Genomic DNA, 72,089 nt, shown 5'->3' with positions numbered 1-72,089 from the left:
TCAGTTGAATTACTCGCTGGTCGTTCATATGACAGATTTTTGTTTTGCATGCAACCAATTTAACTTCTATATTAACTTTCTTGAGACTGTTTTTTTTTTCCTTTCTCAGACTGGTATCTTCAATAATAACCGGATACCTGAATCTGAGGGTCCATTTGCACCGAGGCCAACTATCGATAACAGTATTCTGGTTAAACACAATGAGGTCGGCCGACGTGGAGAATCAAAGCAAGACGAGGACCAGCCCAGCAATGTGCTCATGACGCATGCTGGAGAAGACAACTTGCTCAACAATAAAGAAGTGCTTGCAGGTGAGGAGACGGTTTGATTTGTTTGCAGTAGTGATAGTTTGATATGCAGAGTAAATACAATTAATAAATATTGTCGGGCAAAATTTTTATATTTAAATATAGTAACTTTTAGTACACCAGCATTTACTGTTTTGCTCTAAAATAAATTCCACTGGTTTGTTTTATCTAGTGCAGTATTTTCCAGTGTTATTTCAGTATTTTTTAATTTTTTTCTAAGAATGTTTGCATCTCACAATTCTGACTTTTGGTTTCCACCACAGAATAAAAAAAAAAAAAAAAAAGATTTGTAGTTTCTCAGAATTGCGAGATGTAAACTCAGAATTGTGCTTGGGGAAAAAAGTCTGAATTGTGAGAGAAAGAGATGCAATTACCCTTTTTTTTTAAAATTATTATTATTATCCCATGGTGAAAACGGGTTTTCATAGTTAAGTGCATGTCATTTTTTTTTATTAGTTTTTGTTATATTTCTACATAGCTTTAATTTATCTTTATTTGTTTGTTTAATTTATTTATATATCACATTTAAGATGTCTTTACTGATTATTTGAATGCCTGAAGAGAAGTGGCTGATCGCAAGTAAAGAGCCAAGTTATTCCACAACTGAGGTACTGCCACAGAGAATGCCCAGTCCCCCTTAAGTTTTAAACGTGTCTTGGGAACAGACAACAGCAAAGGCCTGTTGGTGTGATAGTGGGAAAGAAGATCAGATAAATAGTTTGGTGCCAAGCCTGTGAGGGACTTGTAAACAAATAGTAATATCTTGAATTGGATTCTATATTCAATGGTTAGCCAATGCAAACCAACCAAAACAGGAGTGATACTTTCCCTGTTCCTAGTTTTTGTTAAACATCTGGCAGCAGAATTCTGGACCAACTGAAGGCGAGGCAACAAGAGCAACCCCCAAATACAATGAATTACACTAGTCGAGTCTGGATGAAATCAATGCGTGGATAACCGTTAGGGTTAGGGTAAGATTTGATTTAGGCAATCATCCTAAGCTGAAAGAATGCTGATTTGACAACTGAATTTGTTTGTTTGTCAATCTTAAATGCCGGGTCAAAAATAACTCCCAGATTTCATGCATGAGAACCTACAGTGTTAGTTATAGGAGCCAAAGTGTTTGAGAGGGTATTTGCAAAATCTGGACATCCAAAAAATAACACTTCAGTCTTAGAATCATTTAACTGAAGGAAGTTATCTGCCATCCAACTTTTAACTTCACCCAAACAATCAAATTATGGCTGGAGGGATGTATTCTCATCAGACTTAACCGGTAGATAAAGCTGTATGTCATCTGCGTAACTGATACATATTAGGCAAAGGAAGGTGATAGAGAGAAAACAGAAGAGGGCCTAAAACAGATTCCTGTGGGACACCACATGTACATGCAGCAGAGGAGGAAGTGATGTTATCAATTTCTACAGAAAACGTTCTCCCCTCAAGATAGGACGCAAACCAGTTTAAAGCTGTTCCCCTGATGCCGACAAACTGCTCGAGACGTTTCAGCAAAATAGTGTGATCAATAGTGTCCAAGAGAAGTAAAACAACACATTTTCCTGAGTCAACAGCCAGTAAAAAGCAGTAAAAGGGAGCAATCGATTCCAAAATATCCAAAACACGGGTAGAGTTAAAATAAGAAATTAACTCTTCAAGGTCCATATCAAAAGATGATGATTTAAAAGAAATGGCAAATTGAGTAGAAAATGCTTCCGAGAATCGTACAGGTACATCTGAGTTAAAAGGGCAGACGTAATAACCAGGAGGGGATTGTTTCACAGGGTGAGATAAAAAAAAGTGTTAAACAGTATTGGCTTGTGGTCAGAAAAAAAACAATCCTCAATCTGAACAATTTGCAACGGAAATCCATAAGACAATATCAGGTCAAGTGTGTGGCCTTTTTCATGTGTAGCACCTAAGACAGTTTTTTTTTTTTTTTTTACATTTTTTTTTTTTGAGTACTCTTACTAGCATTTCTAATTTTAAATTTTATCACCAATTATTTGTAATTCATTTCAATTACTGGTAACACAATAGCAAATAACACAATAACACAGCTGATATTTTCATACATCCGTAAGTATATTTTGAAAATCCGTGCAGTCTGCTGGTGTCCATTAAGGCTGTGTCTGAAGGTTATTCCTCCCTCACAATTTCTATTTATTTGTTTTATAGCCATTATTGCGGGTGGAGCAGTTGGTCTGGTCTTCGCCATCCTCCTCATCGTCCTGCTGGTTCACTTCGTTCTCCGCATCAAGAAGAAAGATGAAGGAAGTTACGACCTGGGCAAGACGCCCATCTACAAGAAAGCTCCAACCACAGAAATCTATGCATGAGCATCCCCACCCTCACATACCTTCTCTCTCTTTTTTTGAACCATAAGCTCACACAGTGCCTCGGCCCGACGGGCTGCCGCCAACCTCTCACGTACCGCGAAAACCGCAGAAGGACCTCACACGAATAATTCACTCTGACTGGACATTTGCATTGACATCTTAAAGTGACTCGGAGGGGATAGTGTCTGTTGCCAAACCGTTCGATTCAAAAGATGCTCTTGTCTTTTCGTTCTCTCACACTTATTGCCTTTTCACCTTGTGGCCCATTGTGTCCTTTTTTTTTTTTTTTTTTATAAAGCAATACAAGGTGCAGTGGAGCCATTCACAGGTTAAAGGCTTTGGATTGACCATTGAACCAGCCATTAAGAAAGTCAACGTCACGATTGGTGCTACAGAAGGGATGGTTACTGTAGCCTTTTACGTTATCAGATGTCTTTTTGTTTTTAAATCTGTGTGCTGTAAAACGTTTTTTATTTCCTTAGTAAAACATTCGACGTGGAACCAAATTGAGTGCATGCAGTATACGTTTGAAACTAAATTCTGTGAGAGCAAAACCTGAAATCGGTGTGCTATACTAATGTATACTCATTTCAACCATGGTGTTATGGTACATTCCTAATATCTGAATGTCATTGTTGTGGTGGTTTTGTGCGACGAGAGACTTGGTTTTGATCACTACAATGCTGCTTGACTGTCAACTAAGCTACTTTTAACTGGTACAGATGTTGTTGATTGAGAATCAGTTCACTGCAAACATACTTTGTACATCCAGGGATCTGTAAATAGCCATTTGAATAAAATGTAAAACTTTGGTACTTAGCCATTTCTTGACAGCCTTTTATTTACCAAATATTTATGCCAAAATAATTTTTTATTGTTCTTATATCTCATCCCGGTATTCACTTTTGGCGTAAAAACTTGTTCGTGAATCGCAGATGCTTTGCATCTGTATCTTTCGGAAACAGTTGTTTGAGAACAATGACCAATGCTAGTACTATTTTTTTTTTTTTTTTTTTTTTTTTTTTTTTTTTTTTTTTTTTCTTCAGTGTTTTTGTAGATGTTCTTAATTCCTTTTTTATATTTTGGTATTAATTTAACTGTCATATTTTATTGCCTGCCTTCAGGTCGGGGGTGTTTGTCCCCCTTCTCAGCTGTTGTACAAGTGATTAATTTTATTTTTTTGGTTTTTAGATTTGTTTTATATACAGTAGTGCGAAAATTCAAGGCTGATAGTCTTTCAACAGATTTTTTTAAAGAGTTTCTATTTCTTTTAGACTTTTTTTTTTTAAGCTGAATCTATTTATATTTTGTAGAACGATGTTCTGGATTAGTTAAGGGGAACGTGAATGAGCTGTGCATTTCTAGCATGGTGTAAAATGATAAAAAAAGAAAAATCTGCTGCTTTGTTTGGTCACATCCAGATGAAATCACTGATCTAATGTTGAAGTCAATGAATCATTGATTTCTGCATGCAGGTTCTGATTTGTTGAAAATAAAGCTATTTTATGCACATAACCAAAGGTGTCTTGAGCATTTTCTTCCATAGAAATCCTCAAATGTTGCATCATTATATTTCTTAAGACATGGTTAAAGATCATTGGAAATTTGAGCTGTAATGTCAAGTAGTCCTTCCTCTTTAATGCACACCTGAATCAAGTTAAGAATTAGTCGCATGGCATAGAAAGGCCATGAAAGTAGACACTAGACCTGCGTTCCATTCAGAAGGGTTCATCCCTATGCCCTAATCCCTTCAAAGGGTTTACCCTCCGGAGTGAGCGCTTTGAAGGGTGAAGAGGACCAAACAACTGTTTCTTGAAGTGCCCTTCTGCGTCATCTTCCCTTGCCCACACTTAGGCGCTGTCATCATGGAAAGAATCAGCGCAAAGGATCATGGGGGCCCGAAGTGACCATCAGTTGTACCCTTTGAAATCCTTCATTCCCATGGACCCTTTGAAGTAACCAGTTTTGAGCACTTCGGTTTGGAATGACCCTTCAATATGACGGCCATGATTATTTTCACTCCGAAGTGCCCTTCGAGGGCGATATATCCCGTTTGGAACACACCGTAAAGCTGGGGGTGTCAAACTCAGTTCCTGGAGGGCCATAGCCCTGCAGAGTTTAGATGCAACCCTAATTAAACACACCTGATCCAGCTAATTGAGTCATTAATTCATTAAACCTGGGGCACGTTCAGGCTCACACCGGTGCCCAACGTTTTGTTCCGGTTTCCGGGTTGAACGACATGTTTCCTGGAAACGGTGTGCAACTGGGTATGAGATACTTTTTCTCTTGTTTGATGGGTGTGTCAAAAATGTCAGCCCAATCAGCAGCAACCCATGCGGTATTAAAGAGACAGATCGCACTATAGGTCCAAGTGAAGTCATTTAATATGTGTCCGCTGCAGCTCGGTATGCGCAACAATTGAAGATATTAGAAGACAAGTTTGTCATAAGAGTTTTATAGTAACATAGCATATCAACATGATGATGATGAATTTGTAAGTAAATGTAATTAACATCTAAATAAATTCACAAGAGCAAGTATATTGTTTGCACATGTTTATTTACATTAAAGGCAAACTGAAATAATAAGCGCACAAGTATAGATCTGGAACTTCTTTAAGTCTGTCTAAATATGTAGTAATTGCAATGTCTTCTGGTCAATATCCTTTCCTCAGGAAGGTGTGCTAGACACTGATTAATGTAACATAAAAATACAAGACATATTTATATATTTTGCTGTTGTATTGTGGAGTGACACTTTCATAGACCTTTCTATGCTTCTCTGATTGTATAATGGTAAATATTACAATAGCATAGCACAACAACAGTGATCAGCAATAATGATAAGCCTAATACTCACAATAAAAATAATAAGGTCATAGATCATAACACAGTCTCGGAGGTAAGAAGTGGATTATCCTTCACCTGAAATTTCTTTTCATCCTGAAATGTGAGGCACATGTTGGATCACAATAATTAGGAACCACAGTTTCCACAAACCCCTTCACTCCATTGGGATGTTCTCTTTTATTCTGGACGGCAAGGGCAGTGACTGTAACATCGAGCGTATTTTGCAGTATTAAAAATGTATTTATACCGATTTTATCAGCCTCTGAAAATTCTTCAAAAAGAACACACAGAGTGGCCTTCTCAGCTGCCATAGTTGCAACACAGGGTGTTCAACGCATCATCGTTTCCGTTTAATAAAGGTTTTGCACCGTTTTTTCAGGGCTGAACGCAGCCCTGGTCACTTCATGCATTTTTTTCTGATCCTGAAAAGACCAGGACTTCCTAAAGATTCTAAGAATCCTTTTAGAGAGCTCCTAATTTAGCTTCAAATTTTCTAACTCTTAGTTTAAAAGTGATTCAGGACCAATCTGAGAGCAACTCTGAGCGAGGAAAAGACAAAAACTTTTATCTTAGTGAGAAGGCAGGGCCCCGATATTAAGCAGTATTACTGTTGATAATAAATAGAACTGACATAAGAAATGTCTCTTTAGTGACAAAGCAGCATATAAGAATGTGGTGCTGTCAAATGATTAATCGCATCTAAAATAAAAGTTTTTGTTTACATACTACATGTATGTGTTTAATTATGTATATATAAATATATTTAATAATTCTTAAATATATACATGTTTGTATTTATATATATATACGTAATAAATATACACAGTACACACTCATACATTATGTAAACAAAAACTTTTATTTTGGAGGTCATTAATCGTTTGACAGCACTATAATGATTTCTGAAAGGTCATGTGACCCTGAAGACTGGAGTACATTCAGCTTTGCATCACAGGAATAAATACAATTTTATTTATAATATATTCAAATAGAAAATATTTAATTTAAACTGTAATAATATTTCACAATATTGCTATATTTTACTGTTTTTTTTTTTTTTTACTGTAGGCTTGAATTTTTCTGTTAACAGAAACTAATGTAACCTGAAGAAACTATAATGCAAAATCAAGATCTTTTTAACCCCAAACGAACCATATAGCAACTCGAGGTCAGGGAAAACAATTCTTTATTTGAAGGCTCTTGGTGAAGCTCAGTTGCAGAAGAACCTGTTTGTTTGAGTGTGTACTATAATGGGACAGTCTTTAATATGTAATCGAATTGCTTCAGTGTTAACCTGGGAATTTCCACCTCTAGAGAAATTACTGTAAGCAGCTCTGTGTGTGTGTGTGTGTGTGTGTGTGTGTTTATCCAGCATGCTGATGCCTGTCTGCTTTGCTACCAAAACAAATGAGCATACCAAGAGAATAAAGACTGTTTTCTTTCTGGATTGAAGGATAAAAATAGAAAATGTTTTGATTAAAAAGTGTAAAGGGTCATGCATGGTCCTTGATCATATCTCTTTTTTCCCACACTTCTTTTCATAAGTTTTTTTTAAAGAGATGAAATGAGATTCATACAATTTTGGAACAAGTTGGTGGTGAGTAAAAGATTACAGAATTTTCCTTTCGTTTTAAAATAAATTCCATTTGGTTTGATATTTTGTTACGCAATGATATTTTTAAGCTTAGCGTAGAGGCTAAACATTTAGCCGTTTAAGTGATCATCTGTATGATAATGCGACATTGAAATGGTTAATGACAGGGTGTGTTGAACGCATGCCCTCTCTGACCTCACACTATCAGTTTATAAACCTGAACGAGTCTAAGAGCCATGAGAAACGAGGTAAATTCAGCACAAACAGCTGGTTAAGACATTCAGGAAAACCAACTAAAACCTGCTTGGTAACACACATATGAGTAAATGACCTGCATGGGGAAATTCCCTTATGATTGATAATATCTGGCAACATTGTGCTGTAAAAATATCTTAATGCAGATTGAAAAAGTTTCCATGATGAGTTTATCTTTTGTCTGCTGGGGGAAAAACATCATGCCTCTGGCTACAGGTTGAATGGACTACACAAGGAAGTATATTGTGCATTTTTTTTTTTCATTGCACACAGAACAGATTCATCATTAACACACACACATTTCCTGCTGCTCATTTGAATGTGTATCAGAAAAACAAGTCCATGGAACGTTCTGGAAAATGTTCAAACTGTCACGTATTACGCCATCCTATTGGAAGATGAATGGTGCCTGGAGCAAAAGACTGGAGAAAACGACTGTTTGTCATATAATAGCTCTTAAAATACTTTGCTATATAGAGTTTTCTCATTGCTGCTAGTTCAACTCATTTTAAGGTAACTTCATTTTAGATTGAACATAAGGAAGACCAAGACTAGTTGTCACTAAAATCTGAATAACTATAAGATTATGAGTCACAATTCCACAAATAAGAGTCTGTAACTACGTAATGACAGTAGCTTTTAACAGACACGTTCTTAGGACAAGTGCATTCTTAAATAATGTCAGGCTGGGGCAAGTTGTCACATGGGGAACAAAGTGAACAAAAATATAACTTGAATTTTTATATTTTGTTGAGACAGAGACTGGCTTTCGTCCTTTGTGATGCTTTGCCAGGCCTTTACTGCAGCTGACTTCAGTTGTTGTTTGTTTGTGGGTCTTTCTGCCTTTAGTTTTGTCTTCAGTGAGTGAAATGCATGCTCAATCGGGTTGAGATCAGGAGATTGACTCGGCCATTGCAGAAAATTCCACTTTTTTTACATTCAAGAACTCCTGGGTTGCTTTTGATGAATGTTTTGGGTCATTGTCCATTTGTACTATGAATCGCCGTCTGATCCACTTTGCACCATTTGTCTGAATCTGGGCAGACAGTATATCCCTATACACTTCAGGATTCTTCCGGCTGCTTTTGTCCTCTGTCTTGTCATCACTTAACAGCAGTAACCCAGTGCCACTGGAAGCCATGCACGCTCCTGCCATCACACAGCTCCACAGTGTTTCACAGATGATGTCGTATGCTTTGGATCATGGCACAAATGTTCAGTTGCATCCAAGGTTTGCATCTTTAAAAAAAAAAAAACCCTAAAATTAGACATTCACTAGAGAGAGGGAAAAAAGACATGCAACATGACAGCTAGTGCCAGACTCCCTACTAAGAATCTCTAATAAGAGAAAATAGCCCTGTTTTTTTGGACTTGACAAACCAATAACTAATAATATCAGCAGTCTTTTACTACATGGCACCGCCTCTTTAATCTCCATTAAAATCTTGATGAAGTATTTGGTAGCATAGCATCTTGTTAGGATGTCACACCAAATCTGCATGAATTATTGTCAGCCTGTGTGTATCAGATTATTAAAGTGCTAAAGATATTTTGCAACTCGCTGAGTTAAAAGACAGTACACTAGTGTTCATATCAAAGACTATAGAAACCTAGTTCATATTCGAACACAGCCGATGAGATTTTGAAAAGTTGCCTCTTACAGCCCCCTGCTGGTTTGTTGAAGACATTAAAGTATAAAGTCCTTTCTAGATCTTTTATAAATTTACTAGTGTCGTGTTTTTCTGATTATATCAATCACAAAAAGCCATTTTTAGAAATAGGTATATTGTTGCATTATTGAATTAAAAAAACATAAAATATAGTAGGCCTAAAAGGTATTTTCTGTAAAGTAGTTTTTGAGGATTTTTAAGGAATAATGACAAACGTCAGTCTGTTTCACATGCTTTCATATCGCTTCAGAAGATTTTAAATAGATTTCACATGGACCACTTTCATTATACTGCAATAACCATATTATCTCTAATAAAACTATCTAAGTATCCCAAACTACCATTTTTGATCATTTTATTAAAATGTTACGTATTCTAATTATATAAAATGTCTTTTCGTTTAGATTTTTATTTAGTTTTAAAAAAGACATGTGAATTGAAAACGTAGCACTTCCTTCTTTCTCCTATTGTTTTTTGAACGCAATAGCCTAGTTTGTCCAAGTGGAGGCAATGTTGCATTGTTTCAGTGTGTCATTGTGAAAAGTCTTTCAGCAGCTCAATCAATCGTCTGTATTAATAGTGTGGCCCAAATGTTTGAAAGAACAACACTGTTTCAACAACACACTCATCATACTGTCAACGAGGAGAACAAGTTGCAGTTAAAACATGGATATACAGACACCTAAAGTCGCGATTGCCATATCTGGAAAAGTAATTGAAAAAGACTTTTAGATTTTTTTTCTTTTTCTTTAAACTTCACTTGAGTTGATGAAGCACTAAGTGGCACAGGTATATTTGAGAGCATATTAGCAGAATGTCAAAACTGTGGCTTCTCCAGAACAAGAGGCCTTTATATTTCATTTGTCCACGACTGCACCTGAGAAATGTCTGTGGTTTTGCAACGTCTAACACCTCGACACCACATTTCTCTGCACAAAGACAGCAGCGTAGCACGGCAGTCTGGGGGAATGTGAAGGAGGCCAAAGACGTACGGTGGGGCCCAAATATCAGCCAATAAAAAATCAAATCAAATTTAAAAATTTAAAAATAAAATTTCAGCATTAAAGCAAACATTAAATGACATTATAACATTAAATAAATATTAATAATAAAATGTGTATTATTAATAATAAAATATAAATAATAAAATAATATGCTTATAATAAATAATACAATGTATTAATAAAGAAATATATATTATTATTTCTAGTTTTATTATTATTACTAGTGATGATGATGATTAATATATATATAATATTATATAACATATAAAATAATACAGTAAATGTATAATACATAAAATACATAATTAATAATAATGAAATGTAATAAAAAAAAACGAAATTAATAATATATTAATAATAGAATTATATTAAAATTATAATAAACATAATAAATATGAACATGTATCAATAAAATATAATAAATAATACAAATAATTTATTCAAGTTTATTTATTATTATTTGTAGTTTATTATTAATAATAAGATAATGGTATAATGATATAATATGATCAATTAAAACATTTATAGCAAATTAGAAACATATAAAAAGGAATAATGTTCACTAGTGGTCTCAGACTGTATATCCACACAGAAGAGATCTTGCTGGTGATCCATGCGTCTGGGTGTGGGTTAAACCACAGGCCGTGTTTCCTCCGTCCTTCTGAAAACATCCTGAGAGACGAACATCTCGGACAGTTGAAATGTGCTGCGTTCACTCAGTTTGCTGGCCAGCGCTGAGGTTTTCACCCCTGGATGAGCATGTTTATGTGTGTGTGTGTCCTGAGCTTCACCTGTTTGTCTATGGAGGTGGATATTTTTTAATGTTGGGGAAGGATTGGAATGGTGTGTGTGGGTGTCTAGCATAGCGTTACCAATAGTCCATACATTTGACTTGAGGAAATAAACTGTTTCTCCACAGGCCTTAAATATAAATGTATGGTCAAGGTTGAGAAGAAATAGAGTGCAGTGCCAGATTCTACATCCCTGAAACCTAAAATCTGTCATGTGACCTCTGACCTTCCACCAGTGTGATGATATTTAGATGATGTGGCAAATGAATTTGAAATCCATTCACCTCATTTGATTTCTTTTTCTTTTAGTGTTCAATAAAAATGCTTTCTGAAAACTGCCTGTATATTACTACACAGCTCTCTGGGATACTTGATTCTGATTCAAAATATTTGATTTATTTACTTACTACTTACTACATCCAGGTGGATGCTGCACACTGGTGGCGGATGAGCACATCCCCCTCACATTGTAAAGCGCTTTGAGTGTCTAGAAAAGCACTATATAAATGCAACTAATTATTCTTATTATTACGTACTACATTTATCTAATTCTTTATTGTATTATTTATCTTCATTTATTTTTATTTATCTATATTTATTTTATTTCTTGATTTTATTTTTTATTTATTTGAAATAAATATGCAAAATTACAGACACAATATAATATTAAATAATATCATATTTAATATTATAATTAAATATGAAATATGACGTAAGTTAGTACATTTATAATCTTTATTATTATTTTTAGATTTTTTGGTTATACAGTACATTGTAAAAAGTGAAAAGATGCTATTATCTGACCCTTAAAAACGATTTTCAGTGACGTAAGTTAAAGGGACAGTTCACCCAAAAATGAAAATTCTGTCATCATTTACTCACCCTCAAGTAGTTCCAAACCTGTATGAATGTCTTTGTTTTGCCGAACACAAAGGAAGATATTTTGAAAAATAGAAAAGTTTGTAACCAGGCTGTTTTGGGGCACCATTGACTTCCATAGTAGGAAAAAAAAAATACTATGGAAGTCAATGGTGCCCCAGAACTGCTCTGTTTCCCACATTCTTCAGAATATCTTCCTTTGTGTTCAGCAGAACAAAGACATTCATATTGGTTTGGAACTATTGAGGGTGAGTAAATGATGACAGAGTTTTCATTTTTGGGTGAACTGTCCCTTTAACATAGTGAAACACAGCAAATTCCTTCATATTTATGTCAGGGAACTGTCGTGTGTGTCATGTGTTCCTGCCTCTTGTGCCCATATTTGGTTTGTTTCCTGTCCTTGTCATGTCATTAGTAGTTTATTCTGGTCCAGCCGTGTTTGTTAATTTGCCTGTGTATTTATAGTCCTGTCTGTGTAGTGCCATTTCGTCTGGTCTACGCGTTACTCCCCGGTGGTCCTGTGCGTAAGCCTGGTCCTGATGTCCAGTAAAGTACGTTATTTGCGTTACATCCTCGTTTCCTGTGTCCTCCCTGCTGTGTTTGTAAAAATATTTTAGATTTTTTGACCAATTTTTAACTTTTTCTTTTTCGGTTCATTCGGTTAAACAACTTTTTGAGAAATGAACTGAACTTTTATTTCTTAAGGCCGCATTAATAAAAATCATATTTAATAGCATTTGCACATCAGCTCTTATACTGTAGAAACATATTTTTAACTAAAACAAGAAAGTGCTATTTCAGAATTTCTATTTCAAAATGTCATATTAATTTCAATGTGTTATTTGCTGTTTCTTTGTCATTAATATTAACATTTACTAGCGATTTCTGAGTGAATTTATTTTTTTTTCTGAAGTGAAGTTTTTCCTATCAAATCAGGTTTAATGTATGGATTATCTGCATACCAGCTCTGACCCCGTGGCTCACAGATTGAGGACCCCAAGCAGTGCTTTATTCTGGTGACCTAATGCAAAGCTTTTGGTTTTATGTATTCAGTGACTCATGCTTTAAGAAGAAATATTGCAGTTGAATAAATCTGGACAGCATGACATCAGAGAGTAATTAAGCCCGTTTGCGTTGGAATTCCGTTTCCAATTCCTGCGCTCAGGTTTGCGCGCAACTAAAGCACCTGCAGATTTGTGTGTGTGTGTGCGTGCTGTTTTCACTGGACCATGTTCAAACTCGGAGAAAGAAAGCGAGAGTGAGCGAGAGAACATTACGCCATCCTTCCCTCTTGGAAAAAGTGGGATTTTAAACAAGTCTCTTACAAGATATCAAGCAGAACCTCTGGACTTCACTGAGAGACACTGCGCTTTTGTACCTACTCCTGGATCTTCACTCCGACAGAGAGCTGGATCACTATGGTTCTGAAGAGAGGGGCTCATGCCAATGATTTGCGCGGAATAATCGATCAGACGTTTCCAAAGCTTCGTTTTTACCTCTCCAGACCCGTTCATGGTAGATCCGTCGGTTATTTCTCCATCACCGAATCTCAGAGGAAGATCAGAGGATGAAAGTTCTGACTAGTCTCCCTCTTTTATTGGGCTTCTGGACTCTGTTATACCTGGACTTCATCCCGCAGGCGCTCTCCATCGCCGGAGTGGCCGGTCACAGGGGCGCCGGGACGGCCAAAGCCAATCTACGGTTACCGGTGGCGCGCAACGGCACAACTCTCCTTAAGCCCTCGGATAACGCCAAGATCTCTCGCATCCGCGCTGGCCCACCTCTGATAAAGGCCGAGGGTTACCCGGCTCGCGCCACGGTCCCTGTGAGTTTGGGGCGCAGGGAGGCTGCGCGCTCTTGGGTACCCAAAGATGCGGCGAGAGTCGCATCCTCTTCCAGCATCCAACACCAAGCGGGACACAAAGGAGTTTCTGCTCAGAAAACCCCTGCTCCGGCTGCGATCAGGGCTAATCAGATCAATGCTGGCGTGATGAAAAGCATCGCACCGGCACCTGCGCATCTGAGAGCGATGAAGCTGGTGGACCGAGAGGAACACAAACACCCTTTAGTGACGCCCCATGACTACATGCTGTCCCTGTACTGGTCACTGACCAGCGGAGAGGTCAATACTAGTGTCCTGCTCGAGGCTGGGATGGCCAATACCATCATCAGTTTTGTAGATAGAGGACAAGGTATGGTAAGCTTGTTTATTCTGCTTTTTTTTTTTCCCTGGAATATGATAGTGAAACTTGTTTTTTTTTTGTATATATATATATATATGTGTATGTATAAATATTTTAGGTTAAAATGGATTTGATTTAGGCAAAGTGTATATTTTTATCTGTAGTAAGTGGCCACACTATCTTTAATCGTGTTTAAGATTTTTGCAGGTCCTTTTAATAATAGTTTTGCTGTGTGAAGTGTAAATATCCCATAGAGTTTATATTCCACATAATTTAAGCTCATAAAAAAAGTGCAGGTATGACGATCGTCCAAAAAAAACTTAAAGGAAAATGTTACATGGCCGTTCAAATGGCAGGATACTGCTGTCACTGCTTGAAATGTCACGTCAACTACCCATTTGAAATCTACTGCATTTACGCTAAATTGTCTTATTCTGTTTACACAAAAGAAAATCAGAGGATATATATATGAAAACATCTAATTTCTGCTTAGTTTTGCACTACACACTAAATCGACACATTCGTTTTTTTTTTGTTTTTTTTTATCTGGGTCTCTGACCCAAGCCAACTGTGTCAATATGCATCTGGCATAAGACTTTTGATGGACCTCTGCTTAAAGTAAATAAACTCCTGGACCGGTTACAAGTAGGTGGCCTCAAAATGTTTTTATTTTTTCAAAGTAAATCTGTTTAAAACGGCATTTAAATGGTCCTGCTTTATGTAGCTCCAAGGTTGACTCCTCAGAAGCTTTGAATGGTTTTAGTTTATGCCGTGTGAAATGTCCTTTGCAGATTTACAGTTACCACATCCTCTGTAGACACAGAGAAAGAAAGAAATGCATGCATTTTTCCGTCACCTAAAGGAAAAATTTCCCTACAAATTATCATTTACTCACATTTGTTGCTTCAGACCTGTATGACCTCATCTGTGGAGCACAAATGTTAGTTTTCCGTTCACTTTCAATGCATGAAAAAGAGCAGCCTGGAACATTCTGCTAAATATCTCCTTTTGGAGATCATACAGGTTTGGATTGACATGAAGGTGAGTAAATGGTGACAGAATTTCCATTTTTTGGTATTAGCATTTGCTTCAAGTCATAACTATTTCTTTCGGTTTACAAATCGACCGCACATCATGTCTTTGTACATCCATTCAGTGTAATTTATATCTCCAAACACACACTCATTCAGCACTAATCAGTTGCACTCTCTACCCCTCTCCATGCGCTTCAGATGGTTTTTTCAGCCTATGTTAGTGAAAGCCATATGTCACGGTGGTAGGCCCACTGGTAAATAGCTGAAGGTTGATAATAATGCTGTGTTTACAGTATGTTGTGGTCTCCAGGCCGAGGTCGTCTGGTTTTAATAGTCTTTTGAAAGCAAACTGTTCTTGGATAAAACGAAACCTTTGATTTTCATAATGCACTGCCTTCATATTGCATTGCATTCAGAAAGTGCTCTCTCTTAGACACACAGACACAATCACGATGTGTGAGCTTTGATTGTGGAAAAAAATGGCTGCATTGCAAAAGATCAAAGTGACTGATCATTTTACTCTTTCAAAAATGTCTTACCTTTCAAAAAAGTACAGTGATGATATCAGATGGAAATACCATGTTACTGAATGATTGCCATATTCATGTAATGTGGTCTTTGTTTACTGCACATGATATACCACTGTATTACCATGGTACTGTATTACCCTGACACCATGTGCATGGAATAACCAAATGTCTAAAAAACATGGTAAAACCATTGTGGATGTCCAAATAAAATCATTGTATTGTGCAAAACCATGGTATTAGCATGGTAAACCAACATTGTATTATCTTGACAGCATGTGCAAAAACCAGGTTACTACTATGGTAAATGACCATAAAATCATGATATTACAACAGTAAATGTAAAAGAAACATAGTTCATATCTAAAATCTATGGTAATACTATTAAAGATGTCCAAAACTGTGACACATTGCCATAATACCCTACAAGAATTTGGTATTACCATGGTAACATCCAAAAAATATGGAATTATTATTAAAATGGTTAATGAAAAGCAAATCATACTTTTTTTTTTTTTTTTGTATTATGCTTTTAACAGGGATAAAAATACATTTTCAAATGAAACTAATGAAGCAATGCAAGGGCTGTTTTTATTGACCTTTGACCTTAATTTTTGCAGATGACCGTGGGTCCCTCACAAGGCGTCAGCGGTACCTCTTCAACATCAGCTCAATGGAGAAAGAGGGTCTGTTGGGCGCAGAGCTGCGCATCCTCCGAAAGAAGCACATGGACTTTCGCAAGGCCACGTTTACTGAGGGCAAGGCAGTTTTGAGACTGTACACCTGTGGCTCAGGTAAGAACATACCCATCCTGCTGGAGTCTCGAGATATCGACCCTCATAGCGCCCCGTACTGGGAAGTGTTTGACATCTGGAAAGTGTTCAAGAACTTCAGAAACGCTCCACAGCTTTGCTTAGAGCTGGACGTGGACAATCAAGGCCGATCGTTTGACTTGCGATTACTCGGCCTGGGTCGGGCCGGAAGGCAAAATAGGGAAAAAGCCTTCTTTGTGGTGTTTGGCCGTACGAAAAAGCGAGGGCTCTTTTACAACGAGATCAAAGCCCGTTCGGGTCATGACAACAAGACCATCTATGAGTACCTCTTCACCCAGCGGCGGATGCGTCGGGCACCGTTGCCACGTGGGAAAAAAACACCCAAGAACCCAAAACAGAGGTGCAACCGCAAGCAGTTGCACGTCAACTTCAAGGAAATGGGCTGGGACGACTGGATCATCGCGCCTCTGGAGTACGATGCCTTCCACTGCGACGGCGTCTGCGACTTTCCCATCCGCTCGCATCTGGAACCTACCAATCACGCCATCATCCAGACTCTCATGAACTCCATGGATCCCAGATCCACGCCACCGACCTGCTGCGTTCCGACCAGACTCAGCCCCATCAGTATTCTGTACATTGACTCGGCCAATAATGTGGTGTACAAGCAGTATGAGGACATGGTGGTGGAGAGCTGTGGTTGCAGGTAGCGAGATATTCTGAAGACTTTCAAAGAGCAACCAGAAGAGATACATTTTGGGTCTTCTTGACTTCCAGACTTCCTTTGTCAAGAGTTATTTGGCCAAAACCTTTCCTTTTTTTTTTTTTTTTTTTTTTTTTTTTTTTTTTTAATAAACAATTAGCTTATACACTTCTAAATTCTAAATGAAACAGGGTTGTGCACCATTCAGAATTTAACTGAGAATATTTTCAATTCAAATGTAACTTCAATTTGAATCGAGTAAGCAAACAAAATTGCAATTTGAATGTGAATGTAAGGAAGTAGGACATTGTCTATTAATTTTAGAGACATTTCCATTAATTTTAAAACACAATCCAATGCAATATCCAAAATACAGGTAAAATACTTGTAAAATTTTTTTTTATTTTTTTACAGTAAAATGAACTGGAAATGAAAATGTTATGTTAAAAATTTGTATATTTCAATAACCGGTCATTTCACACACACAAATGTATTACACTATTCACAATTATCAATCCACATCTATATAAAGAAATATGTAACTGTTGACTTTTGATATATACATGCATACAAAAGAACATTCCATCATATTTAATGAATTAACTGTTAACCAGGGTGGAAAAAAACTTATTTTCCCAGAATGCACTACTTGTGATGAAACGGATTTCAGTAAATTCCTCTTTCTGTCATTCCAATGAATTTCCTATAGGATGTGGCCAATTCCCGTTCACACTCATGAACTGAAATGGAGCCAATTCTTCCATTCTGAATTTTGCACAACCCTGTCATGTAGATCATCATCTGGAGGTTCACATAAAGGATTCAGAACAAACAAACACTGTTGCTTTTACATTTGTATTTTTTTGTTTACACAAACCTGTGTTGATGTGCCAATAAAACGCCTTGGATTCCCTAGTCAAATGAAGGTGTCTCTTCAAAACTAGCTGAGGGCTTTTCTGCTAATGCAGTTGGCTCAGTTTGCCCCTGCTGGTAGATGTCATAACTACACCACCTGGCTGCTAAAAACAGCTGTCCCATTGACAGCCATTCAGCATATTCTGCTGAAATACATATAACTGCAAGCAACAAGTAAATATTTAATTATATTATAGTAGATGTCTTACCAGTGCTGGATTATTCACTAGTGCAGAGACTATATCTTCAGAATTGTGAATCTTGCTGGTGAAATACCACCACTATACTCACCAGAGTGTTTCAACAGGTTGATGTTTTTGTCCTCACATTATTAGCTGCTCAACAGAAACACATATTTTTTAAGTGATAAAACTTGAGTAAATGTCTATTGTTACATTAAAAAAAGTTTTTTTTTTTTTATTTGAGCTAAATGTATTTCAGTGCTAAGTAAATAGTTTAAAACTTCTTTTTTTAACCTTTGTTTTACAAAAGAATCATGTTGCTATTGCTTTTAGTGCTGAAGGGATAATGGACGTGTGTTTTACTGTCGTTGTTTTATGATCCAGTCAAAGTTACTTCCCAAAGTAACAGCATGTAATGCATATTGTGATGCTAACCATTCTGAAAGGAAAAAAAAATGGTTTCAAAACATTTAGTACAAATATGGAAAGCTATATAATTACATTTAAACTTGGCATTTAAATTGAGTGGATTAAATTCAACAATCATACTACGGATAGTTTAACTATATCTGCACAACTGCAGATTTGTTTTTTTTTTGTAAATAAATGGAAACTTTAAACAAGGAATTTACAATGCTAACTGATGGAAGCAGACTTTCATAATAAACAAAAGGTCCCAGAACTAAGTAGTTTCAAGTGATTTATCTTTGTAAGAGTTTGATGCAAATCCTAAACAGGTATAATGTTTTCACCAGCAATAATTTGTCTGTAAAAAAAAATTGTCTGAAAAAAAGAGAAATTTGACCAAGAAGATATCAAATGTTTGTATAGCACTGCTTAAACCAAAATCAGTCCATATGGCTTTGTTGTTGATGACAGGAAAATACTTTACAACAATGATGAAAGTGAATATTCTCTATGCAATGCATTGCTAATCACTGAATCATTGAATTCATGAACTACTACTATCAATTACCAAACGTCTATAGCAAACTTCTGAAAATTCATCATTTAAAAAGGGAAACATTTTCATTAATAAAAAAGTACAGACATCTAAAATTGTTTAAGGCTGATTTAATGTGAATTATGCATTTGAATATTGAACATTCATACATACCAGGCAATTCAATAAAGGAATAGTTCACCCAAAAATTACAATTTGCTGAAAATATACTCACCCTCAGGCGATCCAAGATGTAAATAAGTTTGTTTCTTCATCAAAACAGATTTAGAGAAATTTAGCATTACATCACTTGCTCACCAATGGATCCTCTGCAGTGAATGGGTGCCGTCAGAACGAGAGTTCAAACAGCTGATAAAAACATCACAATAATCCACACCAGTCCAGTCTATCGACTGAAGCCTTGTGAAGTGAAAAGTTGCATGTTTATAAAAAACAAATCCATCATTAAGACGGTTTTAACTTAAAACCATTGCTTCTAGCTAAAAATAGGAGTCTTCTATCCATAATATTGCTTTCTCCAGTGAAAAGTCAATTTGTCAGAATCAGGAGTGAAATATGCACAGGTCAAGCAATGTTTACAACAGTCCAAAACAGCTCTAAACAAGTATGTTGGTGGATTTTGACGTGAGAGGACAACATGTGATGGACATTTTGACTGGAGGAAGCATTATTATGGATTATGGATTTTCCATAGTATTTTGGCCAAAAGCAATGGTTCTAAAGTTAAAAACCTTGATGATGTTTTCGCTTCACAAGATGTAAACTGATGGACTGGAGTGGTGTGTATTACTGGGTTATTGTGATGTTTTTATCAGCTGTTTGGACTCTCATTCTGACGGCACCCATTCACTGCAGAGGACACAATACGCAAGTGATAATGCTAAATTTCTACAAATCTGTTCTGATAAAGATAACCTCAGATAACCTCATCTTGGATCGCCTGAGGGTGAGTACATCTTCAGCAAATTTTCATTTTTGGGCAAACTATTCCTTTAAAATAACTTTATTGTACATTCTCCTCTTACCGTATTTCTTAAAGCATGCACTATTGTAGATTTTAACATTAAAACATCTGTCTAAGCAGAAACATGACTTGTTTGTAGGATTAAGTTTCGGCTGTCACTGTACGTGGCCCTGGATTGCGGCAAAGTGTCAAACTAGATCAGATCGTACAGTATCACATAGTCTTAAAGAGACGTGTTTTGTTTCCACATATAAGCAGAACCACCTGCTCACTTGGATTCGAGAGTAGTTTTAACCCATGGAGCTAATTGAATACAACTTTAATTGCCCGTCCATTAGCCTGAGCAGATTTCACAATGATACTTTGGGAAAGCTGACAAAAACACGTCTACATTAACATTGGCCAGTGGACACTCACTACTACAGAGTCTTTACACTCACTCACTTTTATAGAGTTCCTGCGGCTTTGAGCGGAGAGTGTGTTTCCTAAACCTTAATCTCTCCCTTTCCCTCCATCTCCGTCTTTCAAGCTTAACATTTTTGTTGGCTTGTTATCGGCTCTGGCAAGGAAACCTTGACCAATGTTTAACATTTTTCCAATGCAATCTTATATTTCCTTGACATATGCCTGTACAATTCTATTATATAGTGGGATACCATATATTAGAAAACGATTTAAAGATATAAGCAAGCTGAGATCAAGAAAAAATTATGTTTTAGGATTTTTTTTTCTGTTAGATGGGGAAAAGGATAAAGTTTAACAAGGTTATAAAACTCAAGAGAGAAAACGTAACACCCAAACAATCCAGTAGAGCCTATGGACACCACGTTCAGAGTTAGATGTTATGCATTTATGTCAAACATTTATATATAAAAATAATTTGTCTCTGTAAGTTCATGACCTGAACATTCCAGCCTTATAATGTGTAACTATGATGAAATGCTTTTCTATAGAAACTCTATCTTTCGCAATGTCTTTACAGGACCTGAATGAACACATGCAATTTAGCAGAGTATTTCAGCACAAAATCCTGGAAGTGAATCGTTTCCGCCTATTTTAAGATTTAGATGATCATCTAAATCATCATTTTAAATGATTTAACTTAAAGGGATAATAACGGGTTATGGCAAAAAATTTACCCTTTTTAAGAGCGCTTTCTCTGTTAAGAATGAATGTGACTATGTGTGCATAAAAATTAGTTTAGTTTGTTTCTTGAAAAACAAGTACAACCATGTAAATAAGTACTGGTTTATCAATAACTGGCCAGAGTTTGAATATTGGATCGCTAAAAACATCATAGGCAACAACTCTACCATCAGATACAATTCATTTTTAATGAATTCCCCTTTGGTATGCCGTGTTTTGGAAAACTGTAGCATCAGCAATCCGAGCCAGACAAACTTTAATAATACAGCCAACACAATATCATTTGGTCAGGCCAAAGACCACCTTTGTCGTAAATGCATAACCTTCTTGGATGCCGTGCTGACATTCTGCAGATTGGCCGGTATTATTTCACCCCCAGCTTTGAGATCTGCTGTTGAGAAAACAGGGGTGAGCCTGATGGATCAATGGCATGCATACTTTCATGACTTCCGTCACTGGCTTTGGCAGCTGCTTCCACGCATCAAGGCATTCCAAAGGAGGCAGATCATTTTATCTGCCTCCTCCTATTTTCTATCACTAAATGACATCAGAACACCATGTAGAGATCTGTCACGGCTAGACGAATTAGCAGTGATGGTTTGAGCTTTAGTACTAAATCCACATTGCACATCTGCTTGCGGAGCAAGAGTGTGAGACTATTGGGAACTGGGGGGTTGAAGGTCTGTTATAATAGGGAAATTCTTTTAAATGCAACTAAACATATATAATGATGTCTAACGCAAATATGAAAGAATGTTTCTGTCTCAGAAGGGCTATTGACACTTGAAATAATTAACCCTGGGTTATTCTAAACTCTGGGTAAAGGGAATCCTTGGTTAACTATTATATGTGTGAAGTTGCACAATTGTTAAATAATTGACTCTATTTCTTATTTTAAAGTTTCTCACAATCAGTGTTGGGGGTAGAGCATTAAAAATAACACAAGTTGTGTAATCAGATTACTTTTTTGAAGTAACTAGTAAAGTAACGCATTACTTTTAAATTTACAATGAAATATCTGAGTTACTTTTTTTTAAATAAGCAATGCAAGCTACTTTGTTTTTCCATTTATTCACTGATGTCTGTCCTGTCCTGGGAGTGCGGTGCATAGGCAGAAATTACATTAAATACAGGATAAAATCTGGATCCTGAAGCAAAACCAGTTGAAATCCACTGATTCAGACCATAACGCGCTGTGGTCTGCCTGTCTTTTCCTTTGCCTTGAAATTGATTTTGTTCTATTCTTTTCAATGTGGCCAACACCTGCAGCAATACATGTACATTTCCAGTTGTCACCGAAACTGGAGCCTCTCAAAACATTGGCAGGCCACCCTGTGGGAATATTTATTTTGTCCTTTACATCGTGTTTTATTGTGTTTATTGTAGTATGCCATGCGTGCGCTCTCCTCACACCCAACTAAAATGGGAGCTGAGGAGGCGGAATTTACATTAGAGCTTATAGCTTGTTGAAAGATGAGTACTGCATCCCATAGCACTGATGTATAGCACATTGTACTGTAGGAGCAGACGAAAATATTTCAGGCCCGGATCTACTTTGTGCACCCACGTTCTTTCACTGGTGGTTTATTTGGTCGATGGAGTGGCAATCACACAAGTCATGCTTCATGCAATAAAAGTTATTATTGTTCAATCGTACATTTTGCTTGAAGCCTTGTGGGCCCCAAGAATAGAAAGGAAGTGGATTTCCAACAAGAAAACAGGTTCCGCTGGGAATAGCATGGCTTAGTATCAGCTGTCAAATGAAACGAGTGCTGCTTGCATTGGGATTTCTAGAGAATACAGGTATGTTTTGTTATAACTTTTATTGCATTTGGCTAAAGTATGAAACCTAAGCCTGGTGGGTAAACACACAGTTATGCCATTTAAAACAATGCAGCAGCATTAGGCATCAAACCACCTGACGCTCATGTAAACAGTGATGTCATTTCCCATGTAAAATGTGTGCACCCCCTGTAGCGTATGAAGTTAAAATACGGATGAGTTTAACATTATATAATCCTGCTTTAAAATGCTGCCAGTGCAGGGTTTATTTACCTCAAAAATGAAACTTTTAACCTCGTGCTGTTCCAAATCTATATGACTGACTTTCTTTTGTGGAAACAGAGTAATTTTGCATAATGTGTAGTGCAGTTTAGTCCATATAATGAAAGTACGAGGGATGAGGGCTGCAAAACTGAAAATTAGCACCATAAAAATATCATAAAAGTAGTTCTATAGCCTTTTGAAGATATGCTTGTATTGTACAGACAGCTGTATAAATCTAAAATGTACAGTTTTATGAATTTCTTTAAATTCAATTTAATTCTACGTCCTTATGTCCTATCTATCTATCTATCTATCTATCTATCTATCTATCTATCTATCTATCTATCTATCTATCTATCTATCTATCTATCTGTCTGTCTGTCTGTCTGTCTGTCTGTCTGTCTGTCTGTCTGTCTGTCTGTCTGTCTGTCTGTCTGTCTGTCTGTCTGTCTGTCTGTCTGTCTGTCTGTCTGTCTGTCTGTCTGTCTGTCTGTCTGTCTGTCTGTCTGTCTGTTTGTCTGTCTGTCTGTCTGTCTGTCTGTCTGTCTAATATTTACAGTCTTATGAATTTCTTTAAATTCATTTGAATTCTACTTCCTTATGTTTATATTCAGTTCTGTTTGCTACCTCAAAATCAAATAGAACTGGAATTTAAAAGTAATTCTGAATAAAATTCTAAACAGTGCTCAACTCTGTTTATGGTGCCTTTTCGAAAAGCCATTCAGATTCACTTTCATTGTATAGAAAAGATAAATGATGACAGAATGTGTATGTGTTTTTTGATTGTTTGATGTAATTTAAGAATATTAGAGTGGAGTGAAAAATGGATTCATGTTTCTGAACTATAATGTCAGGATCTCCTATGTCTTTTGGAAGCTTTCCAGTCTTAAACTCTTGGATAAACTAAAGGACGGCTACAGAATAGAGAGGGAGTTCGGACAAATGTCTGGCCAAAACATAGAGGCGCTTCTGTTCGCCAGATTGATGGATCTTAATGATGCCTGCGCACAATTTTGATTTGGCATCAGGCAGAGGTCATTATTCAGGTCTTCAGAAAATGCTCAGGTGTTGAAAAATAATATTTGCAGGACGGTTCAGGGTCTCGGCCTCCACAGACCGTGTCTTTATACCTGCACATCCTTCTCCTGCCTCCTGCCCCACATCTGTTCAAACAGCTGTAATCAGAGCTTTTGGTAAGCACAGGCTATTCCCACTGAGAAATTTCCAGTGCTTACACAAACACGTCCCTAAGTCCTCCTGTTATGATTGGCCGTCATATTCCTACCAGTCACACAGGTATACGAGCACTGTGTGCGCACACACGCTCCAGTTATAAACGGTGACGCACAAGCTCGGGACTGGTGTACACATCAGCGTGCTGTCATCTTATTACCCTAGAATACACAAAAAGAGCTTTCATCACAGCAGTTCTTCAGACGGCCACTATTAAAAACCATGAGGATCTCAAAAACCAACACGAGACTGTGCTTTATGACCTCACACCTCTACAAATTGTAGCTCATCAGACAGCCTGGCTGGTTTATTAAATACTATAATTATTAATATAATGTATAATTGAATATATAGTAAATATATATTACATTATCTGACATTGTAAAAACAACATCATGAGTATTGCTTAATTTTTTTATGTTATTTATTAATGAAATACATACATTTATACAAATAATTTTAAATTAAGAAATTAATAATAAAAAAAGATAGAGGCAAAGTAACCAAACGTGTAGTTCATCACAGTAATTATGAACATGTTCCACTAACATTTAACAATGAAAAATATTGCTTTACCATTTAAATCTTAACATTTTGAGAAATAGTTAGCTTAAAACTACATTTATTTTGACACGTCCCAAATACAACTTTTATTCAGTGTCAAATCAATTTCTGCATTCAAATTATTTATAAATATTTCTTAAAATAAATTCAATAGAATATTTTTGAATAACTGTAGACCTTGTAGTACCTTTGAATATTTGTTTTTAGTGAATAGGCTGTTTTAATTATTGTGAATATTGCAACTTGCACGTAAGACTGAAACACCTCTATAGACTGTATACTGCAAAAAGAAATGGCCATCTATGCATATTAGTCAATCTATAGGCAAAATTTTTAGGCAATCAGAAAACTAGCCAATCAGAAATGTGCTCTGCCTGTAGATCATTTCGTATTATTAGGATTGCTGCCATCTGATTGGTTGATGTCATTATAGAGTGGGGTTCTAGAGAGAGGTGTCATGTGGAAGATAGCAAACTGGCTTACAGCACCGGTGGGACAGAGATGTTTTAATAGCATTTGGTTACACTTTATTTTAAGGTGTCCTTGTTACAGTGTAATTAGTACTGAGCAATATTGATAAACTACATGTACTTACTATATGGTTAAGGTGAGGATTAGGGTTTGGCTTAGGGTTACTTGCATGTAATTCTGCATAATTGAATCTTATTATGATAGTAAGTACATGTAACGTGTAACAAGGACACCTTAAAATAAAGTGTTACCTAGCATTTTTTGCCATAGAAAATTCAATAGCAAAGACTGCATTAGAATTGGTAAGTTTAAATGATTTCCTTAACCTTGAGTCAGTTCAAATTGTCCATTTCAAAATGTTCCAAGAAGTCTTCATGCAGTATGTAGGTAAGCATTGCATATAAAATGGGAATGATCACGCATCGTTTGTCCTTGTGTGGAAAGCATGTCTTGATGTAATTTAATTTAAAGCCAATTTAGGGCAAAAACACAAATATCAAGACTGTGAATATTGTAAAATGACTAAAAAAAAAAATTTTTTTTTGTTTGTTCATTAGCCCAGCCTGACTAATCACGGACTATATACCTTTACTTCACGAGCCGAGCGTGTTCATTGTCAGAGCTTCCCGTTCTTGACGTCTCTGGATATTTCTGCATTCTCCTGCCTTCTTTTAGGCTGTATCAGAAACAGGTGGCACTCGTAGAGCCGCTCCGCCGCTCTCTGATGAATGAGTTGAGTGAGGGATCTTGTTAAGTGTGTTTTTATCGGCTTCATCTGAACTCGGCCTTGAACTGCAGCTTCCTGGGGGAACAAGTCATGTAAGAACCGAATTTTGTTCATCGTGGTTTTGTGCAACGTGGCTTCGACTAACATGCTGACAGTTTCTGCATCTGGCACCGAATGTTAACTTCACTCATGGCAGAGCGGGGCCCCAAACTGACACACACACACCCACACCCACACCCACACACACACACACACACAAGTACAAGAATCCGCTGACATTTACCCGTCATTTAGAAAACAGTGCTCTCTAGCTCTCTCTGCAAGGTGCTAGGCAAACACACCGGCTCTGAAATATGAGAATATCGGCACTCTCCAAAGCAATTTCCTTCAGCACGTCCTTGCTCTGAGGAGAGACAGAGGAGTCTAAGAGGAGAAATATACTTCACATTTAGATCTTTTATTGTTGTTCTCTCATGTTGGACTGAAAAATCACAAATGAGATCTCAATTGCTTTTACTTAAAGGAATAGTTGAGTGAAAATTCAGTCATTATTTACTCACTCTCATGTTGTTCCAAACCTCGTTCCAATCTGCTGTTCACTCTTTTCAATGCAGTTACAACAAATGGGGACTAGAGGTTTCATGCTGCAAAAAGACATCATGAAAGCAGCATTTCTGCAGGCCTTAAAATGTTTTAATCCACCATTCCACAAAAGTAAGGCCTTCAAAGGTCTTAAATTGGATCAGAAAGTCATATTGGATAAGAAATTTGTGAAGTCATAGTATCAAATGTTGAAAATAGTTATGGTGACCATACTTCTCTTTTTCCTGGACATGTCCTGGCCAGGATCTCTACAATGCCTAAAATGTCTACACTGTAAAAAATTTCACTGTTAAATTACAGTAAATTACTGGCAGCTAGATTCACCAGTATAATGCTGTAATTTTACAGTGTATCTACTGTAATCTGCAATAACAGTTTATTACTGTAAAAAAATATTACAGTACTGCGCCGTAGAAAATATAAGCTTTATAGTATAATACTGTCATTGCAGATTACAGTAGATACACTGTAAAATTACAGCATGGTGAATCTAGCTGCCAGTAGTTTACTGTAATTTAACAGTGCAATTTTTTAATTTCAGAAGAGGGGCATTTTGTATTCAAGTAATTTTAAGTTGTATTTAATTTTAGAATGTAAATTTTAAACAATTAGCTTAGCAGTGTTACAATGTTAAGTTCACATTCTACAGGACTTTAATACATTTAAGTAATAAAAAGCTTATGAAATTACAGGTGGGATACTAAATACTCGGACAAGAGATGGCTTTAAAACATTAGGCTTTTATTAAAGCATTATTAATTACTCTGTTTCCACTTCACCAGTGAGACTGGACTGAACACAACAAAATGCTATAACTTCTGGTTGCAGAATATGTGGCTTCACCTTACTAAATACTGTCCCACTCAAAGTTCATACGGTTTTTATAAAACCTTGCCCTGTCTTCTTCGACACCACCGTCAATTGGCTGGCCTTTGTTTCCCTCTCATGGTTCACACCAATGAAGTGCCTAAAATGTAATAATAGAGAAATATGGGATGTTAGGCATGGCAAGTAAATATTAAATGGGGTCTTACTGTGTTTCAGAGAAATAAAGAAAGAGAGTAGTGGGGTGGAAGGTAAAAAGAAAGAACAACAATTTCTGAACAAAGTTGGGAAGAGGGGCAAAAAAAATCTAACAATATTTACCTTTGAACAAACTCCAGTGTCTTTGTAGCTTTCTCTTGGTTTTGTAAGTTGAAGACTTCAATACTGATCATCCAACCTCCAACTGTGACTTTGTCACCAGCAACTGATGCAGACAACAACAATAGTTAATATTCAGAAACATTACAAAATATTTGTATCAGCCTACACACGGTAACAACAAAATACAGACAATTTTCTCTCTGACAGAATAATAAAAGGATTATGGTATAACTATAACTGTTAGCATAACTTTAGTGCACATTTCAATAAACCGCACAACAAATGGTAAAATAAAGCCCAATCTATCACATAGAGTTCACAAAAAAAAAATTCAATGGATGATCGCATATACCACGGACAATTGATTAGCTTGCAAAATAACAAAAGTTAAACTCAAATGAATGAGCTTGCTAACTTAGTTAGCTGATTTGTTTACTGGATATGAAAATAATAATAAAAAAGAACTGTTATTGGTAACTTCATTCGATAAAAAGAAATTACAGTGTGTAAATAATTTCACAGGCTAAAACTGACTTTGAAAAAAATTGCCATTACCTTAGTTGGCGAATAGAAAAGCAAGCCGGTGCGCCATCCATTTCGATGCTGGCAGCCCTTAAAAATCATCCTTAGTTCTGCTTCTTATTCTTCTTTCTCTCGTTAATAAAATATTGTTGCTCAGTAATTGAAAACCTGCACGATTGCAGACCTCTTGACTGTTGATGGGAGCTTATGAGTCATGGGTTTGCTCAGATGAGTTATGAGCGGGCTCAAGCAACAACGTCACACATCTGACTAGACTATAAAATACTGTATAATACCATTAAGATTGAACAGTAGCTTGCTGTTAATATTTTTATCATCATTTACAGTATTTAACTGTATTTACGTAGAACGGTACATTGCTGTAGAAAATGCCCTGTATTTTTTACAGTGTAGATTTGGGCTTTTTTCCTATTGACATGATCTCTACAGTCCTCATACATGTAGATTTGTATAGCTTTGGCCGTTCTCTGAAGACCCTGTCTTCTCACATGTCATGATTTGTTTATTATGTTCAGTGCATGCATGGTCAAACTACTTTTCAGCCATCAGCAAATAAATGCAGCTTTTCACTTTCATAGTATAGAAAAAACACCATGGAAGTCAATGGCTATCGTCAAATGTTTGGTTACCAACATTCTTCAAAATATCTTCTTTTGTGCTCAGCAGAAGAAATAAACTCATACAGGTTTGGAACAAGTTGAGGGTGAGTAAATCATGACTAAATTTGCATTTTAGAGTGAACAATTCCTTTAAAGAAATGCTCATTCTCACACAAAGTTGTTGTATGTCTTCAGAAGACTTGGAATATAGTGCTATAGGACTACTTTAGGGTGACCATACATCCTCTTTTTCCCAGACATATCTTAGCTGGGATTTGTAAATTGCCTAAAATGTTTTTTCTATTGAATTTTGGGTGAACTATCACTTTAAGAGTTCTAAGATCAGCCTCAGAGCATTAAAATGTTCTTCTAGACTCTTCAGAATTTGATTAGACTGTTGATTTTGCTCCTTCTAAAATGAAATGTGAAACATTTGTCTGTCCTTTATCGATAAAGGTTTATGAATAAATATTGTTTATTAAAACACCATGTTTTAGCAAATAGTTATATGTCTAGAGTAGAAAAGTATTCATTATATCTGTGGGGATCACAACCACCTGTCTGGTGGAAGGAAATCCAGTTTGCAGGTTTAAATACTCGGTTTATGTGTCTTGTAGAGCGAATAACATTCTCAAGCTGTTGAGAGTCTAACATGTGGACTTCAGTGTTCAGCAGGAGTGGAGGATCATTGTAGTTCTCTGAAGAAAATTACACAGTTTATATTCAGCAAGGGTGCATTCAACTGATCAAAAGTGACATTAAATACATTTATAATGTTAAAAACGATTCTTTCAAAAAACAGCTGTACTTCTGAGCAGCACAACTGCTTTCTACATTGATAATAATTATAATAAATGTTTCTTGAGCAGCAAATGAGCATTTTAGAATGATTTATGAAGTATCACTGATGACTGGAGTCATGATGATGAAAATTCAGCTTGCATCGCAGAAATAAATTACATTTTAAAATATATTCAAATAGAAAACAGTTATTTTACATTGTAATAATATTTCACAATTAACCATATTTTTAAATAAATGTAGCCTTGGTGAGTAAAAAATTGTACCGACCCCAAACTTTTGAACTTAGATGTTTCTTCTTCAAAATTCCTTAGAACAATAAAATCATAAAGCGTCAAGAGTTACACAAGAATGTGGATGGCATTGTTTGTAAATTTGTTCATATACTCAAGACATGTAAGATTACTGATGTAAGAAAAAAAAATCAGGAGATTTAAGAAAAGCCTAAATATGCTCTTATTGGGACTTGTAACCCAAAGGTCGCAGGTTCGAGTCTCGGTAACAGCAGCGATTGTAGGTGGGGGGAGTGAATGACCAGTACTCTGTCCACCTTCAATACCACGACTGAAGTGAGACCCTTGAGCAAGACACCGAACCCCCAACTGCCCTCCGGGCACCTCAGCAAAAATGGCTGCCCTCTGCTCTGGGTGTGTGTTCATGGTGTGTGTGTGTGTGTGTGTGTGCGCACTTGGATGGGTTAAATGCAGAGTACAAATTCTGAGTATGGGACACCATACTTGGCCACACATCATGTCTTTTCCTTTTCTCCCCCCTTATTGCCCTCTAAGAGACAAACCTGAGAAGATATAGCGATTTTAACAGATTTTTTCTTCCCATATGGATGCTATAACTGCTGCACCTCAACGGCGACTGGTTTTGTTTTAAGATAAGGTCATTTAGGGATCCTGAACTGTCTCACGCACTATCGAAGGCGAGCGTGAGCGTCCTCAGCAAACATCACAGCAGAGACTTCCTCTATTAGCTGACTCATGTTTGCATTGATCACACAAGTGAAATGACTCAAACCTGATACCTGAACACATCTTGACTCTTGCACCACATGCGCAACACATAAACACTTTTTCTATGCAGCCACGCAAACACACAGCATGGTAACCATTCCCGAAACACTCTGATCCGAGCAAACAAACAACAGTCGTGTATTCCTGGAGGAGATACAAGAAGAATGAATCAGAGGATAGTGTGCACGCTTAAAGCTGGGCTATACCATTACAAATGGCTTTAGAGTAATAGTTTGATCTTTCTGACATCATATTTAAGGAAATTACATAATTTATTTTTACATCCGGGTTTAAAGAGTATTTCATTATGATTACATATATATCGACCTCACTAAGCACAATAGAAAAACTTTTATACATAAATAACGATAGTTTAGAATTGACTTTTAACCTCGTAACAATCCTGTTGAAAAAAACCCTTCTCAAATCAGCCTTAGCTGGTCTCCCACCCTGTTCAAGCTGGCTTTTTTTTTTTTTTTTTATGAATAAAAAAAATAAAAAAAAGTATTTATACTTTTATTCAACAAAGATACATTAAATAGACCAAAATAACATCTTAAAATATATTAAAATAGAAAACAGTATTTTAAATTCTAATCAGGGTTATTGTAGGGATATAATATAAAACTAAAACCATAAAACATTTTCATTACTTTAAATAATATTAATATTAACATTAACTGAAATAGGATATAATTATTTATATAATTAAATATAATTAATATAAATGTTTTAAGTTTCTATTTTTCGTTTATTTTATGATGTAAAAACTATATAAAACTGAAAAAATTGTGAAAACTATATAGACATATTTTGAAAACACAAGAAGTAATAAAAATGACAAAAACACAAAATTAGTAAAACTTTTTCCAATGGAAAATATGAAAACCTAAAAATCTATAATAGCATTTTTTATTTTATATAAATGCAGTTATGCTTAAGAAACTTTTAAAAACATTTTAAAAAATCATGCCAACATTTTAAACTCTCTTAAACTTTTGAATGGTAGTGAGTAAATTTCAAACATATTTTGACATGCTTAAACTACTAAAGTATACTCAAAAAAAAAAAAAATGGTGCTATATAGCACTAAACGTGGTTCTTTGGCTCGTAATCATAGGGGAACCACTTTTGGTGCTGTATAGCACCAAATCTTGGTGCTTCAGTGGTTCTTCACCGGTTCTTTGGCATGACTGAGGGGCTATATAACACCGTTACCATATACAGAACCTGTTAAGCTCCTGTATGGTTCTTCAGTGGTTCTTTGGGGTGATTAAGGTGCTATATAGCACCACTGCCGTACAAAGAAACTGTTAAGCCCCTTTAAAGGTTCTTTACGAGCCAAAGAACTGCAGTTGTTGAATTTTTGTTGAAGAAATACAATGCAATATGGCAACCTCTTACGGTTCTGCATAGCACCTTTTGACAAAAGTGCTGTATAGCACCTTTAAAGATATGGTGCTATATAGCACCAAAAGTGGTTCCCCTATGATTACAAGCAAAGAACCATTTTTAGTGCTATATAGCACCATTTTTTTAGAGTGTATAGTGTAATAATAATAATAATATTTAATATGCTTTGCTAAGCATACATAACTACATATTTAAGATTGTGTATAATAATTTTAAGAATTGGCCACTAAAAACCACAAAACTGAATAATGGCGGGTTGGATTATTTCTGGTAATTTGGTCCTTAGAAAGTATGATAAGGAAGTAATAATTGTAAAATGAAATAATAAAATGAAAACTAATAAAATTAAAAACTATAAGAAGAACTATGCATTCTACTTTATTTTTAATGCTAAAGCTTTTTGAGCACAATAGAAGTACTTGTATGGTTGTTCTCATCCCACAGACATACCTGAGGTTTATTTACAATCTGCATCGAGTTTTATGCAGAAAAATAGATGGAGCAATAGTTTAGAATACAGGTTTCCTGTTTAACAAGCAAAATTTGTTGCTAGCCAGCTGCTCGTAAAGTCAATTCCTGCAAATCCTTGTCTTATGTAATCATTTACTTTATGGGAAAAAAAATTGAACACACAACGGTTTCGTCAAAAACTACATAAAGCTACATTAGGACTAACACAAATGATCTGAATTCTGGAACATGACAAACATTCTAGTTCTGAAAAATTATTTTCATTGTTGCTACAATACAGTTTTGCCCTCGTTATGCAAATTCAAAGTCTACAACGTCTGTCTGTAGATCAGTTTCATTTTGACTCATGTTGGTCAGTCATCCTTTAGTTTGAAACCACAAAAAACACCAGGAAAGATAAACAGCTGGTTCGATCACAACCACAGAACAGTATCTCACCACTGTTCCAGTCTGCACTTTTCACCAGCTCTAATTTGCTTGTGTATATGAACTGCGTTATGTATTTTGATATATCGTTCTTATTGTTGGCCAAGTATCAATCCTTGTCAATTCAATACAGTGGAAGCGGTCCTGGTGCGACACCGTTTTCTTCTCTCCCAGACTCCTTGAGTCCAGATCTCTCAGTCCGCTGTCTCCCACAAAGAGATCAACTATATACTCCATCCTGGACTTCTCAGCTTCACCAATAGAAACCAGATGGAGACTCGTACAACAACGCTGTAGCCAGTGAGAACGTGAGAAAGAAAAGGAGAGGTGAGACAAGTGTTGAGGATCAGTTGAGAAAGGCACTAAATTCCTTAAGCAGTCTTCTGAAACCATATGATAGCTGTGTGTGAGGAACAGACTGAAATTTAAGTTGGTATTTGCTGTAAACGTGCCCTCTGGCATTGCTCTCTAATCGTATTTATGCTTGTACGCACTTAAACATGACACCTCAAGACATGCTATGCCAGGTTTGACATTTCCACATGCACTGTAAAAAATAAATCAATGCAAAATGATTTTTCTTTTTCCTGATTTTGAACTTCGTCTTGGTCAGACAGTAAATTATTGTCTATGGATTTTTGATGTAGTACATTTTCAGTTAGAAACACATCGAATTAAACGTTAATCTGCTATTTTTATGTACAGTTCTATCTATATGAGTGGACTCTGCCATCTTTAAAAAAACACCATTCACAAGTTTGAGGTCAATAAAAAAAAAATGGAAATAAATTACTTTTATTGAGAAAGAGTGCATTAAACTGATAAGATTACAAAGCAGAAAAAATTTGAAAGAAATTAATACTTTTATTCAGCATTAAATTGACCAGAAGTAACGGTAAAAAGACATTTCTAATGTTAAAAAGATTTTTTCAAATAACAGCTGTACTTTTGAGCAGCACAACTATTTCCAACATTGATAATAATCAGAAATGTTTCTCCGGCAGCAAATCAGCATATCGGAATGATTTCAGTAATGATAATGATGCTAAAGTAATGATGCTAAAAATTCAGCTTTGATCACAGAAATAAATAACATTTTAAAATACATATAGAAAACAGTTATTTGAAATTGTAATGTTTTACAGTATTACAGTGTTTACTGTATTTTTGATTGAATAAATGCAGCCTTGGTGAGCATCAGTTTCTTTCAGAAACATTATAAAATCTTACCAAACACAAACTTTTGAATGTTAGTGTATATAATATCATATATGACTAAATCAGCATGAATTGCAACCAAAAATAGCAATAATCCTAAATAAATTAATTAGTTCTGCAATGCATGCTGGGAACAAACAAAGCCTTAACAAATCAAAAATATGCATTAATTTTTCTTCAGGCAACTGTGAACTGTGGCTTGTTGCAACAACATTTGAGGGAATACTATGTGTTTTATGTAGAATGTCTTAGTATCTGCAACAAAAAAATCCTGGATAAAATGTAATTTTTTTTACATATTATATTTGCCCATTTCTCACATAAAACTATTAATGCAAAGTCTTATTGACTAACCAAACCTACAGTATAACCTGGCACAATCTATATTTAAAATCTTTTTTTTTCTAACATACTGCTTTAGTTGATTTGGCTTATTTTAGATTTATTCATAAAATTAAGAGCTATTTGCACGGCTGCTGCAGTTTTTTGAATAACAATGCAAACCGCATGCAAATAAACACTAGCGTGCAGAGTTTATTCAGCAAATTTCTCTCTTGGAATACAATCTTTGTATGGTGCTTTTCAGTCTCTTTTGAAGCTTGACAGCCCCTGTTGTGTATGCATAAGAGGTGCAAATGAGGGAAGGAGAGAAGTATGGAGGGATATGAGAGAAATGTGTGCGTATGTGCGTGTTGAAGTAAAACCTGGAGTGTCAAAGCAGCATAATTGATGTCTTTGTTTGGTTGGCTTGGTTTCAGTGACTATATGAATCCTTGCAGTGTAACAGGGCTGAGAGAGAGAGGCAGTAAGCAGGGGGTTGATGGAGTAGCAGGCTGAAAGAAAGGAGCCCTTTCACATACCCGCTGACCGCTAAGTAGTAAAGGGAGAACAGAGCCGTGGTGCTGACTGAGAACACCTGAAACACACAACACTGACCAGAGATCAGTGCTATGAACTCGCCGTAACCCCCTCAAGCCTTTCTGTCTCACTCTCTCCTTTTACAAGCCGACAAGTGTCCATTTTTGCTCAACTCAACAAGCTCTTTTTCAAACACTTCATCAGTCTAATCAAGCTGGACTTCTGACTACCAGCGATCAAGATGCACGTGTTTTTATTAGCCTACTGGGAAACATGTTAAGCTCTGAGGAAGAACTAGGGTCAGGCTTATAACAGTCTGAAAAAAATAAATAATTCAAAGTAGTGGAGCAAGGTAATTGAGAGAAGTGCTGAACAGAAATACATTTCTTTAAATCTGAAAAGTATCAATGCAATATGATGCATTAAAGGAATAGTTCACCCAAAAATCTAATTTTGCTGAAACCCTCAAGATGTAAAGATGTAAATGAGTTTTTTTCTTTATCAGAGTAGATTTGGATAAATTTTGCATCACATAAGACCAATGGATCCAGTGAATGGGTGCCATCAGAACGAGAGTCCATGAGTGATAAAAACATCACAATAATCCACAGCACTCCAGTCCATCAATTAACATCTCGTGAAGCCAAAAGCTGTTTTGTATAAACAAATCCATCATTAAGATTTTTTAACTTTAAACCGTTGTTTCTAGTAAGGTGAAAAATTCCATCTCCTGTTCCTCTCTCACATCAAAATCCATGACATATTTGTTTAGAATATAGTTTTAGACTGTTTTGCTTGCAAACAGTGCTTGATCTGTGGACATTTATTACCTGATTCAGATGAGATGACTGGAGAAAACAGTTTTATAAATTCAGGACTCGTATTCGTAGAACTCTGAAACAAAAGTTTAAGTTGAATACGTCTTAATTATGGATTTGTTCCTTACAAACACGCAACTTTTTGCTTCACAAGATGTTAATCAATGGACTGGAGTGGTGTGGATTACTCGTGGATTATTGAGATGTTTTTATCAGCTGTTTGGACTCTCATTCTGACGGCACCCAGAGGATTAAAACAGATTAAAATTACTTGAATTCTTTTTCTAACTAAAATATCATCAAGCATTACCAAACAGAACCTCTTTGGTTCTCATGAGAACACAATGCAATGAGCGAACACTGACTTTTAACTCATCTTGAGTCATAATGGACTACATTTGTGGTGCTTTATGTCCTTTTTGGAGTTTGATATGTCATAGTCACCGCACGTTTTTATCCTCTTGAAAAGAATAGCATGAACATTCTTTAAAAATGTCTCATTTGTGTACCACAGAATACATGAGGAATTAAAGGATTTTCTTAAGAACTCTTTCTCTAACTTACCTAGTTCCAAAAAAAAAAAGTTCCCTTCCAACCGAGTTCCATCAGTTGTGGAATTACAAACATTGGCTTTCTCTGTCTGCAAGAGAGAGAGAGAGAGAAAAAACCCTGAGTTTTTAATTTTTCCTTCCAAAAAGCAGTTCCAGCTGTACTCTCTTTAGCTCTTGCCTAATCAGGTTTAAGCTAATTATGAACTTCAGATCAAATTCTATAAACAAACATGGCGTTCAAATCACTTACTTACAACGTCCCGTCGTGGCTTATAGGTTGAAAGAGCGGCTACGTCCACCTGCCCCCCACCCAAACGCAAACCATAAAATCTGAGTTTCCTTCCTTCCTTGCCTGCTTTAAAATCAAGTTTCAGCTAGTGCTCGTGCAGATGTAATGATGGCAGAAATGAAAAGCAAGAACATTTCTTTGTTTGTCTGTTAGCTTAGAGCTGGCTCTGATAATATTATCGGTGTTTGTGAGGATGAAGGTGATGATAAAGATGAAGATAAGCTAACTCTGTCTTCTTGTAATCTGCTGCAGATCTTGCAACAGACATCCTGCAAAATAGAGAGAAATGTGGAGTTGAAACAGTAAAATAAACTTTGCGATTGTTTTCACTTGTCCTTTAGAGTCATTTATATAGCTCAGTTTAGAAGCACTGTATTGGGACTGCCAGTAAAGTTCAAAATTACTTACAGCTCTTGGCATTCAGCTTGGATTAAATGATTTAGACAACCTGCTATGTTCCAATTATCATCTTTCTTAACAATTGCCAATATGCTAAACAATATGCAAGCTAAAACCAGACTGCATGACTTTGAAAATCGCCCGGCCTTTGCACACCTGCACATCTCTGATGCATGACTCTTGGTGTCCGCTTCTGAAACTTTGGTTCTTACTCAACCACTGTAAACGCTAATAGCGAAAAGGAAGTAATGGAATTCTCTTAAACAGCATGGAGAAAGCCATCACTCTCAATACGTGCCTAAACCCAACACAAGCTGTCATACAATATTTTGTGCTGGTCTGAGAGGAAGCCTTTGAATTTTAATCTAATTTTGCTGTCAAACACAATTTACAACATGGCAGACAATGAAAGGTAAACGAAGCGGGGTTCTTGCAAAAGATCGCGTAATTAATTCAAGACGTTGCATTTTTCGAGAGATAAACAGCTTGTCAAGACGGCAGCTGATGTGAATTTCTGTTAAATCACAATGCGCTCAGCATTTGGAAAAGGAAAATAAACAATGAATTAAAACAAAGAAACAAGGCCGGCTAATTACGTAACCTTCTAAATGATTAAAAGGCAATAGAGCGCACTTAAGCAATACACGATATAACCATTAGTGCTCATACTTATGACAAGGTTAAGAGTTTGTTTAAATCACTTACTTCGACGCGTAACTCATTCGGCACCATTTGTGCTATTAGCTCAAATTATGCAACTTATTGAGGAAAGTTGTGCAATTTTTTTTCTCAGATGAACAATTTGTTCCTTGTAGGCAATAAAAATGTGAAAAATCCACCCAAAACACCCTAGAAACCATCTGTCAATGACAGCAAATGCCTTTAAAACACTAGCATTGATGGTATGTTTTGCACTGGCAAGCACTCATTGTTTTGAACACTTAAATAAAAATAGCAGAATTTGTCAGAAAATATTAAAATATTTCCTCTTCATTTCTACACTTAATTTTTCTTCCAACGCTGTAAATAAAACAAAAGTTACTGAAGATTATGTTATACAAGAAAGTAACATGTTAGTCTTTCTACTTCAAAAGTTTATGTACATTTTTGAGTAAAATTGTAAAAAACTGCACTGTAATTATTATATGAGTTCTGACGGTTCCTTTCTGAAGTGAATGGCTGACATATGATGCTTATGTTTGTTTAGTATGACAGGCAATCAGATATCACTAGGTTTGTGTGAAAGCAAAAGCACATTCACACACACAACTCAACATGAACGACTCGGCCCACAATCGGCCTTCACACCCAAACCTTTAGACAGCCTCCGTCCGAACCCAAAAAGCGAAAACGAAACACTATAAAACACCATTTAGCCCTGTCATGATGTCATCGTCCCTCTACTCATTTTAACTTATCAGCTCTACATTTAATGACTCAGCAGAGGCTGAGAGCGCTTACCTCGGCCCAATAAACTCATGCAGAAAGGTTTAACTATTTTGATTACTTTGCTCCTTCCTTTTCACTTTGCAGGGCACCATGCTGCAAACACCAACCACTTCAGACTCCGAGGAGGGTCATGCACCTCTGAACGCATCTGACCGGAAACTTTATAACTGTGGTGACCTTGGAATCAACCTAATCGTGAAAAAATGAATGAAAATAAAATATTACAAACCTGTTCCCTCATATGGCATAAGCGTATATTATAGTTAGTGACGAACAGACCTTAGTGACACCAAGAGAGATTATGAAACGTTTTTGCTATTTTAACAATCTTAGATCATACAAACATAAATTTTATGAAGGATTAAATATTATTAGTGGTGTAATGTTATTAGGCAATCATCACTATGCTTTCGGTTAGGATTTTAAACAAACCTAAACTATAACTGTTAAACCAGATATTAACAAGGGAGGTGCAGGATGACTTAATTAAAATTATATCAATTAAGTTGTATAACAAATTTATTAAAATGGTTTAAAATCAATGTGTAAACTTCATATTTATTTTTACATTTTTTATTAAAATGTAACCCTTATTTCATTGCAGCATTAAACTATTATCATTACAATAATAATTAATTTAATATATTGAAACTCTGTTTCTGTTAATAAAAAATATTGAAAACAAGCAGCTTTGTTATGTTTGTCATAATTACAGCAGAACATAGTGGTGGAAATATTATTTTTAATATATATATATATGTGTGTATTTTAACTTATATGAGGGGCCTTTGAATATTTTGTTAGATAACAGAGGGCCCTAAAGTCAAAAAGTTAGAGAACCACTGTATTAAATCTAAAGTTGAATGATACCTCATTGTGATACCAATTGTGCAGTTTGTTGAACAGAAGTGTGCTTTTACTTTCCCAATCATCCACAATTTTCCATCCATGTTTTTATGCAAATTTTGAGAAAAATGCTGCATGAAAACAGCAAAAATTTTAATGATGCACATTAAAAAGGTGATTTTGCAAGTCATTTGATTGAATAATTCACTCTGAATCATTGGATCAATAGATCAGTATCGCTGCACGGGATGTCAATTTTTAAATTATTTTACTTTTTCAAATTTTAAGCCAAAGTCACCCCCTAGCAACTATAATACACTAAACCCATAGGCAAAAACTGCTCCCATTTACTTTAGAAAATCTAGTTTAGGTTTGGGCTGCGCTCAATAGCTGGCAAAGATTCTCCCTGGTAAGCAAACGTCTTCAGAAAGGCTCTTTTTAGTTTTGTGGAGACGGCTCCCCGTCATAATTTTTGAATAAACGAAGCAAAGAAAACAAAACGTCAAAAACCACAATTTATTGTCGCTGCCCTTTAAAAGGCTCTCTCTGTTCTGTCCAGCAGCGGCTCAGCGTTTACACTCGATTTCTACTTCTGGATGGCAGCACAGTAAGATATCTCTGTCATTCTCCACTGAGGAGCCAGTTGTGTTCATTTACAAGCTCTTCGCCTCCCGAACCCTGCCTGACATCACTCGCTAGTTGAACTTTACTATACCAATGTGTCGTTTACTCAAGTGTGGCGTTTTATTATCAGAAGTGCTATTAGATGAGAAAGAAGTCTCCTTGCGCTTTATAGGCCTTGGGTAAGAGTTTTAGAAGTTGGTAGAACAAAAATATGGGCATTTGTTATGCAACCACGTGAGAAACGAAGGAACAGCAAGTCGCCTGAAGGTTTAACGGAGCTATTAAATAACTCGCCATATTGTTAGTAGCCTATTTAGAGGGGCTGCACTCTTGTTTTGGAGTTTAAATTACCATTCAGGGTATGAAATGGGGATCTGGTACTTAAAGGGGGGGTATCGAGTAGCTCAAGCCCTCCCGTTATAGCCCCTAAACTGGCCTGCTTGATGTCTTCTCCTCTGGAACGGCATTGTCCCACGTTGGTGGAACGTTAGTGTTGCATTTGGGAGCTGTTTGCTGCCACTGTAAAGAGTCAGATGGGACATTCAATGAAAAACAGGCAGCGGTAATAAAATAGCAACTAAACAAGGAGCTACTGAGTAGCGTCGGCCTCCTACAGCGCTGCAGGGAGCAGAGTGCAACTCAGAAGCCCACAGCCAAACCAGAGCATGTCTACAAACGGTAAACAGATGCGTGCCATTGTATATTGCGTTTAAGAGGGTCGAAAGTGGCCATTGGGATTGTTTAATTGTTTATTCACAACCTGGCAACAATATGGAGATAATATACAAAAATATCCTGTAAATTTACAGTAAAAACTGGCAACTTGTGAACTGTAAAATAAATAAAATAAATGTCAAAGTTGTAAATAATGCAAAGATTATTGCCGTACATTTTACCCCCCCCCCCCCAAAAAAAATAATATAAAATTTTTGGCCTTTCTAAACATTTCTAAAAATTTCACATTTAATTCAATATTTTACTTGCCGTTTCTTTGTAATTAATTGTAAAATTTACCAGCAATATTTGCTAGTAAATTTGTTTCAGTGTGGTTGCCACAAATTCAGCATAAAAAAATTACTGTGATTTCTTGAGAATTTCATATATACATTTACTTTTACCTATCAATTCTTTGCGAAACGAATTTTCTATTTACAATTTTAGAATGAAACTTGCTTCTACACCAAATTAGTTTCAGTGTGGTTCAGTGTACTTTTTCACTGTATATGATATATATACTGTATAATAACAGTACATGAATAATCCTTTACTAATACCTAAATTAATTATACATTTAATTGAACTAATGATGAGTTAAGGCATGTACTAATCAAAAACTAACCTTAACTAGAGGTTAACTTGAGTCATATGACTTTGTGTTAATTAATAAACAAGCACTAATGTAGTCAGAGGGATTATTATTCACACATGAATGTCATGTAGAGGTTAGTTTTTGATGCCTTAACTCATCATTAATTCGTGTTAAAGTTATATTTGGATTTTTTGTGTACTATTATTGTAAAATGTTACCTTTTTTACAAATATTTTGGACCATGTAGCAACAATCACATGAAATAAAAAAAAATAATCATAAACGCCTTTTGCACGTCGCTCAAAGTGAAACATCCCTTACTACAAAAACTCACCATGGTTACTACTGTTTTGCTAAAATACTAAGCAATTGTTATTACTACCAAAACCTAAATAAATTAACATGGGATATTCTTTAAACAGAGTTAGACGCTTTCAGAATCTTTCTGTCATTGTTTAATTTATTTTTATGACAGTGGTGACTAATACTGAGTTACCACAGTTTTATTGTAGTAACTAGAACTGCAACTGTGGTATTTAGGCGGAAAGTATGGTTGCCAAAGTCAATTTTTCAAGAAGCTGAAAAATCTCTCCAAACCACAGTTTATGCCAAAAAGGCCACTATACGGTTATTGTAATACTGTAAAACTGTAGTAGTTTAATATGAGATGTTCTTCAAACAGAGTTTATTTTCTCATGAAAGAGGTGAGTAATAGCAAGTTACCACTGTTTTCTTTTTCATACGTTAACTCTAATATTGTATTTTTGCACAGTTTCTTTCTTAAATATGATGGTGTCTCTATATGTCCATTTGATAAGTTAATCATATCAAGACTTTATTAGGCTATGCTATATTGTGATAGTACGTCGAATGATTTATAGACGTTGATAAATTGTTGAGCATTTCATTAGCCGCACGCCTCTCAACAGCACTTAACTTACACCTCGTGCATTACATGCGCTTTCACAAATAGGCCTGTTATGCTTCGCAATTAGCGCTGAGTGAGTGTTGCACAGCTTCGGGCAAAGCGTCAGATCTGGCGGTCTCTCTGAGGCCCTTAAACCCTGCGCAGTTGTTATTGTGTTACCAAATACATGAAAGATATGAGGTCAGCGCTGCGTGTTGTGTACAGGCCCGCAGCGGCTGCCAAGCAAAACACACGTGGCTGTGCCACCGTTTAGTCCAAGCTAAGTGACGCATACAAACACGTTCCCGCCAGCGCTGTCGACTCGCATTGCTGAGGTTTTCAGCATCTCGGCTTTCAGCACCGAACTCTGTTAATTGATTCTCTGTAGAGTAATTGTGCGATATACAATTTCGGGGCGAGATGTTGGAGTAATTGGTCGTGCTGGAGCGGCTGTTGGCAGGCCGTCGCGCTTTCAGGGAAAATTTGTGTGTGAAAGTGAGAGAAAAGTATTTTATGCACTGAAATGCCCTAATCATTGTGTCGAAAATTAGCCTTAAAATGCAGAGGATGGTGCAGCTGGAAAACATTAAAATCACTGTTGGCTATTCAGGATTTATTCTTGATTGAACAGCCTTGTTTTCAGGGGTATGCGAGCACCAATGGTAGGTTAGTGTCTCTCAGATGTGGTTTTTATTATGAAGGGTGTTTATGACATGTCTTTCCACCTAAGCATGACAGGCCGCATGCCAGGAAACTCTGAACAAATGCATCCTTTGCTTTTTTCTTTCTCATTCAGTGTACAACTGAATAGCAACATGTGTGAGGCCTTAGTGTCTTCACACATGCTGCTATTCTGTCGTTCACTAGAGGCATGTTTACTATACGCAAAATGGGCATCTTTGATGAAAATTAATTTATTTACATACATTCTGTATTTTATTTTTGTAAACAAACTACCACTTAAACGCTTAGTGTCAGTTAGTTTTTTTGTGTGTGTGTTTTTGAAACATAACTTGACTTTTATGCTCACCAAGGCTACATTTATTTGATCAAAACTAAAGAAAAAACTGTAATATTGTGAAATATTATTATAATTCAAAATACTGTTTTTTTATTTGAATATATTGTAAACCATGATAAATGTGTAATATAGTATATATATATATATAAAATGTCTTTACTGCCATTTTTGGTCAATTTAATGTATCCTAGCTAAAAAATAAAGTTAAACACGTCACTGATTTGTTTTACCCTGTACCAATCTGCCCCGTGTTTCCCGAAAGCATTGTGAGTCTCAAGATTGTAGAAACCACAGGCATCAATTATCTCTACAATCAGTTTTCATTGCTTTATAGAAAATGCAACCTAGATCTTTTACACTGAAGTTGCATGGCAAAGAAATTGGATAGATATCTGATTTATTTCCACTTATGAAAGTGGCCTAGACCAGATTTAAAAATGTGACATAAATGGCACATTTAACTGTGATACGAACACATCCGTAGTCTCGATCTAGTGTGGGTCGATAAGAGGTGAAACGTCACATTTATACCAGCTCTAAAAATAATAATAAAGCCCCAGTGCCACATAGCTGAGCGGTACCCTTATATACTCACTTGGGAAACTGGGTGGACCTAAATGACCTTTGCAGTCAACTGAAACCCATAGCACTCCAAGATTCAACAAGGCATGTTGTGAGTAGCTCTAGTGTCAATACTGGCCCTGCCAAACATGCTCACCATAACTTTGGCCAACCTTACACAGCATACCGAGTTCCGAGATTTGATTTGCGAGAGAGCGTTGGAATTGTTTGCCAGTGTTTTGCTGTTTATGATGCCCTGGGGCGATTGTTTTGAGAGCTATAAAGTAATGCAAATTTAATTTGAAATCAACCAATTAAAGAAGTATTAGGGCCCGTGCTAACCTTTCTTCACCTCGCACCAACGGTTCGAGAGGGAATGTAGATTCTTGGCGTTTCTCAACCTTTCCAAGTTTCCTTTTTAGTGTGAAATATTCGAGATAGCCACGATGTTGCTCGCCTCAACCCTTCATGACTAAGAACAAAGCTATGCCATTGCTCACGACTAATTTTCCTCTTGCTCAGCTGGTGGAGATACCGAAATCACTTACTAATAAAATGTATATGTTTAATGTTGCTTTAGTGTCTGAAAACGAAAATGAATATAATGTACTATACATTTTTATGGGTTTGCAATCCATGGCTATTAATCAGTCTAGATCCTGGTCCTGGGAAAACTGTATGTTATTAAAAGTCATAGTAATACATTCAAGTTGAACACAGTGTGTAAAGATCAAAGAATAAGGATATTGATCAAAAGCAACAATAAAGTCATTTATAACGTTACAGAATATTTCTATTTCAACTAGTTGTCCTTTTTTATTTTAAATTAAAGAATCCTGAAAAAGTATCATGCTTTCCACAAAAATACTAAACAGCCAACTGTTTTCAACATTGATAAAAATAGCATAAAAATATTTCTTGAGCAGCAAATACAATGATTTCTGAAGGATCATGTGACACTGAAGACTGGCGTACTGATGCTGAAAATTCAGCTTTGCATCACAGGAATAAATTATGTTTAAACATATTAAAATACAAAACAGTCAACTTAAATTGTAATAATTTTTCACAATATTACTATTTTTTTGTCATCAAATAAATACAGCCTTTGTGAGCATAAACATTACATTCTTTAAAAAAAAAACTAAAAGAATTAGACATTCTTACCAACCTCAAACTTCTGAACAGTAGTGTATTTCCAAGTGAAACAGGATTTTCGACAAGAATGTTTTTGGCTGATCTAACGTTATCATTTGGGAATTGATTGGATTGTGAAACTGGCTCTTAAAGATTAGAAGGAATTCATAACATTATCTTAAAAGCAAACTATTGAAGAAGAAACTTTTTCAATTCGCAATTATGTCCACCAATGAATAATATTAAAATGAATAATGCAGGGTAAATAATGATTCTTTTGTAGACAATAAAGCACAGCGCTATAGCAACGCCAAGGTCATGGGTTCGATTCCCAACAAATGCATGAACTGAAAAAATGCAGAGTTGAATGCAATGTGCCTGCCAAATGCATAACTAAACGATCAAATATATCTTTAAACAGGCCTTTTTACCAATGCAACTGTAAGCAGTGAATAAAAATAAAAGGCCTTTTTGTTCATGCGAACAACATCAAGCTGCGCCGACATGTGCAATCAATTTTATAATTCACGAGTATCACATATACGACAGCACATTTAAATCAATGTTAAAGCAGCTTTGGTACAAGTTTATCCAGCTGTAGTTTGTTATGCTAATTTGTTAACACAGCTGTCAAGAACAAGATGTTCAGTGGTAACACTTGTTTGATTGTTTACATCAGCAGTGACAAAAAGAATCCATTTGAAAGCACTTCTAGAATGAAATCACCAACCTCTGAACTCAGGAAATCTTTGCTTGTGGGCACCTCCACCCTACCTCACTACGCCGTACCCCCAACTCTAGAGCCACTTTATGGTGGGGGTTTATTTTTCTAAGGCTAAACTTTACACACAGGGCAGCTAATTAGGCCTGGGTTTGTTGTTTCACCTACGTCTGTGTTACATGAGTGAAATATAATGATATGTGCTGACCCTTCAACATCGCATGTGCTGAGTTCTGCCTTTTTATGATATGTGCAACTGGACTTTATGGAGAAGGTCACAATTTTATCTGAAAATTTCATTATCTCAGATGACAAAGCATGATTGGTTTGATATCTTTGTTGTTGATTTTGGCTTCAGGGTTTCTAGATAACTACAATAAAAGACCCATTTTTAGACAAGTGCTTCAGTCAAGTAAAAAAAAAAAAAACGATGTAAACTTAGGACAAGTCAACATTTGTGAAACTGTGATGTTCCCTTAAAGCGGACCAAGCTGTGGCAACAGGCTTTTCATGCTTTTATGGCTTGTAACCGACTGTAGACACCATATATTTACATATTTCCTATAGTTCCTGTGTGGTCTGCAAACCTTATAGCCCAAATGATGCATTTCTGGGTGATTCAGGAGCTAAATACTGGAGAAAGAAATATATACTTGTATAGGTAAAAACTTGTAGAAAATATTAACATGCTTCAACTCATTGTGAACGTTTGAGTAATGGACTAATCATGCAGAAAAGAGCACACTTGAAGCTTATGTATTGACATTTGCTGTGCATGATTGGTCAATATTTTCCTTGCCTTGTTTCCAAACCTTGTCGCCGGTCTGTCCTTCATGCCAAATTGACATACCAACAACGTGCACACACACTTGACACACTTCGACTCTCACTACACACACACACACACACACACACACACACACACACACACACACACACACACACACACACACAGACAGACACCCACGGTTTGCCTAAGCAAGATGGTCGTTGCACATGGACCAACACTTCTTATTTATAGCTCTCTTTCCCAAGGTTTTTCTCACAGGAACGGGAGCGGAGCAGGAATCGAATGTTTCCTCTCCTGTCTTCATCAATCACTCTTTATTAATCCAAACATGCTGGAGAAAGCAGCCCTCGCTTCACTTGAGGAAAAAGGCCCATTTTGTTTTCTGAAAGAAAAAATGTTCTCATTGAGTCAAGCTGAGTTTAGAATTAACCCTCTGAAGGAATCAATGGGTTAAGAGAGGTTAAGATACAACAGTGCAACTGTGAGAGAAATCTGAATCCAGGTGAGAGATTCATGGATAAATTTGTTCAACTTTGTGTGTGACTCATCCCACAACTCTGCTACTAAAATGAATGAATCAGACTTACGGTTTGCAATCAAATTTACAATAAAATGGGTGAAAAAAATCCTCTAGCAACCTTCTATGTTCCTTCTAATTTTTTTTCTTGCTGAGCAAAACTTTTTTCTATTGGGTGGACAATTCTGAAAAATAAAGATGCAAATGTATGATTAAGTTGCAGTGAAGTTAAGTTGCATTTTGAGAAATTGTTACATTGTGAGATGTGAGATATCATATGTGAAATAAAGTTACAGATGCAATAATTAAAGTGAAAACTGAGAGAAATAGTCATGATTACAAGAAATATAGATGCACATATGAGAAATAAAGTCTCAAACATAAGTTGCAGCTGAGTCACATTTTAAGAAATAAAGTCAGTGAAAGATTGCAAGTCATAACTGAAATATAAAGTTGCATTTACAAGAAATAAAGTTTCAATGTAAGAAATTAGGTTACAAATGGATCATTGTCATGATCGTAAGATACAAGTTCACATTTTGGGATATAAAATTGCAGAAATAAAGTAACAATAACTCTTTTTTTACTCTGAGGCATAAACAGGCTTCAGTAGTTTTTTTATATGACCTTGAGTGAAGCACTAGGCTAATTCTTTCATAATGAACTGTCTATTGGTCATAGGTCTTACAAAAATTACATTTAATCTGTGCAGAAACAAAACTGCTGTACTCACATCACTGTCCCGCATGACTTCACCCAACTGCTTGCTTGTTTTTTCAGGGATGGGTGACATAGGGATGAACAACATTCAGGCAGTTCCTCAGGAGGCCAGCTATAATACTACCATGTTACGGCCCCCCTCACCTCCTCCTGTTTCCTGAAGGCATAAAGGTGCAGCAGTGAAAGCTAGACAAATATTTCACTGCTAATAACGGTGACATTCTCCTTCCTGAGTTCAGAGTGAAGAAACAGAGGGACTTGTGGCATTTAAGCTAAAACTCCACAGCTTTGAGGAAGAACCTCTCACCAAGCATAAATAGTCACTCGGAAAGCGACGCAAAGACAACTCAAACATTACCTCATCTACTCCCTGCTGTGAAAACATCCCTACTTCAAAGCGCCCAAGGGTTTTTGGTGCCAAGCAGGAAGTTGCCCCGATGCCCGGATGACTTTGAACAATTAGTGGACGCAGCAATGCTCAGTCTTGCTTACTTTGTGGCTCGGGACCTGTGTAGCCAGATCCTAATTCAACATTAATCTTTAGAACAGACTAGAGCCAGCCATTCGGCATATAAAGAATAAAGAATCATGTATGATTTTAGTTTACACACACACACACACACACACACATACACACACACACACATAATATTAATGAAAAAATGGAACAGCATAATTATTCTGACATGTACTTATAAAAATATATAAAAGATAAAAAATGATCATGCAAAATTTTATTTCTAAATTTTTTTTATTATTGTTTTGCTTTTTTTTTTTTTCCTTTATATGTTTACTATTGAAATGTTGTTGTTGTATGCATTTGTCAATTTTATTTAATTTCTGTATTTTCTTAAATGGGTGTGTATAGAGTATTTACAGAGTGTTAACTTTTAGTTTTAGTTACTTTTTCTTATTTGTAAGTCGCTTTGGATAAAAGCATCTGCTAAATGACTAAAAGTAAAAGTAAAGTAAAAGTATGAATTTCTCTCTTCTGGTGAACACAAAAGAAGATATTCTCTCAGTTGCAAGATGCATTTTGAGTAAATGACAGAATTTTAATTTTGGGGTTAACAGCCCTTTTAAGTATCTTTGAGTATGTGGTACTGGCACGGTACTTTTGTAAGAGTAGTTAGCTGGTCTACTCTAAAACATGATTTGTTACCAATTGTGATTTTTTTTTTTTCCAAGGGGGACGGTCCAGTAACAAAGTAGTGAAAACACAAAACTAAATTAATCTATTGAATTCTCAGGGGCAAGATTGGAAGAGGACACAGGGTAATATAATGGCAAAGCAATAATATATGTTTACATTGTGAGGCGTTACTGCCAACATATACACAAACTTTGACATGGAACTATATTCCACAGCTCTGACTTCCACACGGACCACTTTAAGAGCGGGACAGAGTCTTTGACATTGCTGTAAAGGGGGAGGGACAAAAACAAACAGTTACAAAACGTGTTAGAAAGTAACAATTCCTGCTTTATAGTTACAGTGATACTCCATTATTGTAACTTTAGCGGAATCATGTATCGGCGACCGCTGCAGTCCGCCGTTAGACAGTTAATAAACGCTTCAGCTTCGAGAGCTGTCCTCGGAAAGGTAATTTATAGATATTCAAGTATCAAAAAAAGGCAATAACATCACTTAAGTGCTTTATATTTGGGTCCTTTAAAACTTTATTCTCATTTACGTTCTAAGACTGACATTGTAATGTTATTTGGAGTCATTATGTACATGATGGACAACAGTCTTACCTAAACCTGTACTTCTACACCAGCTGACATCATGCATAAATACAGAAAATGTAGAGTGACAAATATTTATGTGTATGTATGTATATATATATCTCGGTATGTGTGTATATATATATATATATATATATATATATGTGTGTGTGTGTGTGTGCGTGTGCGTGTGCGTGTGCGCGTGCGCGTGTGTGTGTGCGCGCGTGTGTGTGTGTGTGTGCATGTTAATGTGGTTTATGAGGACACAAATTTGTATAATGACATGGGTATGACAGAGGTATTACAATATGAAGGTGGTTTATGAGGACACTGCCTATGTCCCCGTAATTCAAAAGGCTTAAAAAACATACTAAATGGTGTTTTTTTTTTTAAATCTAAAAATGCACAAAGTCTCCTGTGAGGGCTAAGTTTAGGTGTAGGGTTGGTGTAGGGCAATAGCACACACAGTTTGTTCAGTATAAAAACCATTACGCCTATGGAGAGTCTCCATAAACCACAAAAACCAACGTGTGTGTGTGTGTGTGTGTGTATCCACTTAATATGGCTTATTTATTATGGATGTGCAAGTGCATTTAAGTGCATCTCTTTATTATTATTGTTATTAGCAGTGCATTCAAACTTGATTCATGATCAAACTTGATCATAAAATAGTGTGTAATATTGTGTTGTATGACACTAATTAATTAGTCATATTTATACCACTTAAGGGATAATCAGAAGTCAAAACCCCTTATTTCTTTCAAACTAGATTGGAAAGCAGTTGTCAGATTTGATATTTTCTTCCCAGGCCGTTGAACAAGATGCATGTCAGTCCAGGGCTTTGGTGGCTTGCCGGATGACAGCGGATGCGGGTGTCCCCAATCACTCACAATACCGAGCTCTTCACAGCACAAGAGAGGTGGGTGATGCTTTTTCTGATCTCGGTTTCCATTTGTCTCTAAGGAATCCTGTCTTAAATGAGCTTAAGTGAACATTTTTATTTTCTGAAAACTTTTTTAGGCTATAGAATTTCAATCTGTTTAATCTAGGTGAAATAATAAAAAAATTAATTTATTACGGTAATAAAAATATAAGCACCAAATAGAGTCACCGTGGATAAAAATTACTTTTACCACAAAAGAAAAAAAAATATGTGTAGATAGATTACATTGATGGCAATTACCATAATACAAAAAAAACTGAATAATTTTTAAAAACAGGGTGCATTATTTTCTGCAAAAATATGCTTTTGTATTGATTTTAGGGTGAAACATGAGTGTATTCATAATGGTTAAGTGATCAAAAAACACACATGGACGTACGGCTATATGGAAATTATGTTGTCAAACATTTAGACAGTCAAAACTATTAGGTAACACTTTATTAACACAAGTTATTATTTGTATTTATTTGCATTTGTTATGTGTGATGCATTTTATATGTACATTTTCTACAGTATTTGTTAACGTTAGTACAACTGTTCATTGTTGGTTAATTTTAGTTTAGCTTCATTATGTTATATTAAAAAAAAGTATGTTTAAATGTTGAAATTAACATCAACTAAGATAATAATAAATGCTTTAGTAGTATTTGTATTGTTACTTCATGTTAACTAATGTAGGCCTAGTTAAATAATATTAAAGTCTCTAATGAAGTGTTGCCTAATTTTTGGTTTCAAATAAATTTATGTAGCGACACAGTTGATATTTTTGTGCAAAACAATTTTTTTTTCTGATTCTGAAATTCCAAAAGTCTAAAGACCTTGAGAAACGCATTCTCATTTCCTCCCTATACGACCCCAAAGGGCAAGTGCTGATTATAGTCTACTAAACTTCTACTAGTCAGTATTCCTAATCATTGCAGTAAAACATAAAATCCCGGTGAGAAATCCATTGGGAAGGTTTTATTGCATCCATAGTGGTGGCTTGAGGGAACATTTTCATTGCAGTAACTCCATAAAGTGTACCCAGCTTGAGCTGGAAATTATTGTAAAATGCTGATCTTAAACAGGAATAGCTGATAGATTTGACATTTTAATGGCCGTTTGTCAATATTAAAGACCAAAAGCCTAAGAGATCCTTCAAAATGTATCTTGTAACTGACAGAGTATTTCCCAAAAGCATTTTGTTTTGTATTAGCATGCCAGTGAGTTTGTGACCTGCTTTTATCGACTTATTGTTTATATGTACTGTCTTTGTACACCCATGTGTTTATGCCATTTTTTTATATAGCTCTAATGCCAGATATGTTTCCATATTCTGTTACAAGCTGCATACTGTTAAAGAGACCCCACAGACTACAGATGAAGAGGTGGGGGCCTTCACCAAAATGATTGAGGCCATGGGCTTCACCGGACCCCTCAAATACAATAAATGGGTAAAGAAACAACCTCTAAATCTAATGTTACTAAACAATTGTCTTTTAAATGATGCACTTTTTATATTGATGTCACCCATTTGTCACAATTTTTCATAAAAACTGACACGTGTGGGTTTTATTTCATGCCAAAACCAAGTGAAATATGTTTTTGCTTAAATATTTTTTTATTTTGCCTAAATATTGTGAATGTTTTTTTGCATTTAGCCACCTTTATTTTTATAATTACGTTCATTATTAATTCTTATTATTCTCATTACTGCAATGCAAAAAAATGCGTTACTGTAATGTGGAAAAAAATTATGATATTTAATTGAAATATTGAGTTTGTTTAAATTTTAAAGTATTTATACGCTAATATAATAAAATGCATTATTTTACTCCAGTAATGAGAACCTAGTCAGTCACCTTTGAGAATAATGATTTGCATAAAAATATTCAAACATGTCCAGACACATTGCATTATAGAGAATCTGGTTGGACATTTTGCTTAATTATCATAAAAATGTCACTGCAAAAAACTGGAATAGTCCTTAAAAATAGGATTTTTTATTATTATTAATAGATCTAAAAAATATGCGTATTTTTATGCTATATAAGATATTAAAAAAACATTTATTTTTCATTTTGGGGTGAAATATGAACGTCTTGAAAATCCTCAACCAGATTTAATTGAATTTAGTAGTTTACTGGCACCGTCATAAGTTGATTTTCCAGCCTCCACACCCCTCAAACAGCTCGACTTTGAAGTAGACAGTCACGTTTTGGTGCTGGGATGATGACTTCATCTCGTACCGCTACCTGTTTTGTGTTTTCAAAAGCAGGGGCCACACTTTGTGAAATCCGAGATGACCTTCCATGCTAGAGTCATCAGCATCATACGGCTGTCTAAAACTTCAGCATGTCTGCTTCATTTTGGGGCACATGTTTGGCTCGGGAGACCGGACTGAAAATGTGAACACTGCCGTGTCGTGGCCAATTTCATCAGTTTCTGCTTTTGATCACACCGGATTGAGTGGCTTTTTGATCATGTGTGTCACAAATGTCTCTCTTCTTTTGCAGAAAATTAAGATAGCTGCCCTGCGCATGTACACATGCTGTGTAGAAAGAATCAACTATGACGAGTTTTTTGAAAGTAAGTATTTTTGGTCCTGAATCTTTTTGTTTTATACACTATTATGGCCTTATGAGTCTTATGTCATGCTCATTTAAATTTTCTGAAGATCTCCTAAACACCCCTCACTTTATCCGAAACGCTGAAATGAGCGTAAAGGGACCTTTTCAGCAGCACCTGAAAGATTTATATGGCACTTTACAGCTGTGTTATGTTGTTTTCTTTAGCTGAGGAAAAAACAGGTGTAAACCCAATAGCGGTTTTGGAATCGGAGCCCAAGTGTGCATTGGTTTGGCTACATGTTGTGTTTTCTCGTTCTGTCTTATGATGTGCTGCACTCCCTCTCTTTCTCCCAGAGTGCTCTCTCCCCGACACACTCAACTCCTGGTTCTTGGTGGCACAGCTCCACGTTTGGTGAGTTTTTGGATGTAGTTTTGCGACATTGTGTCATGCAAATTCTAAATCCTGTATTGGTTATTCATGTAAAGCATTGAGTTGATTAATATTCATCTTCTAAATGGATTGCAAATGGTGTTTTAATAGACCTATTCATTCTGAAGAGTGCCAAAGTTACTCTTTGATTTTTAGTAACAACAAAGCAAACAAATCAACTCTTGGACTTTTTTTCAACAGAGATTGCAATCGTTTTTTTGTTTGTTCGTTCTTTTAAACACTCGTTCTGGTTTTAAAACATTGTTTTTTTCTTTAACTTTTTTCTCTTTTTATGTTTCTCATTATTCTGTAATATGGTGCCAATTCTCTGTACACTTCCAGCTAAAGGCACACAGTGTTTGTGCGTGCAGCCGTGCATCTGTGCATCTGCATGATCACTAACTGTGTTTGTGCAGAGAAACATGGCCTGGGAAAACTCACCATCATTCATTCATGCATGCACACACTCTTACACCTTCTTATCGCCTACAGTATTTGTAAAGGAGTAGTTCGCAAATATAAAAATGGAGGGAAACCAATGCCATGTAACAGTGTTTGTGAAAAAAATGGTAAAAAAGAGATTCTATGGTAATCAGCAGCAGGCCACAGATGCCGTCTATTTAACCCAGACTGTTCCTTTACATGAGTGTGTTTTCTGGCTGATCTCTTAAATGTCCTGGTTACGCAGATCCTGACCGAGCACTCGGCTTGTCAGGCTGTCTTGAGTCAGCGCTCTGCTCTGCTCTGACAGGATGTGTCTGGTCCGGATGCGGCAGGAAGGCAGAGCTGGGAAGTACATGTGCCGTTACATCGTCCACTCCATGTGGGAGGATGTGGAGCAGAGGAGCAAGATTATGGGAGTGAGTAGATGTGTTTTTGATTCAACTGCTTCTTTTGAAACACCTTGCCATTAGTATTTTGTGCTTTTTGTGTTTAGCCATCTACAATAGTGATAGTCTATCATCTAGTCTATAAATGCATCATTCATTCATTCATTCATTCATTCATTCATTCACTCTCTATCTATCTATCTATCTATCTATCTATCTATCTATCTATCTATCTATCTATCTATCTATCTATCTATCTATCTATCTATCTATCTATCTATCTATCTATCTATCTATCTAATCTATCTAATCTATCTAATCTATCTATCTAATCTATCTATCTATCAATAAGCTTGATATTTAGCCATTTTGAGATCACCACTGACTGAAAACCATGGTTGCTTGACCAGTAAACTGTAGTGTCAGTTTGCAATATCTTATCAATAGAGCTCAAACATTTTTATGTATTTTTAAATATTTTTATTATTTTAAATATATTAATATAAAAAACAGTTAGTAATAAAATATTTCTCAGTGTTACCGTCAAATTTTTGATCACATAAAGGCCGCCTTAGTGAGCATAAGAAAATAAGAGACTTCTTTCAAAAGCATAGAAGTTATATCCCAATATAAAATATTTTACAGTGGTGGCCAATGATTAGAACACTAGTATTTCCACCAGCTAAAAATGGTTTTAAGTCAGTTATTTGTATCTTTTGCTGTATAATGTATAAATGTATAGTTTACATTTCCAAACATTAATTTTTGCCATTAATTGTATAATCCAGTGAGTTTTTTTGTCTGACAACGGCCAGTGCTTCACACAGAGATCTGATCTGATCATCGTCTGTCTGGAATGACATGAAGAAACAGAACAAACTGAGACAGACTAAATCCAGAAGAACTGTGGCAAAGTCTCCAAGATGCTTCGAGAAACCTGCAAAGCTCCCTGAAAAACTCTTTAAAAGCTGCTTTAAACGGAAAGGATGCTCACACCAAATGTTGATTTAATTTACTTAATAGAAGTTAATTGATAAAGAAATTCTATTTATGACATTATTGACAGTATTGTCATTTTACAGCATTTTTACACAAGTGTCTAAAACAGTACTGTAGCTTTGCAGGTAGGTTTCTTGAAGCTTCTTGGAGACATTGCCACAGTTCTTCTGGATTTAGTCTGTCTCAGTTTGTTCTGTTTCATCATGTCATTCCAGACAGACTGATGATGATCAGATCAGATGTGTGGAGCAATGGATGTTGTCAGACAAAAAATCTTACTGGATTATTACAATTAATGGCAAAATGAATGTTTGGAAATGTAAACTGTACATTTATACATTATACAGCAAAAGATACAAATAACTGACTTAAAACCATATTTTAGCTGGTGAAAATACTAGTGTTCTAATCATTTTTGGCAACCACTGTATGTAAACACAGACTTTCTGAATGTGAATGCATTTGATATGTGCATTAGCACACTTTCTGAGCTAAATGTGTTACAAAAAGACAATTTAAAAGATGATAAAACAATAGACATATGGTTGAATATGAAGATTAAAATTATCATGATGTTCTTTTGTGGTTGTGGAACATGTTTGTTATTTATAAATGCATTCCTGTGTTTACCATAAACTGACTTCTCGACTATTTGGTAGAGGACAATTCCAGGAGAGAACCTGCAGGGTAGAGGTCTTCTCGGGTCCTAAAATCTGTACCTGACCCAAATCGACCCGAATCACTTCTAACCCAAACCCAGTGTCCATAAATTAATTTTTGATTAATTTCTGATACAAGTTCAGCTTTCAGTTGTGACCAGTGGATTGGAAAAATACACATGACAGCTCGATAAAAATGAAATCGATTGCCTAATAAATCATAGATACGCTAGTGTTGGCTGCAACACTATTTACTTCATCTCTGGTGAAGGACTTCAGTGGCTTTCCCTGATGGAGCTCATATTTATAAGATGGATTTCTGTGTGTGAGGTTACCAATGTTTCTTCCTTTTCTGTGCACATTTCCCAAAAGAGCACAAACTCCCAAGTACACATCCAGGACTGTTGAAAAGAATTTGGGTCTGATTGGGTCTATTTGGGAAAAAAACACATTTATTTTAAAGTACCAGAGAGCCGAGGTTTTCGGATCCAAGTGGACCTGTGAAAACCTCTACCGCATGGTCTGTTAAAAGATGATTCTTTCTATTATTGCCCCAACTAAATGACGATGAGGACTTTGTGCAACGCGATGAAGCACACTTGTGTGAACATGAGAACTGACTTCATCCACTAAAAATCACCAAAACACCACTAAACATCAAAAATGATAAAGAAAACAATGTTTGTGAAGAGAAAAGATCCTGTGTCATTCATTTCTAGATGTCAGTTGATTTGTTATATCTGACATTCAGACATTTTTACGTGTTCAAGTAATGTTTAAGATCAAAGCCCATCAGTCTCATGAATCAAGGACTTTCTGCTTTTTATACAACAGATAGTTTGTCCGCCAAATGTTGTAGTATGTGAAAAGACTGATGATTAGCTCTGTTATTTGGATATGTTGAAAAATGTTGAAATACAGAAAAATACTGCCACACACACACACTCAGGTTTTAGGATGTAATTACTATGCTCTACAGACTGTGGAGGCATTTGGAGCCAATCGCTGTCCAGCGGAGTAGCAAAAGGTGTTTAAATCTCTGCGAGGTCAGTAAAAATGACATGCTTCTGCTGCGCAGAGAGAGCACATATATATATGTGTGTGTGTTTGAGAGGAAGCCAACGCTAGGCGCCTTAGGGGAACTGCTGTCAGAAAGGGTGGGAACAAGACTTCAGCCCAGCTGTGAAAACAGAAATCTCTCTCTTTCCCCACACCTCTCTTTGTTGACGTCCCCCCATCTCTTCTACCTTCCGTCTTAATCATAATAGTAGGACTGAATTCATACATATAGCGCATAACATATAGCAGTGTATTGCATAACACCGTGAACTAGTTAACATGAACCAGATCATACCATCGGTGACTAATCAGCCACCACGACCTTATGGATATGCCAGAGCATGCGAAGGCTGGACGCGAGCCAGCCGTTGACAGATTTCTTTTGACTGTCAGTTAGAGTATTAGCAGTTTTGAGTCGTCGAGTAGTTTATTTATCCGAGAGAACAGCTCTTTGGTTTTCTTTGGCTTAGGATAGAGAAAGCTTTGTTCTCTGAGAGAGAGATAAATGAAAACCTTAAAGCTCCTGGTAAACAAAATGTTGTGCTTTGTGTGTTTAGTTTTGTTGGTGTGGCAAAATGCATGGTAGATTTGTTGAGCCTTTAACATGTAATGCTAATCCAGAGTTGGTGGTTAATCCTGAGTTGTCAGATTTCCAGTTGTTTGATTTGTGATCTCATTTGCTGTTAGATGGTTTGCAAAAAAATCCTTGTAAAAAAATGTTTACTGTTTGCAATTTTATTTTAATTTACTTTTACGTTACTATATTTTATTCTATTTAAGTCATTTTTAGAGGTTAGTAATTAAGCCTGGGTAGTCAGCTACTTTATTCAGACTTTTTATATACAGTATGTTTTTAGAGCTGATGCTTTAATTTGTATCCTTACAGTGAGTTACTTAACTTTTACAGTTTTTTTTTTATCCTATTAAGCACTGTTTCTAAAACCAAACACATTCATGCGGACATCTTTGTGTTGTGCATTGTTTTTTTTTTATATTTTTGTAATGTCCTGTCATGAGCATAGTGTTTTTAAGATACTGTTTAAACTTAAAGAGGTCATATGACGTTGCTAAAAAGAACATTATTTTGTGTATTTGGTGTAATTCAATGTGTTTATGCGGTTTAAGGTTCAAGATACACATAATTTTCCACATTACTGTACATTATTATTGCTCCTCTATGCTCTTTTCTGAAATGCGTCGATTTTTACAAAGCTCATCGTTCTGAGAAGCGAGGCGTGCTCTGATTGGCCAGCTATCCAGTGTGTTGTGATTGCCCAAATACCTCAAGCATGAGATGGAAATGTTACGCCCCTCACCGTGTTATGATGCTGTCCCGGCGCGACGACACAAAAACAGTAAAACCCATTATAAACAAGGAATTTGTTGCATCCAGTGGGGACATAATTACTGATTATAATGACTTTTTTTTTTTACATGTCACGTTGCATCACGCTGCGTAAACATTACCATGTCTGCATTTGTGATCGGAGAAACAACAAACAACAAGCACTACTCTACACTGCTCAAAACTTGCATTTGAATCGTCAGTGGCAAATTCTTTAATTAAGAAAACATACTTACAGGCTGTGAGTCAGAAGCGCCAGACTGTCCTTGCAAAGTTGGAATTGCCCCACTTTATAGAAACAGCCTTTTAGCATAGCTGGCAGTCTACTCCTATGTTCAGGAAACAGTCCTCCGTACACAGCGTCTCCAGGACATGGCGCTGGCGTCAGCAACAATACTACAGTGAGAATAATAGTTCCGCCTTCTTTCATTGCATGTACATTTGGGCAGTGTTTTGCAAATCTTCCCACACCATGACGTAGACATGTGGGGGCGTGTTTGAATGAGCCATTTTAGGTGGGCGTTTAGTCTTAACTTTTATAAAGAATATCTCTTTGGTTTTGAGACTTTAGTCTTTGCAACTTCAGGGATCTTATCTATGCACAAACAGCTTGTATCACTCCAAAGAGAAAGGAAAACCTGAAATCACATCATATGGTCCCTTTAAAAATAGTGTAACTTGTATTAAACGTGTCTTTAAATACCTACATTCTATTCTATCTGATCTATTGTAGCTTCTCTGACCACATTGGAAAAATGAAAATTCTGAAATCATTGAAAAAAATAAAATTCTACTTAATGGACTACATGCTCAGGCAACTAATTAACAAGTTGATTTTGTAAACATGGTCAATACAAAATGATAAACACACTATGTACATGCATCTGTATTTATAACTACTTCTCGTCCATCTGTGAAACTGTCAGCATTTACAGTCTGTTTGTCTTAAAGCAGTGTTTCCCAACCCTGGTCCTGGTGTGCCAGAAATACACTGCACATTTTGTATGCCTCTCTAATCAAACACACCTGATTCAACTCATCAACTCCTTAGTAGCAACTCCAAGACCTGAAATGGATGTGTCAGATTAGGAGGACATCCAAAATGAGTACCGTTAGGGGTTTAGGATGCACTGTTCTAAAGCAGTAGTTCACTAAAATATGAAAATTTTCATCATTTATGTCATTCCAAACCAGTTTGACCATAATTCTTCCCTGGAACACAAAAGTAAAAGACATTGAATTTTCACTGGGGACTTAAGTTTAAGTAACAAGAAAGATGCAAAAGCTCAATGAAAGAACCATAAAGTAGAAATGAGTGAGTAAATGCTTTTTGTGTCATACTACCTTGAGCTAGGTTTAATAACTGACCTCAACCTTGGTTAAGTATAGTTTGAAAAGACATTTGAATGTGATTGACCTCTCTTCCCATCTCACTGAGCAAGAAGCCTTAATGAGACTTGTGTGAGAGAAAGTAAAATAAGTGCACTTAAAAACACTTTAAATGTCCGCATGTGTGTGTGTGTGTGTGTGTATTTAATGAACTCAGCACCTCTCTTATGCCATGCTGTGCAATGACTTTTTCCATAATGTCACTTTTCCCCCTCTCCCAGAGCCCATAAATCAAAAATCTCCATTTTCTCACGAGGACTCTTAATATAATCCTCTCATTTTTCAGGTGCTCTGTTCAGCCAGCAAGATTTTACAAGCTTATTATCAATTTAACATTGGAATTGCAGTGAGTATATAAGGCAAAAATTTAAGGCAAGATTACATTTGGGCTCCTAAAGTTGCCCCCTTGTAAGGAATGTCAAACTCATTTTATGTCATGGACCAAAATGCCACCTTATGCAGGTTGTTTTTTTTATTTAGTAAAACTCTGTGTACCCGTGTAGAGACCATAAACGTGTTGTTCTGGTTCATCCCATAAATGTTTTATAGGTAAAATGAAAAGGAGCATATGGAATGTTTAAATTGTTCATCAGCATGCTTTAGATTTCATATACATACAAAATTAGGGATATATTAATAATGATATTGTCAGGAAAAAGAGAGAACCACACTCTTTTTTTCCCTCCCTGATAAGCTATGTTGCTGTAATAAAAAATCTTGACAAAATGCCAAACAAAACCTGACCAAGACATTCCTGAAATATTTTATTAAATATTTTCAATATTTAAATATTGGACTGCTTATGAGCTCTGGGAGTACAGGGGTATTTGTGTTTTTTTTTCATTGAAATGTACTGACATTTTTTGACACACATGACATAATTTCCTCCTATTGGCCCGTTTATGTATATATTTGTATAGTTGCAATTGGCTCATAAGCACACGCTTAAATAAACATGTTCAGTCATCAGTTATGTGCAACTCTCCTGATCAGAACTCATTCACATATTATATGAAATGAAACGTGTGTGAAATGGAAAAGGCGTTTGACTTTTGACTTGTCACTTTGCCCAGCGGCTAGCTTCCATCACGTGTATGAAGTTGCCCTCAGTTTTTCGGAGCGTGTATGTTGGTTCGATGCGATTTTCAATGAGATGTGAGTGGGGTCGTGCCGTGGCACACGTTTTGGCTGCAGGTACATTCGGGACCGAAGACATTTGACCTCTCAGTCCTGGCAGCAGCCATCGAGTGGCACCGTAGAAAAGTGACCTCATTTTCCATCCCAGTCTTTCTTTCTCTTGTGTTCTTTTAGGTTCTCCTGCAGAGAAAATTTGCTAACATTACACATTCATTAGCAACATGGCAACATTTTTTGGTTGTATTTTTAGTTATACAGTTAAAAATAAATTAAAAATGTTAACGTGTTAACTAAGCGTCATTTTATTGATTACTTGTTGATTCTTTTTCAGCAATGGCTTGCCGGTTTAGCTCCACCCACTTGAAATCTAATCGGTCCATTATCCTTCTCCACATAACTGCATATTAAACATCAAATATATTCTGATTGACTGTTTTTGTTACGTTGTGCAGTAATTTTATGTTCAGTATGGCCAGACAAATAACTTGACTCTTTATTTATTCAGTTATTGATCCTTTTATTTGTGCCTTATTTACAGATGTTGTGCCTAAACAAATATAATATTTATAGATAGATGCTATTTATTTTTTACTATTTAGATTTACTGTTAGAATTACTATTATTCTGATTCATACTTAATGCCTTACAGTGACTAATTTGGAAAAATGGCCTTTTATGGCCTTCATTTTGGTTGAAGTAGTCCTTTAAGTTACTACATAATGAAGTGATAATGGAATAACCCCGAATATAAACAGCTTGTATTCGCTGGGACCGCCAGCTCTGTGAAGATGGGAACATGTGCACACACTTTGACCTGATGTGGAAGTCTGTTTTCACAGGTCAGAAGTGAGGAGGTATTTCCCTTTGTGTCCCACCCGAATGCGTTATTTTTAAGCTGTGAAAAATCGTGTGTAAACGGAGTGTAATCAGCGCGACTGACAGGTCTGTAACAGATCCATCCTGTTTGATCGGGATACAGTTACAGCGCTGGAAATGGAAGGACCCCCACTCACTCAATCCTCACTACGGTTAGGTTACTTCACCTAATTGTGCTAAAATACTTGTCATTTGTGCCATGTTAGACCAGCCCCCCTTGAACTTTACCTCTACACACTCACGAGTGTGCCAGGGTGTGTGTGTGTGTGATTTAGGAGTTTTTCTAAGCCATAGTAATAACAGTGAAGTGAGATATGACACTAATTTGGTGGTATGGGGCGAGATTCTGCTTCTCAAGCAAGTTTTTGGTCTCTTGGCCTGATTAGTGTGAGGGATTAAATATCCCAGCCTGGTTTTACCAACCTGCGTCACAACACGGGAAAGGAGGATGAAGGGACGAAGATGGATGAATGGAAGGGGAGATCAGGGTGAACACTGGGAGGGAAAAATTCAAGACGGGAAGCAAGTGAAAGGAGAGAAAAAACATAGTGAAGTATGTAAACATTACTGTGCATTACTGTAATGGTTACAAACATCTTTACTCAAGCATTGATCCATTATGGCAGTGGTTAACATAAAACAGGGCTGGAAGTTGATTCTGAAAAGAATCTATTCTCTGTTTCTGGGACATTGGGAATCTGGAGTTTGTCGTTTTGATTCATTTACATGATTTGAATCTTTTGATTCTGTTCAGCAAGCTTTAGCCTGCTTATTTGGGGTTTATAAGACTTATTAATATTCAGAAATATCCATTTGCCACTATCAGATGAGAACTGAAGAGTGACACTATTGCTTTCTGTAGAGCTGCTTTATAACTGAGCTGGATTTGTTTCATAATTGAGTAATTTTGCAACACTGACCCTTTTAATTGAATTGATTTGAATCAACTTTGAACTAAATTGAGCTGAATAATGACACTGTCTTCTTCAGATGTTTAACAGCTGCAGTTGAAGTTGTTTAATAATTGATGAATTTTGCAACATTGACCGATCTCAAACTGAACTGAATCAACATCAAACTAAATAGAGCTAAATAATGACACTATTTGTTCCTCTGGAAAGCTGTTTAACAGATGAAATTGAAGTCATTTCATAATTGAATTTTGCAACATTAACACTTGTTGAACTGAATTGAATCAACAGTGAGCTAAATTGAGTTGACTTCTGTAGAACTGCTTATAGCCGAATTGAATTTGTTTCATAATTGATGAACTTTGCATCATTGATACTGTAATTGAACTGAACTGAATCAACATTGAACTCAATTGAGCTGAACAATGACACTTCTGCAGAGCTGCTTAACAGTAGAAATTGTTTCATAATTGAATTTTGCAGCATTATGTTCCTGTTTATTACAGTGAAGCAGCTTTGAAACTATTTTGTATTATATAACGCATCATTTAAATAAATGTGAATTAACTCTTCCATTAATTCATTTGGTGACCAGTAGTTGGCAACTGGTGAGTGTCATATTTCAGTGAATATTTGAATCATTCACTCAGATTCATTCAAAAAGAGTTGTTTGAATCAATCGACTTGTTCATTGATTAATTTGTTGACCAGTAGTTGGTGACTGGTGAGTGTCTTTCTGAGTATTTCAGTAAATATTAGAACAGTTCACTCAGATTTGTTCTAAAGAATCAATTGAATCAATCGACTTGTTCATCGATCCATTATGTGACAAGCAGTTGGCAACTGGTGAGTGTCTTTTTGAGTACTTCAGTAAATGTTTCCAATTGACTTGTTCGTTAATTAGTTTGGTGACCAATATTTGTAATTATTCACTCATATTTGTTAAGTTGAATAAAATGATTTGTAGCGTTCTCTGAAAGCAAAAGAGAATTGCTCAGAATGAACGTTCACATACTTGCATCGAATGTTTTGGGCTGTGGGCAGGAACACAAAGGAGAGCGAGCGTGCAGAGAAGACAGGGCGGGTAGAAGAGTTAAAGCACAGCCAGATGAGTTTGATTATTTGCAGGTCTGCGTAATTATGCACAGGTGCTTTGTTGCCCCGTGCGCGCACGAACACACACACACGCTGTGACCCGACGCACTCCAAGCATGCAGAAAACCCGACATACAAGACTTAAGAATAAACACACTTGTTTTGAAAATCTCCCCACCCGAAACCTCCCAAGGATTGGTGTCTGTGGCCGTTGTGCATATGTGTGTTTAGATTCATATGGAGCGAAGCACCTGGCCAGACCCCTCACTTCAGATCCAGTCCTGCTTTTGTTTTCGGGGTTAAGATTGTTGCATTATCATCCACATGTTTGATATTTAATGCCAAGGACTATTGCAGCTCTGACTAAATGCATTACTGTGACCTCAGTATTAGGCAGAGACTCAATCGCTCCATCACCTGTTAGCATCTAAATGATGCTTTACAAATCATATGATTATGGTATCATGCTATGATATTATTGTACTTTACAATGGCTGATTTTAGGGTCCAAAATGATCTGTTAATGGCTAATTTATTGTTATTTTTGTTTTATTTATCTAGTTTTATTCCTTTTGATATTAGAATTATTTAACTTCATCAACAGATATAACTTCATCAGCCAGTGCCCATAATATCAACATCAGGAAGTTGTGAATTGTGATTAATTGTCCTGACCAATATTTTAGTTGGATACTAATTCTCCAAACTGGTGTAAATATTGTGTTTTACCAATTTTTTTCACTTGACCTTGATACTTTAAAAAGGTAAACAAAAGTTACAGTGAAGAATCTCTACTTGTATTTCTTATTTTAGGTTAAATATGAAATATGATGTAGTCTCACGTAGCCAGACCTTCAGACTGACGGCTGAAGGTCTGGAATCTATGGTAGCTTTCATTGGCCAAGGCCCGCCCATGAGGCCGTTTGACCGACATGACAAACAACCAATCACAGTTCATTTCATTCAGCGTCACGTTTCGGGGCATAGAAATGTCGCCACAATAACAGACCGGTGTGTAAAACTCTCTGACATATTTTAAAGATTCTTTGCCGCAAACTTTAAATATTTCACATACTTTTGAAAATCCAGCGTTTATTTGATCCTGATAAGCGTTTGTCGTCACAGTTGTAAACACGACGGCTTTCTTCTTTTATGAGGGGGTTTGGCTCCACGGCATCTTTGTTTCCAGGTGGAACGTTCTGTAAAACAAATACTGTATAATTCAACCAATCCGACGACGACTTCGAAACTCCTAAAGTGTTACCAATTTGGTGTGCCATATGCATCAGATGTTTAGCCAACGTTCCGTCTGAGACTAAATATGAAGAAAAAAGGTGAAGTGGTCTGAATATTGTTTTTTAATTCATTATTTCACATTATATTTTTCATAGATTGATGCCATTCAAAGAAAGGAGAGCATGAAGGTGATGACAGAGACGTTCTATGCTGCGCTCTTTGGTTATGATGAGGTAAAGTTATTGACTTATCAGTACTAGTTTTGCATATCATAACAGTCAATCAAGAACTATCAAGAGTTAACAGTAAGTTTCACATTTCATGTTTCTCTTCTGTATGTTTTAGGGAATTCTGTCAGACGATTGCATTCTTTCGGCGGCACTCTGGAGAAACATGTTCAACAGACAGTGTGAAGACCCCAGACAGCTCGAGCTGATGGTCGAATACGTCCGCAAACAGGTCAGTGTGTGTGTGTGTGTGTGGATGGTCAGAGGCCAGTTCTCTACTCCTGTGCAAACAGAGACGTGTGTATATACAGCTCCGACTTCCTCACACATATAAACACATTGGAGTGCTGCACGTCACCCACTCCGTCACTCAAATCAACTGGCACTGTGTTTAGCAAGCAAACGCCCCCCAACTCCACCCCATAATGTGACATTCATTGGGTTCAGCATTTACTGTGTGTTTGTGGAGAGCTTTCCCTTCCCTTTCACCCCTTCATGAGCCCCTCTTCAACCTCAACAACATCCATGCTAGAGTTGCACAATTAATGAAAAACATAATCAAGATTATGACTACTGTGATTTAATTGTGAAAAGTGTCAGTTGGAGAATTCCATTTTGGTCTACTGTTTACAACATGTTTTTTGGTGCACAGTTAAAAATAAAATTATTGATACAGATTTCTTGATTCAGATTCATGCCTTCATGTATTCTGAATTGATTAGTTTCTAATTAATTTGGGTATATTTCAGTTATAAAGTCAGAGGAAGGGATGGGGGTTTATGTTTGATTAATAATGAATATAGGATTATAATAAAATAATGTGGTCTGAGTCCGCTTTCAAACTCTTACCTACCCAAAACTTTTGAAAGGTAGTGTATGTAATGAATATATTTCAAATTGCACAACATTTGTCCAAAACAATTGCCATATGATTTATATTTATTCCAAATTGTGCAGCCCGACTTCTGTCACCGACACAATTACTAGTTCCAAATCCTTTTGTAATTCAGGCGGTTGTGAAATTTAGACAGTTTTTCTGATTCTGTGTCACATTCATAGACAAGTTCACTTATTGGCGTGAATCTCTGAGCGATTCCTCCAGCGCACACCTTACCCTCTGGCCAGAGTGGCGTGAGACGGATGTAAACACAGGAACTGTTGATCTGCCAGTGTTGTCACGCCAATGTGTGTCAGTAATTTTGCTAACAATAGGCTTTTCCACCAAAACTTGAGTTCTCGACCTGAAATAGAGCTGGTTGAACTGTTCAGGTTGTTTTAGGAAAAAGTATTTCAGATTCAAATGTTTCATAGGTAACACTTTACAACGTTCAATGTTGTTAATGTATTACATATCATAAACTAACAGTGTGCAACACTTTTTACAGCCTTTATTAATCAAGGTTAATGTTTGTTTTAAAATATACGTAAACACATTACATAAATATATATGTTTATTTTTTGCTCAAGGTGTGATTGTACTTTTCAGTTTCTGGTTGCAGGGTCTCCAAAATGGCCTGTTGATAGCTAATGTAATGTCTTAATTTATTTATTTATCTGTCTGTTTTTGTCTGTTTGACTTTATAGAAATAAATAAATAAATATATATATATATATCAAGTCAAACAGACAAATAAATAAATTGTGTGTGTGTGTGTGTATTTAAGTTTTTCTTTTTATATTAAATTTTGTTGTTATTTTTATTTTATTTGTCTGCACTGTAAAAAGTGATGTTGACTCAACTTAAAAAAAAATTGAGGAAACCCGTTGCCTTAATTTTTGAAGTAAATAATAATTTAAGAAAATAAGTTAAGTGAACTTGACAATTCACTTAACGTATTTTTTTAAATTATTATTTACTTGATAATTTTAAGGCAAGGGGTTTCCTCAATTTTTTTAAGTTAAGTCAACTTATCACTTTTTACAGTGTGTTTGGCAATGAGATTATTCATATATTTATTTATTTTATTTATTTCAAATATTTAAATAGTTTCCTGTTTTCTTTTTTTCTTTTTGTGATTATTTAATTTTGTGAAAATTAAAAACTATTTTTGTAAATTTGTAAATTATTTTTAATTAGTAGCTTCTAATATTAAATGCACAGTTTTTTTTTTTTTATAGTGATGCTTGCCTTAGTGCATGAATACAACAACCTATTACTGTCATAGTAGGTGGTAAGTGCTTGTTTTTAGTTATTTATTTATTTGCTGAAGTGGCCTGTAATAAACAGGATGTTGTATAGTCTGATGGTCATTATCCCAAAATAAGACCTGACCCTGGTCTGGGTTTATTCTGTTATGACTTGCTGGCCGTATTTTGTCTCTTGCTTTTTTTTCTGCTATAGCTCAGGCATCTTTCTTAGATTTCAAAAGAATTAAACAGTTTCATGTTTTCTACTGTATATTACAATGTCAGCCTTTAGGGTTTACTTTGTGACCTTTTCCCATTACCTTTATCTATCAGTGTAAGAGTATCTGGAACAAAGTCCATCTAAAGACCCCATCAAGTGCTCTCATCATTCGACAAAAGCACACAATGATGGTTCTCCATCACTGCCGAGGCCATGAGCTCATTACAGGTGCAGGCAGGAATTTATTACGAACCGAGCGATTGCGAGAGGAGTGTGTTATACGCCGTGGCTGCTGCCTGCAGGCATTCTGAGAAAAGAAAGAAAAACAACTAATAAGCGTCATCCGTCGGCCCTTGAGCATCAGCGGTGATGATATTTCACCCCAAATAAGCTAATTTACTCCACCTCATGTCATTCCAAACCCCTATGACTTCCTTTATTCTGTGAAAGACAAAAGGAGATGGTTTGAAGAATCTTCCTGTCCTTTCATATACATATATCGTGAAAATATACAGTGACCAGGATTGTCGACCTCCAAAATTGACTTAAAAGCACCATAAAATATTAATTGGGGTCATACAGTACCATTGAATAGTTTGGAGTTGGTAGGGTTTTTTTAATGTTTTTCAAAGAAGTCTCTTCTGCTTACCCAGGCTGCATTTATTTGATCAAAAATACAGTAAAAACAGTAATATTGTGAAATATTAGTGTGATTTAAAGTAACTGTTTTTTATTTGAATATATTTTAGCATGTAATTTATTCCTGTGATGCAAAGCTAAATTTTCAGCATCTTTACTCCAGTCTTCAGTGTCACATGCTCCTTCAGAAATCAGTCTAATAAGCTGATTTGCTGCTCAAGAAACTTTTCTGATTGTTATCAATGTTGGAAACAGCAGTGCTGCTTCATATTTTTGTGGAAACTAGGATTTGTCCAGGATTTTTTGAATAAAAAAAAAAAACAGCGTTTATTTGTCTTAAATTGTTCTTTTGATCAATTTAACGCATTCTTGTGTATTGAACGTATAATATCTTTTAAAAAAACATACTGAGCACACTTTTGAACAGCAGTGTATATGTGTGTGTTTAGCAGATGGCTCATCCAGTTAGATTTTACAGCTGAAACTGTCTGTTGAGTTTACATCGGTTTGTAATTAGTTCTCGGGACACTGCTCTGGTCCTGCGTTCATTAGCACATCTGTCTTCACTGTAGCCCAGTTTAAATTAGTGCGCTTGTTTTAATCACTAGGAGGTGAATTCATTGAGTCTGTCTTTTTACAGCGCTGTTATTGAAATGATGTAAATTGAACCTGGATTCATTCAGTCTTGCTGTGAGGTTCAGCGTCTGCGTTTGGACTGGGTCTAGTTGTCACAATTTACACTATAGTAAACTATAGTCATATCTTAAAGTCTTGGCAAAAAAAAATCTTTTGAACATTTTTATTTTTATTTCTCAGGTGAACAGATACATGTGTGGCAAGTTTTCACAATAGGACGCTGCTGTTTATTGCCACAGATTTTATATATATTTTTTTTATTTTAAGCACTACATAGTATAAAAAGCCCTCTTCCAAAGCATATTTGGAATGCATATTCATGTATTGGAATGGATTTTAAAATGTTGCATTTTAATGACTTTTACAATGGAATATAAACCATAAAACATTTCTGAAACACAAAATTGGTCAAGAAAAAGCAAATATCATTTTAATCATTTATTTTTATATTTTCCATTTTCATTTCAATTTGAACATTTTTGTAATTTTGTCAACTGCTTCAACCTGACGTTTCTGTAAAAAAGAAATAGCCTTTGTCCTGAGAACATACCAGAATATGCTGTGATTATTTAGCAGCCACAGATGATACAGATGTTCTTTTCTCCATACAGATGCAGTTCATCGATGCTCTGGATGGAGAGGACCTGCTTTTAACAGGAGAAGTGACATGGCGCCCCCTGGTGGAGGAAAACGCCCAGAGCATCCTGAAAGTTCCCAGCCCCACCTACAATGATGCTGGTCTCTGAGAGCCATCTCACCTAGAGCTGCCAATCATTACACAAGCAGCCAATCAGGAAGCAGCACTTACCTGATTAGTCACACCCTCTTCCTTTATCTGTCTTTCCCTGACTTTCCTGATTCACTTTCCCTGCTGGTTTGTCAGCTTCCCTCGTCACAACAAACACACACGCGCGCGCGCACACACACACACACACACACACACATTTATTCTCACATGTATTGAGAGTATTAAGGACTCATCAGAATGGTTTTGCACTCACCTTTTCTAAACCTATATATAGAGTATTCTTGTATTTATATGTCTTTCCATATGGCTGCAATGTTGCAATATTTATAGGAATATTTCCTGGCTCTTTCACTGTACCTCTCCTCAGTGTTTACAGTGCAAATAGTTGTTTTTTATTTTACTCTCAATGTGTTGGAGGAAGATGTTTCGAGTGTGTGTGAATGTGAGTGTATTTTTTATTTGTCAGGCTCTTCCACCAATAAAGGCATGTCTCCAGTAATAACCTCTTCTGACTTCACAGGAATCTCACTCTTTGTGTCTATATCTGTTTCATTTCAACCATTTCTTACTTTGAGTAAACCTCAGTAATTTCTTCGTCTATCTATAAAGTTTATTGCGTACTGAGGTAATCTTCCAATACTACTAGTAGTAGTAGTAGCAATAATAATAATAATTTGTAAAGTGAAAATTGAAAAAATACATTGTAAAATTTCTGTAATGTTCTCTAATGTTTTAGTTTAATTCCTATTATTTTTAATAAGGATTCTCTTTACATTTATTTTGTACTGTAGTAAAAAAAAAAGTTTTTTAAAAAGTGCAACATTATTTTTAATTTCAATCAGTATAAACAGTATAAAATATACTATACAAATTAATATATACTATATCTACCATATAAAATTTAAATGTAATATTTTGCATTATAGTAATGACATTTTTGCTTCATGGTAATGAGAATTTCTTAGTAAATGTTTTATTACCATGAAAAATACTTCCACAATGCAATACTATTAATAGACTTCCTTTCTGTTTATACAAATATAATTTTCTCAGTTTATAATTTCAAATATATTTTCCTCAACATTAAATGATCATCTCCGAAATAATATATACATACACGCATACATATACATATTTGTTTTTCAACATGGTAATAAGAATTTGTTAGGATATATGCTTAATTACCAGGAATATAATGTCACAATGTAATGATAATAATAATGATTAGGCTTCTTTTTTGCACAAATTAGAATTCATACAGAAAAATTGTTGTGCACAGTGTGCATACTATTTCTGCAGTATACAGAAGAATGCTAGGGTGAATGCAGCGCCTCTCTCTCTGAGTTAGTAACAGAAGTGTGCTAGCTGATAGTTGTGGGTCAGCTGTAGGGCCGCAGATGGCCAGTGGTTGCTGTAGCAATGGCAGGTGTTCTGTTACCACCTGTTGGCTTCCCATCTGCTTTACGGTGACTACAGGGTGTTCATCCAAATATGAACATTTGAGTAATTTTTATAAACATGCTTTATTAAAAAAACAAGATGCACAACATACTGGCGATATGGTGACATACTGGTGACAACATACAAGGCACTGATATATTTAAAGATCAGTCACTGCAAGTTTCTTTCAGTTGAAATAGCTCAGATTTACATTTTAGTCTGGGACTAGGTTTAAACCTTGTCTGTGAAACCGGGGGAGGATATTCCTTCAGGAAGTGCTAGTCATGTAATTGGAGATTAATCTTTTTGCGACAACAGGGGGCGCTACATTTGACCAGAAAAGTTGCTGTGCTTTAGTGATCCCTGTACAAAGCGCTCTTCAGCAGTGCAGTGTAGTTTGGAAGGGTTTATATAATCCTTCATGCCAGTGTGGAAAATCCTTGTCTTCCCTTACGTGAACCAATATGTCTGCAGAAATGTATCAGCTGTACTGCTGCTGTTCTGATCAGTGTTCGCAGATCTTCAGAGTGTTGACAGGTGAAGGTGTCATCAAGTGTCATGTGCTTCACAAATCCATCATATTTTATTGTACATGCCTATGATTGCAACATCCACCAAACTAAGCACAGCCGTTCAGCCTGTTCTGACAGTATTCTGGGGTTTCTAACTAATCAGACTCTCAGAATTCTCAGAACTGATGACCAAAATTCACCAAAATCCCATAGTTTTCCAGTAAAAATATCTATCTATCTATCTATCTATCTATCTATCTATCTATCTATCTATCTATCTATCTATCTATCTATCTATCTATCTATCTATCTATCTATCTATCTATCTATCTATCTATCGTCTATCTATCTATCTATCTATCTATCTATCTATCTATCTATCTATCTATCTAGTCCGTCCGTCTGTCCGTCCATCTATCCATCCTGTCAAACGATTAATTGCATCCAAAATAAACGTTTTTGTTTACCTAATAT

General features: G+C 36.0%; 3 protein-coding genes across 3 annotated transcripts in view; all 3 read left to right on the top strand.

Moving 5' to 3' along the window:
• LOC306845003 (syndecan-4-like) overlaps positions 1–4,158 on the top strand; it is a 12,158-nt gene extending 8,000 nt beyond the window's left edge. Inside the window, exons 4-5 of the mRNA XM_079377484.1 lie at positions 110–311; positions 2,484–4,158. Of these exons, the coding sequence (XP_079233610.1) occupies positions 110–311; positions 2,484–2,644 (363 nt within the window). The 3' untranslated portion in view covers positions 2,645–4,158. The remainder of the gene's footprint in view (positions 1–109; positions 312–2,483) is intronic.
• A 9,098-nt stretch (positions 4,159–13,256) lies between these two features.
• LOC306845134 (growth/differentiation factor 5-like) lies at positions 13,257–16,916 on the top strand (the record flags this gene model as incomplete). The annotated part of the gene is made up of 2 exons (XM_079377735.1): positions 13,257–13,881; positions 16,054–16,916. 2 exons carry the CDS (start codon positions 13,257–13,259, stop codon positions 16,914–16,916), a joined length of 1,488 nt encoding a protein of 495 aa, XP_079233861.1.
• A 32,299-nt stretch (positions 16,917–49,215) lies between these two features.
• On the top strand, positions 49,216–70,347 carry LOC306844683 (ubiquinol-cytochrome-c reductase complex assembly factor 1-like). Its single transcript, XM_079376993.1, has 9 exons — positions 49,216–49,483; positions 50,417–50,527; positions 51,877–51,984; positions 53,047–53,119; positions 53,455–53,512; positions 54,282–54,390; positions 65,222–65,299; positions 65,412–65,525; positions 69,527–70,347. Exons 1-9 carry the CDS (start codon positions 49,409–49,411, stop codon positions 69,659–69,661), a joined length of 861 nt encoding a protein of 286 aa, XP_079233119.1. The 5' UTR covers positions 49,216–49,408; the 3' UTR covers positions 69,662–70,347.
• Positions 70,348–72,089: the final 1,742 nt, after the last annotated feature.

The sequence above is a fragment of the Barbus barbus genome, assembly GCF_936440315.1.
Source record: "Barbus barbus genome assembly, chromosome: 25".
Lineage (NCBI taxonomy): Eukaryota > Metazoa > Chordata > Actinopteri > Cypriniformes > Cyprinidae > Barbus > Barbus barbus.
This window is presented reverse-complemented; position numbering and strand designations above follow the sequence as displayed.

Excerpts from the sequence above, each read along its gene's own strand:
- LOC306844683 (XM_079376993.1), top strand. The coding sequence starts at position 49,409 with ATGTATCGGCGACCGCTGCAGTCCGCCGTTAGACAGTTAATAAACGCT. Across the intron at positions 50,528-51,876 it reads CTCTTCACAGCACAAGAGAG|CTGCATACTGTTAAAGAGAC; the intron begins GTGGGTGATGCT and ends TTCTGTTACAAG. Across the intron at positions 54,391-65,221 it reads AGAGGAGCAAGATTATGGGA|ATTGATGCCATTCAAAGAAA; the intron begins GTGAGTAGATGT and ends TATTTTTCATAG.